Below are 72089 nucleotides of genomic sequence, written 5' to 3' on the forward strand. Positions count from 1 at the left end.
TGAGTCGGACAATGGAACTCATTTCAAGAACAATCTTGTAAAAAACTGGGCCAAAGAGCACGGCATCGAGTGGATATTCCACATTCCCTACTATGCACCAGCTGCAGGGAAGATCGAACGCTACAACCGTTTGCTGAAAAACACTCTCAAAGCCATGGGGGGTGGATCTTTGAAAAACTGGGAGAAACATTTAGCACAAGCGACCTGGTTGGTGAATAGTAGAGGTTCAGTGAATCGAGCTGGACCTGCCCAATCAGATTTGTTGCGAAAGGAAGAAGGTGATAGAGTTCCTGTTATCAGAGAAAAGAATCTGTTAGGCAAAACTGTTTGGGTATTTTCTCCTTCAGGAGAGGCCAAACCTGTCCGAGGGGTGGTTTCTGCTGAAGGTCCTGGTCACACCTATTGGGTGATGCAAGAAAATGGTGAAATTCAGTGTATTCCACAAAGAAATCTAACTTTGGCTGAGAGAGGTTAAATTCAGAGTGTTGCGCAGATACAGCATCGCGCCCAAGAGGAGAGTTCATGAGATCTACGGTGCACGAACCCTGAGAGCCCTGAGTCACCTGAGAGTCCCTGTTCCTTCCTTCGCTCCATCTGCGAGGAAACAAGCTGTTTGCTGTTTTTCCTGTGATTTGACTCTTTTGAATCATCTACATCTGAGATAGCCGGAATGGACTATGGTCTTTATTCACCTATTGTTGTAGATATTATTTTAGATTAGATAAATGATAGTAGCAGCCAATGGAATTGTTTAGAAGGGGTGGACTGTGATGGTTTGAAACTGTCTTTTTAATTTTTCCTTGCAAAGTTCAGAACAGAGAAAGTGAAAGAATGTAAATAAGTCACTATTGGGTGTAAGAAAGCAAAATAACGATTGTTCTAAACACTTCCATTGGATAGATAGAAATGTTTAAGAACTATTACCCAAAACAAAGTGGGCACTCTGCACATTCTGCATTCGGCAGTGGGGGCAGTTGCTGGGCTGTCTGGCTGCTGTTTTCTTCTTCTCTTCTGGCTGAAGATAACACACTGACCTTGGCAGCTAAGTTAACAACTTTCTGCTTAACTAACTGTGCTTCTCTGTCCAGGGGGGTCTGGGGGGGAAGCTCCTGGGAGAGAGAGAGGCCCCTTTGGGAGGGTCCCCTTGGGGGGAAGCAAAGGGAGATCGGTTGTGCTTTTTCTGTTGATTGTATATATATGTGAATGTCGTGAATTTTGTATATTTGTACATATTCATTGCATTTCATTGTAGATTTTAGACTCTGCTTGTAAATACAGCTTTTCATTTGCTTCCAGACTGGGCTAGCCTGGTTATTGTCGGTGGGGGGGGAATTTCAGCTCACACCGACACACCTTTGACATGGTCCACCCCAACATCCTACTCTCAAACCTGGAGAAATACAGATTCCATGGGTGGACTCTATAGTGGGTGAAGAACTGTCAGGATGGTCTCATCTAGAAGTTAGTGGTCAATGGCTCAGTGTCCTTCAGGGGTTGTAACAGTATATCTCTCTATATATAATATATAGATATAATATATTTTATTATTTTGTAGTTTTGGCAGTGGTATCTTCAAATACCACCGTAACTTATTTACAGGTTCTGTTATTCGGTTGTGAGTAATACATTCCACATATGAAGACAGTTAAATGATTTAAGAACAAACCTGAGAATTCCCATACAGCGATTCAAATTGGAAATAAAAGTGCTGTGATCTGTGGCTTTCCGCAAGGGGGATTCCATAGAAAATTAGCCAGGTACTCACAGCTTGTTACTCTGTCCTGTATCTTCCTAGATGCTGTAACTACAATTCAAGCTGCTCTTGGCTCGGAGAGAGACATAATGAGCCTCTCTCTCTCTTGTGCTCCGTTGCCGGGCTGTAGCCTTTCCTTGACTTGGAAAGTGTTAAGGGGTCTCTCTCTCTCTCTCATGCGCTCCATCGCTGAGCTGCAGCCTTTCCATGGCTCTTCTGGGATTCAGTTTTCTAGGGGCTTTTACCCTTCTTGCCTCTGGTGTTAGGCTCTCGGAGTGTTGATTGCTTTGGTCCAGGTGCAAGGCCCAGGTGTAGTTTGCCTGTTAGGACAAGTTCTTCAGCTGCAATTCTGACAGCATTTGGTTCTTGTTGCTTTCTCAGTCAGATCAAGGCAAATTTCCTACCTTCCCATCTGGTTTAAATACTGTCCAAAGACAATTAATCCTCACTGGTAACAGAGAAACCTGACAGCTGAACTTATAGAATGGGGCATACCCAACAAGGCCAGGGGCATGCACACTACACAGGTGTGTTACAAGCTTAATTACATGTGCTACGTGTTTACCTGGACCATTTGGACCCCAGGAAGTGTCCAGGTTTGCACATTCACATGTGCTTAATACATTGTCTGGATTAGGGCAAGTTTTGGGGCTTGTACCTTCAGGACAGGGGTCCATATTGAGTCTAGTACTGCTTAATATATTCATCAATGACACAGATAGTGGGATCAATCATATCCTCAGCAAGTTGGGAGATGGTACCAAACTGAATGGTGTGGTTAATATGACAGAAAGACAGGATGTCAACCAGAAGGACTGGAACAAGCTGGAGAACTAGGCTGAGGTGAACATCCCTGTTTTCATTTTAATTATATTAGTGCAATCACTGTGTTGCTACAATAGATCAAATACAATTTATTTTGATTTACATCCCATGTATCTAAGGTCAGAGGTTTCCCTGCAGATTGCTAAATTAACAGATGTAATGAAAAATTCAAGTGCTGACTGCTGCACTCTTAATGGTAACCTGCAGATGTTAAAACATATAGAATATTAAACAGAATGGATTTGTTAAATAGACTACACATAGCAGATCTGAAACAATTCACTGATCCAGAAAGTGTGGGCTCAATAAAAATAATATATATATATATATATATATATACCAAAAAAAAAAAAAAAGAATTTTACCAATGCCAAGGCCATTAATGTAGAGGAGCAACAAGTTAACTTCCTGGCATTCTTCATTTGGAGACAGAAAAGTCTCTTTTCCCAAAAGACAGAACTCAGAAAAATATATTCATTGCACTGTTGAAGTGAAAATCATTTGGCAAGAGATGTAGGTATCATGGCAGATGAACAAACACTAAATTAGATTCTAAATATTTTTGTTTGGTTGGTTTTGTTTTCCTTTGTTTTTTTTTTTTTTTTTTTTTTTTTTTTTTTCTCCTAACTAGTACATTGATTCTTTTTACCTTATGCCTTAAAGGTATAAAAGAACAATACAGATTCCTACAACCAAAAAATCAGAAGAAGGTAAAGAAACCAAAGTTTCACATTAACTATGATGCAGTATCACACTTTGAGAATAGTACACAGACTTTAGACAGAAAAGCTGAGATAAATTCATAGCCTCCCTTCAGGATCAATGTCAATGGCCAATAAAATAAGGGAACAAGTGCCATAACAATGACTTTATGAAAGAGATTGTAGACTATGAACAGTCATAACTCTATCTCATTGGGAATGACAGTTTCAGTCTTTCAAAAGTGGAAGTAGTAATGTTGAGGTAACACTTGGGTATTGCAACATACAGAAATAATACTAAATGGGAAACGTATCTTGAGAATAGATGGTAAGTTATTCATGATCTGAAGCTTATAAAAGTAGCTCTCAAGCGTACTGTGTGCATTGCCTTTACTAGTTCCAAGGCTGCTATAAAAAATAAGTAGGGAAAAGCAGCTGATTATCCATTCTTGTATCTGTCTAAAATATGAGCTGGAAATGTAATGGCTGAATTTACATGCTGGATTTCTTCATGGAATTTTAGATTCTTCACAAAAACTTGTTTTATCTTAAAAGAGCCACCAGTGTTTATGTAGATATTGAATGGTAATAAACCTTTTCATACTCTACCCAAAACTTTTCATTAGTGTCTTTTTATGTAAAGCACACATCAGGGCTATATCTAGCCTTCTGTTTTTCCACAACTGTGACAAGCTGTGATGATGGATAGTAAGCAAAGATACCTTCAACAATAGTTATGACAACTAATAAAAATCAAGAGTACATTTACTCTGCAGAATTAAACGTATTCCTTGGCTATTTCAGGGTTTAGCAAAAAAAAAACAGCTCTCTAGAGGAAAATAGGAAGCATCTAGACTGTGGAAGATTAAAGCAGGAAGCATTTACCATACTAAAGTAAAGATTGAACACAGATTTGTGGTCCTTGATTAACGCCAGATAAATGTTCTTAATAACATGTTCTACATGCCTGCAAATAATAACGAATCAGTGAAAATATATCAAATAAACTCCACTGGATGTGAAATAAAAGTCTTATAAAGAAGCAATGAGATACAGTGAACAGTCTATCATCTCTGCATTCAAATAAATGGATTCAATGTTAAAGTCAAAAGTTTGGTCTTAATTTTCATAACTCTCCATAGACTTTGCCTGAACTAGTACAGATAACATCTTGATCTCTGTAAACAGAGCATGATAAAATCAGAGGAGATGGAGGCATCCTGGTTAGACAAGAGTTTGAGACCAAAAGGCCTTAACAGTTGCCAAAAAGACGTGATAAGTGCATGATATTGCATTCTATTTGGTGTCCTGATTTGAGGTGGAACACAACCAATTCGATTCTGTAATTTAACTTTTCAGCCAAGTCTCTTCAAAGTAACTGTACTTTCTGAAGTTAATGGCATAGTTTTGCATACAGTATCTGCTTCTAAATTGATAGCACTTGATGTTTGTAGTTGCTGCTCAGGATTAGTGAGTGTCATGGTAGGGCCAAACAGGCCTAGCACAAACCCGGAGCAGTCCTAGAATGTCTAGACATGGTCTGCCTCTCTGCCCTCCCTCCTGCAGGAGTCAGGGTAATGCAGGAAAAGGGACAAAAGAATAGGCCCAAACATGTCTCGGTAAAAAAGCCTCCTTTTGGGTTAGGAGAACATGTACTGGCCACTGCTTCTCCCTGACCAGGCCTATACTTCTGCCTTTTATGGTCACAGCCTGGCAGAATCCCTTTTCATTGGGTAACTGTTTGCTGGCTTCAGTTGCCCTATTGGCCTAATTGACTCATGGACAAGATGTATAGAGATATATATAGATATATAGATATATAGATATATAGAGAGAGATATATATAAGCTGATTTGTAGTCACCTTGCCTTGTCAGCTTGGACCCACCTTGCTTTAATCTTCCTTTCCTCGAGTTGCCCTGCATTGAGTTGCCTATTCCAAGACCTGGAATAGAAGCCATGAGGCCTACTCACTGCAAGCCAAGAAGCCACAAGCCTTAGGATCCAAGCCTCACTTCCCCTTGCAACTAGAATTTTGCCATGCCTCAGTTTACCCAGGAAAGCCAAGAGCCCTTCACTAAGCATGTCATATCGCCTGCTGTTCTGCTGAAGTCAGACCAGCATTGAAGACCATGTGTCATTCCTGCTGGCAAACAGCTGTTCTTGGCAGAAGGAAGCACCCCGAAAAGTGTCAATGACTAACACAGCAGCAAGACCCCCCTACTTGGTGTAGAACCTTTTGTGAGTAATTAATTCATTACCTTCTTGGTTTAACGGTTCTTGTTGAGTCTCCCCATCATGGTCAAGTGCCATTTTATGTTGGGGAATATTCTTTTTCTCTGTTATTCCTCTTGGTTTGCTTAAAATTGTTATATTTGCTTAAATATTGCACATTCGCACTGCAACTATATATTCTAACGTACACTGAACCTATTTAATAGTTTTTGACAATTTTAAATACTAATAAAAAGTTATTACTGTTTTTATTATTATTTGCCATATTAATTTTCATAAATTCATAAATTCATAACAGTGAGCAAAGACTTTTGATTATACTTCCTCATAAGGAGACAACGTCACTGCGAAGTCCAGCGTGCTACAGTGGGTGTGTGGTAAAAGGGAAGAAATGAATGGGACAGGTGACCCTAAACTTACCAACATGGTATTCCATCTGATATATACCATATTCATTATAAAGCTTAAGCATTAGAAGAGTCAAGCTTTCTTCTTCAAAAGCCAGAGTCTGAGGAGGTCTCTGTTCTGCCTTCAATAACAAATCACATGTTTCTGAATCCAGTTCCAGAATGTAGCTCCTGAAACCAGTCCTCATCTGCCACTGAGTCCAGTCTGAAACTTCCCCAGTGTCTGCCCAAATCATTAGGGGTGATAGTGTCTTAATTGCTATAAGGGGAGTTGGGTTTGACATTGGTTTAGTATATATTTATATTTATTATTATTATTTTTTTTTCATTAAAGCTCTTTTAGTTTTCTTTTCCAACCCATCAGCCTCTCCCTTACTGCCTTTTTCTTCCTTTTGGAAGACAGAGGAGATACCAGACAATTTCTGTCACTCATCTAGTGGCTGTCCCAGTCCTAACTCTTGACACTGGGGTAAATAAAGAAAGCTCTTTCTAAGGTTAAGCATTTTAGCCTACTCCACTGGAACAAAATTTAATAAAAAATATTTATATTCAAACAGAATGATGATCAGTATGAAGGGACAGTAGAAAACAGCTTCTCTCCAAGTAAATATCTGGAATTCTCAGCTGGTGAGAGTGTTAGAGCAGTTTGCATAGTTTGACCAACCAACACAGATAATGTACCTCTGTTTTCTGTCTGGGCACACATCTCCCTGCTTAGTTGGATATTTGCATGAGATTATCATAAACCATCTGCTTAGTTATAGACAAATAGACAAAAACGGCCTAAGTTTTCCATCTCCACCACACCCAGAGTCAGTTCAAGGCTTGCTTTGTTGGAGATATATATGTGTACTGGTTTGAGGCCAGACAGAACATCTCTTGCCCTGAAAGGGACAAAAGAATGACACACGCAAACGGATTGGAGAGTGATGGAAAAGTTTAAATGGAAAAGCAATTGGTGAAGCTACAGAAAAACTACAAACTACAAAGCATAGCGGAAAAGAACATCCTGAAGCATACAGAAACCCCCTCACAGAATTCCCAAGAAAAAAAGCTTCCCAATCCTCCCTTACTCCCACCTGAGGGTCTACCCAGTCCCTCAGGGCTCTTCCTTCCCCCCCCGCCCCCTCCCACTGCTAGGCAAGTCTCAGGCTGGCCAGGTCTGAGACTGTCCCCCTCTTCCATTCTCCTCCTGGCATTAGGCCTAGTCAGGCCTAAGAGGCCTGAGATACCCCCCCGGCATTACCCGATAAGAGAGGACATGTCCCATGGGAGCAGAGAGGGAAGAAAGAGGAAGAGGATGACTCTGCAGATGGCTTTATAGGGCGCAGGATTTATGGGTAGAAATATGCCATTTCCTGTGTCCACCCCTAGTGGATGGGTACCTGGGACACCAGAGGTGTATCTCATGCAGCAGTGGCAGGGGGCACCCAGCCTAAACTGCCACATCCCACCCCTTATTTCATACCCATAATTCCTGCACCCAAAACATATCATCAGATCAGAGACAGTTCTTAAATGACATGTCTGGCAAAGTCCAGGTCCTCAACTGGGCATCCTTCCGAAAGGTCTGTCCCTCGGGCTCAGGTCACAGTTCATTCCAGCTCTTCTCCCTCATCCTGTGGAACCTCCCAGCGATGCAGAGTTCATTCCTCTGCACGGTGAGCTCTTCATGGATCTGATGGACATCCTGGCCACCTGGAAATAACCTCACAACTTCTCAATCAAACATCAATCTCCATCCACTCAGGAGGCATGTGTCCACCCCTTGGGGCAATCGAGTCAGAACAATCAGGCTCCTCGACTCGATTCCTTCCACCCCTTGCAGGAAACAGCACGCTGAGATTTTTTTTTCCAAAGCTGCACGGACCTTTCCCAAGCCCAGTGCTGACCGTTTCCAGCCGCGGCCCGAAGCTAATACGGATGCACACCGCGCACAGGCACACTGCGCCCCCTGAGCATACGCATGCCGAGGCATGGAGGCATCCGGCTACACAGCCCTCCCCCGGAGAGGGCGTGGCTGCACTGCAGCCAGCCGAGAAGAGAGGCGGAGCCAGGTGCTTAGGCGCCATTTTCGGAACGCATCCGAAAGTCAGGGGAGAGATAACAGCGAGAGCCGCTGTCACCTCTGCAGCTGCGGTACAGATCCGAACTGCCGCCACCCCTCAGGCCACACGAGCGGCTTTTCCAGCCAAAGCTACTGTCGCTCCCTGGGCCCTCGGAAGCAGCCTTTGAACTGGAGCCACCGCCCGCCTACTTGATTACGGGAGCCACCGCTCACCTCCTGCTGCGGCTAGCCCCCACCGCCGCGGGACAAGCCGACCCTGGTCTGCTTCCAACTGTCCCTCCCCCTTCCTTGGCTCCATGCCGCCCCGCTCACCGCTGGCGCCGCGGGGAACAAAAGGGAAAGAGACAGGCACCGCATTCTTAAGCTTTTCCCCTGAAGTAAATGGCTACAAAATCACCGTTGCTGCTTGGAAGGGCAGACGGGATTCTACGCCACCGCCATGCACCAGGGCATCCCCTCAGAACCCATAAGACACCCACACGATCGTGCCAGCACAAAGCCTTCAGCCCAGCCACCAAAAACAACAACGCCCAGATACCATTTTAGCTTTTCCACCCCTGCAGTTCTCCAAACCAATTTGCAGAGTTCTGCAGGAACCATCCTCTGCTACCAAAAAATCTGTACTGGTTTGAGGCCAGCCAGAACATCTCTTGCTCCGAAAGGGACAAAAGAATGACACACGCAAACGGATTGGAGAGTGATGGAAAAGTTTAAATGGAAAAGCAATTGGTGAAGCTACAGAAAAACTACAAACTACAAAGCATAGTGGAAAAGAACATCCTGAAGCATACAAAAACCCCCTCACAGAATTCCCAAGAAAAAAAAGCTTCCCAATCCTCCCTTACTCCCACCTGAGGGTCTACCCAATCCCTCAGGGCTCTTCCTTCCCCCCCACCTCCCACTGCTAGGCAAGTCTCAGGCTGGCCAGGTCTGAGACTGCCCCCCCCTCCATTCTCCTCCTGGCATTAGGCCTAGTCAGGCCTAAGAGGCCTGAGATACCCTTCCGGCATTACCCGATAAGAGAGGACATGTCCCATGGGAGCAGAGAGGGAAGAAAGAGGAAGAGGATGACTCTGCAGATGGCTTTATAGGGTGCAGGATTTATGGGTAGAAATATGCCATTTCCTGTGTCCACCCCTAGTGGATGGGTACCTGGGACACCAGAGGTGTATCTCATGCAGCAGTGGCAGGGGGCACCCAGCCTGAACTGCCACAATATGGCAGAAGAGAAAAGAACTAAGAATTTCTACACAAGTAATCTCTAAGGATGGAAGCAAAATGAAAAAGTTGAGGAAAATTAAAGACAGTCATAGGGAGTCAGATAACAAGAATAATTCAAGGTTATTATTTGTTCTACATTTCTATAAATTCTATAAATCAAACATTAAAGTGATTATTTACAAATTTCATTATACTAATCATATAGGATATACCTAAATGCAAAATATTTTTATGCTGAATACATTTGAGCACACAGGTCAGATTAATTTCTCTCAGTTTTGGAAGTCTGAAGTCATCTGACCTGTTTTAGCAAGCCACTTTAGGATGAAATACTTACGTGGCAGGGGTGACACCATGATCAGGCAGGTGGTTTCCCCAGGGTGAGGCTCATCCTTTGCTATGCAGGTGTGTTGACCCCTGGAATTTCCCCAAATGTGGGAAACTCAACTGCATAATTTGTGGTAGTGGGGGACTGTGTTAGTGAAAAATATGAAAATGTTTGCTGTCTCAAGATCATCAGACCTTGTCCCTGTGGGCGACTTTAACCTGCCAGACATCTGCTGGGAACTTAACTCAGCAGAGAGGAGGCAGTCCAGAAGGTTCTTGCAGTGTATGGAGGACAGCTTCTTGAAGCAGATGTTAAGTGAGCCTACCAGCGGTCAGGACCTGCTTGACCTGCTGTTCTCAAATACAGAAGGGCTGGTGGGAGATGTGATGGTAGGAGGCTGTCTAGGGTTCAGTGACCATGAGATAGTGGAGTTTTCAATACACAGGGAAATAAGGAGGAGTGTGCTGGTTTGAGGCCAGACAGATCATCTCTTGCCCCGAGAGGGACAAAAGAATGACACTCACACAAATGGATTGAAGAGTGATGGAAAGTTTAAATGGAAAAGCAATTGGTGAAACTACAAAAAACTACAAAGCATAGTGACAAGAACATCCCAAAGTGTACAGAGTCCCTTACGTAACACCCAGAAACTCTTCCCTCCTCCCCACCTAAGGGTCTACCCAAACTCCCAGGGCTCTTTCTTCCCCCTTCCACTGCTAGGCTAGTCTCAGGTTGGCCAGGTCTGAGACTGCCCCCCCTTTTCTCATCCTAGCATTAGGCCTAGACAGGCCTAAGAGGCCTGAGATACTCCCCCACTGTTACCTGACAGGGAAGCATCTCCCATGGGAGCAGAGAAAGAAGAAAGAGAAAGAGAATGACTTTGCAGGTGGATTTATAGGGGGCAGGATTTACGGGTAGAAATACGCCGTTTCCTGTGTCCACTTTATTAGGCTGGACACTCTAAACACCGGAGGTGTAGCTTATGTGGCAGTAACAGGAGGCACCCAGCCTAAACTGCCACAAGGAGCAATAACAGAACCCTTATTTTGGACTTCCGGAGGGAAAATGTCACCTTACTTAAGCAACTAATTTGGAGAGTACCCAGGGTAGAAGCCCTTAAGAACAAAGGGGTCCAGGACGGTTGGACCTACTTCAAACAGCAGGACAGGAAGACACAAGAACAGGCTATGCCCATGTGCCAAATGATGAACCGCTGGGGAAGGCGACTGGCCTGGATGGGCAAGCAGCTCTTCAAGGAATTAAGGGAAAGAAAGAGGATGTATCACTTTTGGAAAGGGAGGAAGGCAACTTATGATATGTTTAAGGATGTTGTTAGATCATATAGGAGAAAAATTAGAGAGGCAAAAGCCCAGTTAGAACACAAACTGGCCACTTCTGTGAAAGACAATAAAAGGCATTTTTATAAATATATTAATGCCAAAAAAGATGGGCAAGAAGAACTGCCACTCTTTATTGGACTTAGAGGGGAATATTGTTACTAAAGATCAGGAAAAGGCTGAGGTTTTTGCCTCTGTTTTCAACAGCAAGGCAGGAGGATTTCAGGATAACTGGCTTCCTGAACTGGTTGATGGGGTTAGAGGGCCGTATAATCTCACTGAAATCCAGGAGGAAGCAGTTAGGGACTTGCTGAGCCACTTGGACACTCACAAGTCCATACAACCAGATGGGATCCATCCAAGGGTACTAAGAGAGCTGGCAGATGAGCTGGCCAACCCATTGTCCATCGTTTACTAACAGTCCTGGCTCACCGGAGACGTCCCAGATGACTGGAAACTGGCCAATGTGACACCCATCCACAAGAAGGGCCAGATGGAGGAAACTGGAAACTACAGGCCTGTCAGCCTGACCTCAGTGCCGGGCAAGATTATGGAGCAGATCATCTTGGGGGCAATCACAGTGTACCTGAAGGATGACCAATGGATCAGGCCCAGCCAAAAATGATTTAGAAAGGTCAGGTCTTGCCTGACCAACCTGATCTCCTTCTATGATCAGGAAACTCGCTTGGTAGATGTGGGGACGTGGATATAGAGTATCTGGACATCAGCAAAGCCTTTGACACCATCCTACACAGCAAACTCCTGGCTAAGCTGTCAGTCTGTGGTTTAGACAGGTGCACTCTGTGCTGGGTTAGGAACTGGCTGGAGGGCCGAGCCTGGAGAGTGGTGGTGAATGGTGCCACATCCAGCTGGCAGCCAGTCATTGGTGGTGTCCCCTAGGGATCAGTATTGGGCCCAATCCCATTCAATATCTTTATTGATGATCTGGATGAGGGGATTGAGTCCACCATTTGTAAGTTTGCAGATGACATCTAGTTGGGAGCAGGTGTTGATCTCTTAGAGGGTAGGAGGGCCCTCCAGAGGCACCTTGACTAACTGGACAGATTGGCAGAGTCCAACATGATGGAATTTAACAAGTCCAACTGCCGAGTGCTGCACATTGGCCACAACAACCCCATGCAGTGCTACAGGCTGGGGTCGGAGTGGCTGGAGAGCAGCCAGGCAGAAAGGGACTTGAAGGTGCTGGTTGACAGGAGGCTGAAAATGAGCCAGCAGTGTGCCCAGGTGCCCAAGAAGTCCAGTGGCATCCTGGTCTGTATCAGAAATAGAGTGGGCAGCAAGATCAGGGAAGACATTGTGCCCTGTACTCAGTTCTGGTTAGGACACACCTTGAGTACTGTGTCCAGCTCTGGGCTCCTCAATTTAAGAAGGATATTGAGACACTTGAACATGTCCAGAGAAGGGCAACGAGTCTGGTGAGAGGTCTCAAGCACAAGCCCTTTGAGGAGAGGCTGAGGGAGCTGGGATTGTTTAGCCTGGAGAAGAGGACGCTCGGGGGGGACCTTATTGCTCTCTACAACTACCTGAAAGGAGGTTGTACACAGGTGGGGGTTGGTCTCTTCTCCCGGACAACCAGCACCAGAACAAGAGGACACAGTCTCAAGCTGCATCAGGGGAAGTTTAGGCTCAAGGTGAGGAGAAAGTTCTTCACAGAAGGCGTGATGTGCTGCCCAGGGAGGTGGTGGAGTCACCGTCCCTGGAGGTGTTCAAAAAAGGATTGGACATGGCACTTGAATCCATGGTTTAGTTAGTCATTAGGTGCTGGGTGATAGGTTGGACTTGATGATCTCTGAGGTCTTTTCCAACCTTGTTGATTCTATAATTCTCGTGCTTATCTCACTCCTTATAAAAGATGTTTGGAATGACTAGCTCATGCTAAAGTGTCTTACCTAGATGTCTTAACCTAAGTGAGATGAATTATTCCCATTCTTTCTTCCTAACTTTATCACTCTGAGAAACAGGCACCTCATCTAAGTGAGCTGCATAGATTCTCTCCATACTGAATGGAGAAAAAGAAGTATCACTGTGTCTTCTCCAAAGACATTATATTTCTATATATAAAATATCCAAGTGAGGGATAATTAATGTTGAATTCAATAGAGGATGGATTTCATGATAAGAGCTGTGTAGATGGACTGGGGATATAAAGAGTGAGAAAAGTGAATGAGAAGGATAAGATAAGAAATAACTTCTCCAAAACTTGTAAGAAATAAACATTTTTATAACTGCATTATGCACAGTAAAATGGAGAAAAAACAAAATTTGCTTCAGTAAATTAAGCCAAAGTGAGAGACTCAATAATGGGCCTCAGAAATTCAGAAACAACTGCATATTGGCTACAAGGTGGAAAGAACTCCATCTTGTGACAGTTACAACACCTACTAACTAGTCCTTTGGTATTTTCTTCCTTGTTTCATCTGAAAGACACAGCCCTGTGTAAATTCACTAGACATGCTCTGCAAAATGCCTGATTTTGAAAATATTTAGAAAAAGAAAAAGGCAAGAAGAAAATGATAAAATAAGCTGAAGAGTATTTCTGAATGACAGAGATGGGCAAATGTATAATTTTACTTCATCTTTCAAAAAAACCTCATTAAATCTAATCTCACTTTTTTAACTCAAATTGTGATATCAATTTTGTGTTTTATGGGGATTTTTTGTTGTTGTTGTTGTTAGTTCAGGTAGAATTGGGTTATTTTGGGCTATGAAAATTTGATGATTTAAAGTTTTTAAAAAAATTATTTATTTTTCCTTGATTTCCCCTCCATTGAATCATTTCAGCAAGTTGCTTACTGAAATCATAATATCAGAGTATCACAGTATATCAGAGGATGGAAGGAACCTCAAGAGATCATCAGGTCCAACCCCACTGCCAATGCAAGATCACTTAGGGTAGTCCACACAAGAATGCATCCAGATGGGTTTTGAAAGTCTCCAGGAAGGAGACTCCAAAACCTCCCTGGACAGCCTGTTCCAGTGCTCCATTACTCTCACTGTAAAGAAGTTTCTCCTCATATTGAAGTGAAATCTTCTATGTTCTAGTTGGAACCCTTTGTTCCTTGTCATGTCACTGTGAACCACCAAAAAGAGCCTGGCCCCATCCACTTGATATTTATAACCACGCCTCAGGTATTTATAGACATTGATCAGATCCCCTCTCAGTCTTCTCTTCTCAACACTAAACAGCCCCAGGGATCTCAGTCTCTCTTCACAGGGGAGATGCTCACGTCCCCTAATCATCCTCGTGACTCTCCATTAAATTCTCTCCAGCAGGTCTCTGTCTCTCTTTAACTGGGGAGCCCAAAACTAGACACAGTACTGTCGGTGTGGTCTCACTAGGGCAGAGTAGAGAGGTAGAAGAACTTCCCTAGACCTGCTGGACACACCTTTCTTGATACATCCCAGGATTCCATTGGCTCTCTTGGCCACAAGAGCACATTATTGTTCCCTGGAGAATGTGCTGTCCAGCAGCACTCTAAGGAATTTCTCTGTGAAGCTGCTTTGCAGCAGGACAGCCCCTAACCTGTATTGGTGCCTGTTGTTATTTCTCCCCAGATGCAGGACTCTGCACTTGTCCTTATTAAACTTCATGAGGTTTGCCTGCACCCAGCTCTCCAGCCTTTCCAGGTCATGTTGGATGGCTGCACAGCCTGATGGGGTGTGAGCCAACCCCCCCAGTTTTGTATCATCAGCGAACTTGCTGAGGGTACTCTCATTGATAAAGATATTAACAAAACTGGACCCAGGAACGATCCCTGGGGGACACCACTGGACACAGTCATCGAAGCTGACTCTGTGCCATTGATGACGACCCTCTGAACTCTGTTGTGGAGCCAGTTTGCAATCCACCTCACTGACCAACCACTTATGCCACATCTCCTGAGCTTATCTATGAGGATGTTATGGGAGACGGTGTCAAAAGCTTTACTGAAGTCAAGATATATGACATCCACTGCTCTTCCTTCATCTACCCACTTGGTCATCACTTCATAGAAGGCTATCAGGTTAGTTAGACAGGATCTCCCCTTGGTAAATCCATGTTGGCTACTCGTGATAACCTTCTTGTCTTCTATGTGGTTACGCATGACCTCCAGGGTGAGCTGCTCCATCATCTTTCCAGGGATGGAGGTGAGGCTGACTGCTCTGTAGTTGCTTGGCTCTTCCTTCTTGCCTTTTTTGAAGACTGGAGTGACATTTGCTTTCTTCCAGTCATCAGGCACTTCTCCTATTCTCCAGGACTTTTCAGAGATGATGGAGAGAGGTTCAGCAACAGTATCTGCCAGCTCTCTCAGCACTCGTGGATGCATTCAATCAGGCTCCATGGATTTGTGTGTCTTCAGATGGTATAGGAGATCTCTAACCCTTTCCTGACTGACCAGCGGAATGTCCACATCTCTCCTGTTCTGCTCCCTTGCTTCTAGTGACTGAGGTTCCTGAGGGCTGGTCTTAGGACTAAAGACTAAGGCAAAGAAGGCATTCAGCAACTCTGCCACCTGTGCGTCATCACTTACTGTATCTCCCCTCTCATTCAGTAGTGCTCCCACCTTTTGCCTGCTCTTCCTTTTATCATCGATATATTTGAAAAAACTCTTCTTGTTCTCCTTCACCCCTCTGGTGAGATCCAGTTCCAGGAGGGCCTTGGCTTTCCTCGTTGCATCTCTACATTCTCTGGCTATACCTCTATAATCCTCCCAATTAGGTAGTCCTTTTTTCAACATATTGTAAACCTCTTTTTTTGTTTTGAGTTTTAGTAAGAGTCCCTTGCTTATCCATGCAGGTCTTCTGCTTGCCTTACTTGATATTTTTTCAAGGGAATAGATTTCTCTTGAGCTTGCAGGAGGTAATGTATGAACATCAACCATCTGTCTTGGGTCCTCCTTCCTTCCAGAGCCCTAGTCCACTGGATATTTCCAAGTAGAGTCTTGAAAACGGGAAAGTTAGTGCTTTTAAAGTCCAGGTTTGAAATTTTACTTATCACTCTGCTTCTTTGCTGTTGGTATTAAACTCTAACATGCCTCATCAGTAGCTTATTCCTGGTTCGGTGGTCTGTAGCAAACATCCACAACCGTATCATCCATCTTTGTATGTCTCTTCACTCTTACCTATAAGCTTTCAATACTTTTATCATCTCCCCCTACATTGAGGTTAACACATTCCTGTTGCTTATTCACACAGAGAGCAAGTCCACCACCTCTCCTCATCAGCCTGTCCTTCCTGAAAAGAATATTGTCATCCATAACCACATTCCAGTCATGGCAGCTGTCCCACCATGTCTCTGTAACTGCCATAAGATGATAACCCTGTGACTGTACCCAGGTTTCCAGTTCATCCTGCTTATTCCCCATGCTTCTTGCATTGTTATACAAAGATTTCAGAGACTTAGCAGAGAACTATCTGTTACCATTGTGGGTGGTGCATAATCCACCATCCCCTACAGCCCCTGGAATAGCAGTGGAGCTGGTACCCTGCCTCACAGTTGTCCCAGGAATGTCTTCTGCGAGGCTCATTTTTCCCTCTTCCCCTTTCAAAATTAGTTTAAAAACCTGTCAATCAGACCTGCCAGTTCTTGTCCCAGGATTCCTTTTCCTCTCAGAGATCAGCAGTTTTTTTCTCTAGTTAGCAGGCCTGGAGTCTTGTATAGTAGCCTGTGATCAAAGAACCCAAAAGCCTGCTGTTGACACCGGTCCCACAGCCAGCCATTAATCTGCTGGATTTTCATGTTTAGTCCATCATTAGGCATAGCTAGTGGGGGGACAGAAGCAAATACTACTTGTACTCCTGACTCCCTAACCATTTGTCCCAGGGCTTTGAAGTCCTTCTTCATTGATCTCAAACTTCTTTTTGAAATCTCATCATTACCTACTTGGAAAACCAGCAATGGGTAGTAGTCAGTTGAGCAGATCCGGGTAGGAAGTTTTCTTACTACATTCTTGACCCTGTCCCCAGGGAGGCAACAGACTTCCCTAAAGAGTGGATGAGGTCTGTATATAGGACCCTCAGTGCCCTTCAGAAGCGAGACCCCGATGACAAGCACCCAGCGTTTCTTCTTGACTTCAGATGTGTTTACAGTAGGTTTACTCACCCCTAGCCTTTCTGAACGACATAAACTAGATAAGCTTTCAAAGCTGCTGCTAGATGGTTCCACATGCTGAACACTGGTTTAGGTGGAAACAGGTTCACTAAGAGCAGCATATCAATTATAAAGGGGCACCTGAGGGTGTTCACTGCCTTTTGGGAAGCCACACCTGGTGCACTTGGGAGGAATTTGTCTCCACTGCTCTTCAGCTTCTGAGTCATTCTGTTTGGGAAGCTGGTGAGAGAGTAGAGAGTGTTTAGTGTCCTGACTACTACACGGCTGATGGGACTGTTTGAAGGATGATTCTGCCAGTCTAGCTTCCTCTCACACTCCCTAATAGTCTGCAGCCTTTCAACTTCCTCCTTCAGCTCAGCCACTAGACAGAGGTCACCCACTTGCTCACAGCAAATACAGATGTAGTCCCTGCAGTCTGCCATGGGAAGTGAGAGATTGTGGCAGTCCCTGCAGCCAGGAGTTTGGACACCTGCATGTATATGTGGGACCCCTGTCTGGGTTGACAGAGATCTTTTGGAAACACTTCTACAACGAGTTGTAACCATCTCTGGTCCTACCCATGTGACCTAGTTGGACGAGAAACCTACGTGACTCAGCTCCTCCCTCTGGTGAAAACACCTGTCACCCCTGTGGAGTGAGGGAGAAGCTGGCTCAGAGGAGGGGTCGTGCCATGCCATTCGGTACTGCTCCCATGCTGCTCCTGCCTCGGTGAGCAGGAAAGGGCTGAGATTGCAGATCTGTTGAGGAATGGCTGGGTGAGAAAGGGCACGACAACCTTTTGGCCTTCACTGAGGCAGACATTGGACCCCATCGGACGCAGCTGGTATATCTGACTTCCTGGCACGTGCAGCTCTACAAGGACACAGTCTCCTTGAGCAAGGAGAAGTACAGAGAAGAGAACAGAAGACAGGGCGTTGTGGCTGATCTAGCAGGACGTTATAACCGCAAGGGCTGGGGCTGACATTTGATCTTGGGCCAATCAGCTTTTGACAAGTAGGCATAATTAGCGTGAATAGTATTTAAGTGTATGCTGTGTGTTAATAAAGTTGGATTTTGCTTGATCACATTGATCATTGTGCAGCCCCTTCTTGCGGCAAATGGCGCCCAAACAGGGACCCCTCTGTCCCCGAGATATTTGAAGAGAGAAGCCACGGCCCAAGTTGTATGAATCCAGCCCGACTCAAGCAGCGTCAGAGACAAAAGGGCACTGAGGATCTCATAGAGTGCTCCGTGTCTTGGAGGCTTTAGAGGAAGCTCCAGCTGAAGACGCTGCAAAGACCTGTGGAGTCTGCTAGCACGCAATGGTATAATTTCAGGTATGGATAGGCAGGCAGCGTATGATTTATTTAAATGCTTTTTAGAAAAGTGTCGCGTAACAGGATTAGACCTGGGAAAGGACCTAACGGGTCTGTTAACATATGCAACTGGAAAGGGGTTTTTTAAAGATCCAAATGAGGTTTTTGAAAGGGAGGAGTGACAGTTATATGGCAATGAGCTCTGGGATAGAGTTATCGATGATGATAAAATGGCCAAAAAACTAGCAAAGCATTGGAAGATTGTTATGAATGTTCTGGAGCAACATGCGGCAGAACAAAGGGCCGCAGCAGCTGCTAGATCTCGGTTGGGTGCTCCAGACAGGATAGCTCAGGGCCTGGAGGGACCAGCCGGCGGCCCTCCTCTCTTGAGGAAGCATGTCTTACCTCTATCTTCTGTTCGGGAGTTTGGGGTATCCCCTGAACAGCCTGAGCAGCTGGTGCTATCGTGAGACACAGTGGCAGGCGCTCCTCCCACTGTATCTCCAATAGAGACCGTAGCGCCCCTGCATAATGCCCCGTGTTCTCCTTTTGCGGAGCTTCCTCTGCCACCACCTGTTGGAAGTCTGGAGCAAATGTCATATGGGAAACAGGTGGCACAGGAACAATTGCGATTTTGGAAAGGAATGGTTAAAGAGGCAATTGAACAAGGCGAAGGTAATATTGTATCTCCTTTGCTAGATGACTTAGCATTCCCCGTTGTTTATCAGCAGAGGGGAAATCAGATTGTTGCGAATATTGAGTCCCTCGATTGGAAGTTTTTGTCAAATTTTAGACAGACTGTAGCCGAATATGGAATACAGAGTGAACGTGCGAAACAGATGTTACAGTACATTTGGTCCACATACAATATGTTGCCTTCTGATATTAGAAGTTTAATGAAGTTAGTAATGACGGCTTCCCAGTTTATGCTGTGGGAAGCGTATTGGAGGAGATATGCTGATGAGGTTGTTGCTGTTCAGAGGCAAGCCAATGATCCCCTATTTGGCATTACTGTAGATGAGCTCTTGGGGCAGAATACACATGCTCGTATTGAGATACAGGCAGTCACTGCTCCTGCAAAGCTGCAGGCGTCAGTGGATATTGCAAAAATGGCTTTGGATAAGGTTAGGGATTCAGGGGGCATGCCCTATTATATGAATATCAAACAGGGTCCTCACGAGTATTTAGGAAACTTTATTGACAGGTTGCTGAGCACCTTAGGTCAGGCTCAGGTACAGGAATTTTTGAAGAAGCCTCTGTTGAAGCAGTGTATTTTGCAAAATGGCAATAGCCAAACAAAGTCATTAGTACACACTTTAGGAGCTGACTGGACTGCGCCCAATTTAATGCAAAAAGCACAGGACCTGCCAACCGATTCTATGGCCATGTTGGCTGATGCAATAAGGGACTTAAAGGCGGGCTTGGAGGAACAGGCTACTAGGCAGATGGAAACTCAGCATCAGGTCTGTGCTGCTCTTATGCCCTTGCGTGCTCAGCAAAAGTCTCAGGGTCCATCTAAGTCATCGGGAAATTGGATCCAAAGGAACTGTAGAGCTGGGGCAGTGTGGTGCTCTAATTGCAATGTTAATTCGCCGTGAACAACATTCGGGAAACGGGCTTACCAGCGTGAATCACAACCGCCGCGCCAAGAGACAAGTAGCGGCTGCACTGGATCAGCAACAACGACATCAACCAGCTTGGCCCCAGCAACAAGCGGAAGCCTCGGTCTGGACATGGCAACCGCAGTAGAATGCACCCTGATGGACAACCAACCCCAGAAAATTCCATCAACAACTCAAGGACCTGTTGTTATTAATGGGCAATCAGTAGGTGCCCTGCTAATTGGACGATCATCTACATCTATGTCAGGATTGTCTGTGTTGGTGGGCCTGATAGATAAAGACTTTACGGGACGCATTATGATATGGTTCAAACTCTGCTACCACACAAGTTTTAGAGGAACTTTTGCTTGATCAAAAAAGCTTGCGTCACGCAATTTCACAAAATAGAGCCTCAATAGACTTTTTGTTGCTTGCACAAGGCCATGGTTGTCAGGATGTTGAAGGAATGTGTTGTTTTAATCTATCAGATAATAGTGAATCTATCCATGCCAAGCTTGAATGGCTTAAGGAACATCCTAACCACATAAGTGTAGGAATTAGCCCCTTTGATAAATGGTTACAATCGATATTTGGATCCTTTGGTGGCTGGTTTGTACTGATGTTGAAAGAAGTTGTAAGGTTTTTTTTAATTGTAATTGTTGTAATAATTATAGCAAAAAATTGCTTATGGGTGTGTAATGCGACAGGTAAATAAAGTGTCCGAAAGCTTTGTTGCCATTAAAAACAACGGGGGAGTTGTTGAGGAATGGCTGGGTGAGAAAGGGCACGACAACCTTCACTGGTTGTTGTCTTGTTTTATTATGTATATAAGTAAATTAACACATATAAGAAGTCATAGGGTCAGTACTCAGCCTTTGCCTTCCTGTTACCACCAGATTAAGAAGTCTGTTAGTCGGTGTTATAAACAAGTCTTTTTAAGGGACTCAAATGTCAGAAAATGCACATTATAATTATTTCACTGTATATTCCACATGCAATTCTTACCAATTATACAGCCATGTTACTGTCTATTGTGACTCCTGAGCAAATACCAGTGACAGTTCAACTACCGCCAAAATTGGACTTCCACACACTTGAGTAGATCCAATGGTTTGCAATAGGCTTATTTTTAATGGAGCTATATGCTAGTCTATGACTCAGAAAGTTCTTTACCACTCATAGTTTTAAAGAAACCCTTCATAAATTTTTCAGAGTAGGAAAAATCACCATACCTGGTGTCCCAGGTTAGATTGTAGTTTGATTATTATTATCTTACCTTTATTTTGCCAGATACCAACTGTATTTTCTGCCATATTTTATTTAGATTTCCAAATTACTCTTTCTTACTCAAATTTCAGGAAAATAATTTTTCAGCATCAAAATAATGTAGTTTTCTTCCTATTATATAAGAAAGATTGTTAAGAGATATTGCTTCTCCCTACAAAAAGTCACTAATTTGCATCTTCAGACCATGACTGATATAGCAGCATCATGATGACCTTCACATCCTTCTATACTGTTTCAGCTCAACATTGTTCTTCTCACCCCGTCTGCAGTATTATTCCATGCTCCGAAACATTTACTTCATTTATGGTCAGGGACTATGGGCTGAAGTGATCCCCACTTATGTTACTGGTTATATATGCTACGTATAGACACATTCCTTTTTTTTTAATTTTTAGTAGATGGATGAAAGAAAATGAGACAGTGAGACTTGTGATTAGGCATAAAACAGAAAGAAAATGGGCAGGGCACCCCTAAATTAAATAAAAACAATAATAAAAAAAAAAAAGACCTTCACTCTGCAAATTTTATACTAGAGCAAATTCTGATTTTTCAACATATCTATTTACCATTTATAAGACTGAAAACCTACAAATGCTGCATTTGGAAATTATGGTCCATGCTAATTCCTCAGACCTCCATACTGGTTTTCCTTTGGGTCAAAAATATGGCCCTGAGTTCTTCAGAGTTTTGCAGAAAATTCATTAAAATATGACTTTTTTTGCAGTTCATACCTTCAATCACCACCTTGAATTTATCACCTACTATCATTCCTCTCATTGCCATCAAGAAAGGAATGGGTGGGCAAAGAGATTTCTTTATGGTTCGTTTATCTGTACAGGCAGGATGTTTCAAGAACAGAAGAGAAAATGTGCTCCATCTTAGCAGCAGCCTGATAAAATCCTTGTTATCTGCAGTTTTCTTTTCAGAATTTTTACTTATTTGGAGCATTTCATCTAAATCATCACTCTTTGAATAGTTCTGTGTGAATTATAATCTGTTCCGATACCACTATCAGTGGAAATAGCACTATCAATATTTATGTCAGTGCTGAGGTGGTAATTTCTTGAAAGTAATGTTCCTTACTTGATGTAACAGTCTGTGTTCAGCCTGGTGGAAGCTTCTGCTTGGTGCTGTCCCGCTGATAGTCTTATGCTATCTATGCACATGGGATGTTGAGAAATTATGGTATTGTCCATCCCAGATTTATCTGATCTAATAACAGGTCTTATTCTTATTTAGAAGAACAGCAATACACCCAAAAGTAATTTCAAAAAGGAGGAAAAAATTCACTGATAATAAAGGTGGCTCAGGTGCAAGGAAAGAGGAATGGGATTCCTCAGTCATCAAGTTTCCATTCCAAATTCATAGATAATTATGCAATTGAATGTCAATCTGCAGAGGTCATCCCTGTGTGACTCGTAACTAGCCTGCATTTTAAGGCAGATTAAAGTACCTCCATAACAAAGGGGAAAAAACCCAAAACCAACACAAACCAAACCAAAAACAGTTACAAAAAACCCACCACCATAAAACAAAAACAAAACCACAAACAAAACAAAAACAACAAAACAACCAAACAAACAAACAAAAAAAAAAAAACAAAGCCAAAAAACCCCAAAACCTACCTGTCCCCAAAACTACATCTTGTCATGAGCAGAGATTAGAGAAAGATCAAGAACACTACCAAGGTACTAGTTTCTGATCTTGAACATTGTTCTTCCATTTAAGTGCAGGAACAAGAAAGTCATATATATATATATATATATATATTTACCAGTTCCAAACAAATCTTTAATATAAATACACTATGAAATCCCAGTTGTAGAACACAAAGTGGAACCAATGCAGAAAAATACTACTTAAAATGTCAAGGGGATGGAGAGGCTTTCATAGCAGTCTAGAAGGGATATGAGAGAAGATTTAATTGCCGTTTAAAATAACATTTTAATGTGAACATCAAAAAAGAAAAGAGACCATTTTAGTTAACAGGCAATGTTTCCATTATAAAAATAGATATAAATGTGGTGAATAGATTACAAATGTGGTGGTGAATGGAGTTAAATCACAGAATCACAGAATGTTAGGCATTTGAAGAGACCTCAAAAGATCATGTAGTCCAACTTCCTTATCAGAGAAGGATCATCTATACCAGATCACATAGGATCACATTCAGACATGTTCTGAATATCTCCAGAGAGGGACATTCCACAACCTCCCTGGGCACCACCTTGTGGTGTTTCCCAGGGTTCAGTATTGGGGCCAGTCTTATTTAGTATCTTTATCAATGATCTGGATGAGGGGATTGAATGCATTCTGTTATGGTTTAAGACCCAGCCAGAGGCCAATGTGATGGTTTTAAGGCTATACCTTTAATTTTTTCTTACAGAGTTTGAGCAGAAAGGTGAAAAAATATAAATAAATCACAATTGGGTGTCAGAAAGCAAAATAATGATTATTCTAAACACTTCCATTGGAGAGATAGAAATGTTTAAGAGTCAATATTCAAAACCAGGGCAGTCTCTCTCTTTCTAAGTCTGGTGTTTCTCTGCCTGGCAGTCTGTTGGCTTTGGGAGATAACACACACACACGCATACTGACCTTAACAAGCTAAGTTTAATAGCCTCTCTGCTTCTTGGCTTTCTTCCTTCTGCCAGGGGTGTATGGGGACGTCTGGGAGGGAAGAAGCGGGGCCCCTCTGGGGCCAGGGGGCTTTGTTGTGTTTTCCTGTTAATTGTTCGTATTTGTAAATGTTGTGAATAGTATATATTTGTACATATTCACTGCATTTCATTATAGATTGTAGCTTTGCCTGTAAATAAAGCTTTGTTTGCTTCTGAACTGAGTTAGCCTGGTTACTCTTAATGTGGGAGAGGAATTTCAGCCTACCACACTGTAACAACTGAGTTCCAACAGTCCACTCAAGCAAGCAACCTCTCCCCTACAGATCTGGACAGAGGCACAAAAAATAAAGCAAAATCCCTATGTATAGAGAAAAGATAATTTAATGGAATAATGCAATGTACAATACCTTAAACAGCGCATTTCACAGAAAAGCACAGCAAAAAGCGAAAACAAGCCATCAGCCAGCAAAAGTGGAAGAGACCGCAACACAATATGAAAGAAGCCCCAATAAACTGGAAGCATGTCATGCTACAGTCCAAACTACAAGCTACACGATTCTTTCCTCTGGCCAGAATGGTATTTCCTTATGTATCAGGTATGACATCAGCATGATATTGAATATTCATCACCTGATTTAGGAGGCCATGCTGACTGGTCTCTCCCAGCTGAAACCAGGACACACTCTGTAAGTTTGCAGGTGATACCGAATTGGGTGGGAATATTGATCTGCTTGAGAGTAGAGAGTGTCTGCAGAAGGACCTGGACAAGCTGGAGTGGTGGGTTGAGGTCATTTGCATGAGACTGAACAAGGCCAAGCACCAGCTCTTGTACTTTGATCACATGGCTCTGGAAGGAAGGGGGGCCTAAGGAAGTTGGTTAATATTCAACAATTATCTCCTCCAAGTTCAAGAGAAATGTATTCCCTTAAAAAAAATCAAGAAGAGCTGCATGGATATGGAAGGAACTCTTAGTAAAACTCAAAAATAAAAAGGAGGTTTACAGTATGTAGAAAAAAGGATTAATTAATTGGGAGGATTATAGAGATATAGCGAGAGATTACAGAGATGCAACAAGGAAAGCCAAGGCCCTCCTGGAACTGAATCTTGCCAGAGGGGTGAAAGAGAACAACAAGAGTTTTTTCAAATATATTAATGACAAAAGGAAGAGCAGGCAAAAGGTGGGTCCAGTGCTGAATGAGATGGGAGATATGCAACTCTGCAACTAATGTTGCAGAGATGGCAGGGTTGATGGATGCGGCCTTTGCCTCAGTCTTTAGTCCTAACACCAGCCCTCAGGAACCTCAGCCTCTAGAAGCAAGGGAGCAGAACAGGAGAGATGTGGACATTCCACTTGTCAGTCAGGGAAGGGTTAGAGATCTCTTATACCTTCTGAAGACACACAAATCCATGGGCCCTGATGGGATGCATCCAGGAGTTCTGAGAGAGCTGGCAGATACTGTTGCTGAGCCTCTCTCCATCATCTCTGAAAAGTCCTGGAGAACAGGAGAAGTGCCTGATGACTGGAAGAAAGCAAATGTCCCTCCAGTCTTCAAAAAAGGCAAGAAGGAAGAGCCAAGCAACTACAGAGCAGTCAGCCTCACCTCCATCCCTGGAAAGATGATGGAGCAGCTCATCCTAGAGGTCATCTCTAACCACATAGAACACAAGAAGGTTATCACGAGTAGCCAACATGGATTTACCAAGGGGAGATCCTGTCTAACTAACCTGATAGCCTTCCATGAAGTGATGACAAAATGGGTAGATGAGGGAAGAGCAGTGGATGTCATATATCTTGACTTCAGTAAAGCTTTTGACACAGTCTCCCATAACATCCTCATAGATAAGCTCAGGAGATGTGGCATAGATGGCTGGTTAGTAAGGTGGAAAGAGAACTGGCTCCACAACAGAGTTCAGAGGGCCGTCATCAATGGCACAGAGTCAGCTTCGATGCCTGTGTCCAGTGGTGTTCCCCAGAGATCAGTCCTGGGTCCAGTTTTGTTCAATATCTTTATCAACAACCTGGATGAGGGCATTGAGAGTCCCCTCAGCAAGTTCGCTGATGATACAAAACAGGGGGGGGTGGAGGGGGTGGGGTAGTTGGCTGACACCCCATCAGGCTGTGCAGCCATCCAATGTGACCTGGACAGGCTGGAGAGCTGGGTGCAGGCAAACCTCATGAAGTTTAATAACGACAAGTGCAAGGTCCTGCATCTGGGGAGGAATAACAACAGGCACCAGTACAGGTTAGGGGCTGCCCTGCTGCAAAGCAGCTTCACAGAGAAAGACCTTGGAGTGCTGGTGGACAGCACATTCTCCAGGGAACAACAATGTGCTCTTGTGGCCAAGAGAGCCAATGGGATCCTGGGATGTATCGAGAAAGATGTGTCTAACAGGTCTGTGGAAGTTCTTCTACCTCTCTACTCTGCCCTAGTGAGACCACACCTGCAATACTGTGTCTAGTTTGGTGCTCCCCAGTTCAAGAGAGACAGACCTGCTGGAGAGAATTCAATGGAGAACCATGAGTATGATGAGGGGACTTGAACATCTCCCCTATGAAGAGAGACTGAGATCCCTGGGGCTGTTTAGTGTTGAGAGGAGAAGACTGGGAGGGGATCTGATCAATGTCTATAAATACCTGAGGCGTGGTTATAAATATCAAGTGGATGGGGCCAGGCTCTTTTTGGTGGTTCACAGTGATAAGACATGGAACAATGGGTTCAAACTGGAACATTGAAAATTTCACCTCAACATGAGAAGAAACTTCCTTACAGTGAAGGTGTTGGAGCACTGGAGCAGGTACTGCCCACGGGTATTTTGGAATTTCCTTATCTGAAGACTTTCAAAACCCACCTGGATGCATTCCTTTGTGGACTATCCTAAGTGATCCTGCCCTTGCAGGGTGGTTGGACCCAATGACCTCTTGAGGTCCCTTCCAGCCTCTGATATGCTGTGATATTGTGATTGTGAAATACATCCCATAACTGGGTTCATATGTACAATTTGAACACAGTTAGAATATTTATCGAATTAATTTCAATTAAAGGAATGAAGGGTGTAATTCCATTGCTTGTCCACCAGATGGTGACTCGACAAGATGCTGCAGCTTTAACTATGTACAGCAAAAGTGTTACAGGGTTTCAGGGGCAATTCAAGCTAGGAGTATTATGCAACTTGGCGTGGGAGGCTTTGAACTGAATGCTAGGGGATGCTGCACTCAAGAAAATGAAAAGATACACTGTATCTTTCATTTGCAGTGAAGCTATTTGCTAGGGTATGCTATCTGACTGCTTCCTGTGTCTGCCCCAGGGCTGGCCCCAAGGCTGGTCCATTCCGCATGGGGCGTGGAGGGGTGCTTCCCTCCAGGTGGTGTCCCTCCGGGTGTCCATGGAGGCAGGAGACCTCAAGACATTTGTCAGTTGGCAGGTTCCCTTGGCAGGGTGGTGGGCAATCCCTCGGCGTAGCTGTGGCGGCCGGGGCTGGTCCCACAGGGTCATGGTCCCTCCTGGAGCTGCTGCTTGGGAGCAGAGGGTGACAATTCTGCTCTGAAGCAGGCAGGGCCAGACCCTCTGGGTATCAGCCTAGCAGGGTGAGGTGACGGTTCCCCAACAGGCAGGCTTAGAGGTCTCTGATCCTGCCAGTGACTGGCTCCTTTCCAGTGTTGGCCCCCGCTGTAGGGGGGCAGGGCTACGGAGGAGCCTCAGATATAAGGGGTGCATGGCTGCATGGAGCAGCAGTTCCCATTGGCTCAGTGGAGCAATGATGACAACTCTTCTCAGCAACTGCTTCCCTGTTTTAAAGTTACGAGGACATCCTTTGTTTGACTCATAGAGGAGGGTGGGACTCTCTCAGGGTGGTCCCGACTTTGAGTTACCCTGGTTTTGCAGGGCTGTGGAAGGGGCACAGGTGGAGGCTCCCTTTATCTCCTGCAAATGGTGGGGTGACTCACAGGCAGCTCGGCGTCATCCCTGTTTGTATGAGCCAATACATAAAGGTTGTGGTTCATCAGTCTGCTGTCTTGTGGCTGTAGCAGACACTTGGACTGACGGGATTTGGCTCGTCCTCCCTGAACTGGGTCAAGGCTTACCCTCAGGGGTCCAATCCTCTTTAAGACATGGCAGACTCTTATTCTGATCTGGTGGGACTGAGCAAATGCAACACTGCAACCTCCTTCGCAGATTCCTCGGGTAAGCTGAGGCATGGCAGCCCTTCCTGGGGATCTTGAGGATGCTTGCTTTACTCTGTGTTGCAGAGGCTGATAGTTTGCTTGCACATGGCGTGAGAACACTTACTAGTAACGAGTTTTATAGCAAAGGTTTAAGCACTACGAATTTACAAAGCTCGGGCAAAGAGAGAGAGAACTTGTTATCAAAGGGAGAGTGCAAAAGGAGAGAGCAAAAGGAGAGCAACCTGTTTACAAGTTGGGGTACTACTTTTAAGTTTCTTGCGGCTGGATTTAGCCAATGGGCATTTTTGTCAACAACCAGCTGTAGCCTATAGAAAGCAAGAAGTTAGAATTATGCCCTTACTAGGCAGTTCCACAAGCATCCCATGCGGTGGGTAAATGTAGCTGTTTACACCGTAGAAGGCAGGTTGGGGTTGTTTATGACATCTGGCTGGCACCTGGGCCTTTGTCCCCCTCAGCTCTGGGCTGGGTACCCACTCTGGAAAGGGGAGTGGAGGTGGGAACTTGCCCAAACATGTTGGGACAAATTTTACAGTATTTGGGGCATGATTCTGGAAATATGGTGCCTTCACCACAGAGTCCTGGTGGACAACTTATCCATGGAACAACAATGTCCCCTCATGGCCAAGAAGGCCAATGGGATCCTGGGGTGCATTAAGAAGACTGCGTCAAGCAGAATGAGGGAGATTCTCCTTCCCCTGTACTCTGCCCTAATGAGACCTCACCTGGAATATTGAATCCAGTTCTGGGCTCCCCAGTTCAGGAGGGATAGAGATCTACTTGAGAGAGTTCAGCAGAGGGCTGCAAGGATGATTAAGGGACAGGAGCATTGCCTTATGAGGAAAGGCTGAGAGACCTGGGGCTTTTGTTTTTAGTCCGAAGAAGGGAGGACTGAGAGGGGATCTCATAACTGTTTATAAATATATGAGGGTTACGTGTCAAGAAGGAAGGGACAGCCTCTACTCACCTGTGCCCTGTAATAGGACAAGGGGCAATAGATCAAAACTACAGCACAGGAAGTTCCACCTCAACATGAGGAAGAACTTCCTTACTGTAATGGTCACAGAGCACAGGCTCCCCAGAGGGGCTGTGGAATCTCCTTCTCTGGAGGCTTTGAAGACCCATCTGGGTGCATTCCTATGTGACCTGCACTAGATTATATGGTCCTCCTTGGGCAAGGGGGTTAGACTGGATGATCTTCAGAGATCCATTCCAACCTTTAACATCCTGTGATCCTGTGAAGTGGTTGAACATGGGGAAAAGGCCTCATTTTGGCCAGGAGAGGTTTAGAATGGATATTCAGAAAAAAAATCTTTACTGAAATTGGGGTCATGCATTGGAATATACCACCCAGGGAGGTGGTGGAGTCACCATCCTTGAAAGCATTCAAAAAATATGTAAACATGCCACTTTGGGATACGTCTCAGTGGCCATGGTGATGTTACATTGACCATTGGACTCAATGATCTTAGAGGTCTTTTCCAAGAAAAAAACAATTGTATGATTCTATAAAATGCTGAAAATTAAATTTAAATAATGAGGTGAAAGAATATTCTTACTCATTAAAAAAATTATGTTCTGTACAAACTTACCAATCATAGTCCAGGGAGCAAAATGATTCCTAATATAGACAGTGAAAGAGTTCATACTACATGTCATATTTGCACACTTTAGGACCTCACCTATCTCCTCCCATTTCTATAATTATTTTAAAAGGAGGACAAAATTCTGTGGTGGGTTGAAAATTCCCCCCAACATTAAATTGCTGTGGTGAAGGCACCATATACCCAGAATTACACTCCAAATACTGTAAAATTTGTCCCAGCATGTTTGGGCAAGTTCCATCTTCCACCCTCCTTTCTGGAGCCCAGGTGCCAGCCAGACAGCATAAACAACCACAGCCTGCCTTCTAAGAGATAAACAACTACATGCACCCATCGAATGGGATGCTTTTGCTACTGCCAAGTAAGGGAATAATTCTAGCTTTACATTTCTATAGGCTGAAGCTAGTTTTTGACAAGAGTGCCCATTGGCCAAATCCAGCCTTGAGAAACTTACAAGTGTTACCCCAACTTGTAAACAAGTCACTGTCTCTTTGCCTGAGCCTTGTAAGCTTGTTGCCTAAGAGCTCAGCCTTTGTTATTAAGCTCATTGCTAGTAAGTGTTTTCGCCTCCCCATGTAAGCAAACTAGCAGCCTTTGCTACACAGAATGAAGCAAGCATCCTCGATAGCCCCAGGAGGGGTGCTGTTTATCTGAGGAATCTGCAAAGGAGGGTCCCTCACTGGAAGCCTCAGAAAGCTACAGCATTGTACTGCCAAGTCACAAAATCACAGAAATAACCAGGTTGGAAAAGACCTCAGAGGTCATCAAGTCCAACCTATTACCTAATTCCTGACAACTAAACGATGACTCCAAGTGCCACATCCAATCTTTTTTTGAACACCTCCAGGGTCAGTTACTCCACCACCTACCTGGACAGCTCATTCCAATGGCCAATTACTCTTTCAGTGAAGAACTTTCTCCTCATCTGAATCCTAAACTTCCCCCTGGTGCAGTTTGAGACTGTGTCCTCTTGTTCTGCCACTGGTTGCCTGGAAGAAAAGACCAGCCCCCACCTGTCTACAACCTCCTTTCAGGTAGATGTGGAGAGCAATAAGGTCTCCCCTGAGCCTCCTCTTCTCCTGACTGAACAACCCCAGATTGCTCAGCTTCTCATAGGGCTTGTGCTTGAGACCTCTCACTGGACTGGAAGAAGAGTCTGCCATGTCCTAAAGAGGACTGGATCCCCAAGGATAAGCACTTAGCCCAAAGCAGGGGGACTAGCCCAATCCTGGCAGTCCAAATATCTGCTACAGTCATAAATGGCAGATCACAAGCCACAACCGTGTGTGTGTCAGCTTGGAAAACAGGAACAGCGCTCCACCAGGATCCTGTGTGACCCCGCCCTGTCATGGGACAAGGGAACCACTTCGCCACTCGTTAGCCTGGTAAACCCCAGGGCAATTCAAATTTGGGTCTTCCCCCAAGGTAGAGGAAGTCCCGCCATCTCATTTTGAGCCAAGGGAAACCACCACTCTGCAAAGCTGCACCCCCGTACGTCCAATGCTGCTTTATGGTCCTGGCCCCCTACAGCACAGGCTGACCCTGGAAGGGAGCCCTTTGCTACTGGGATCAGAGATGCCTGAGCCCACCCACAGGGGAACTGTCATCTCGCCCTGCTGGGCCAGCCCTAGAAGGGTCCAGCCCCACCTGCTGCAGTGCAAAATGTGATGAAACAGACATGGCCTCTGCAGAGCAGTTCCAAGAGAAGACGTTTTCAAGCAAAGACATTTATTGCAAAGGCAATTATTACATTACATAGTTAACTTATACATATTTCTAATGCAGTGTTGTCACACTCTAATCATTTCCCTTTCTACTGACATGCATTCTAGCAAGGCATACAATTAGTTAATGCTAACAATGCTGACAACATGTCCAGCCAAATCCTCTCTGGTCTTTCTCAGACCCTGATAAGGTGTACATTCCTAGCTCACAGACAAAACATAGCCTTCTCAAAGCTGCTCTAAAACAAACCTTTCCCTACAGCAGAACTGTTACACTGTCCCCTCTGCTCCCAAGCAGCTCCAGGAAGGACTGCGATCCCGTGAGTCCAGCCCTGGTCACCACAGCTGTGCCAAGGGACTGCACAATGCCCTGTCAATGGAACCTGCTGACTAGCAAAAGTCTCGCCCCCTCCCACCTCTACGGGCAGGAGAAGGAAAGCCATCATCACTGCCTAGAGGAAAGCCAACACCTCCCAGAATGGACCAGCCCCAGGCAGGCACCAAGCAGGCATCACACAGACTGCATAGCTAACCAGCTAACTTCACTGCAAAAAAAGACACAGTATATCTTGCACATGCTTTCCACAAGATGGCTTTTGGTTCAAAGCTCATGCCTCACAAAATGTTTCTAGCTTAAGCCTCTGTCCCAATTGCCTGACACTTTGCAACATTTCTCTGTATAGAGTTAAAGCTGCCAAGCGTCTTTTCAAGTCGCCATCTGTGGGATAAGGGGCAGAATTGCACCCTTTGTTCTTTTAATTGAAATTAATTCTGTAAATATTTTAATTGAGTCCAAATTGTATATACTAAATCAATTATGGGATATATTTCACAATCATGCACTAGAATCTGTATATAAAATAGTGATTACTTAGTTATTAATAATTTTAATAATTAATAAAAAATCATTTTCATATTCCAAATTTCATACTTCCCTATTAATAACCTCTCCATCACAATTGCCAGACCAGCTCAGTCATAAGCAAATAAAGCTGTATTTACAGGTAAATGAAATACAATACATTTATAAAATATATACAATATTTACATATATTTACAGGTATTACAATTTATAAACAGCACAAGAACCCCCCTGGACAAAACCAGGGTTCTAATAATAGCTTCGCTACTCCCTGCCCCTTTCACTCTACCCTTCTGTACACAAGTGTGTCGGTGTGAGCTGAAGTTCCCCCCTTCTCCACCGACAATAACCAGGCTAGCCCAGTCTGGAAGCAAATGAAGGCTGTATTTACAAGCAGAGTCTAAAATCTATGATGAAATGCAATGAATATGTACAAATATACAAAATTCACAACATTTACAAATATATACAATCAACAGAAAAGCACAACCGATCTCCCTTTGCTTCCCCCCAAGGGTACCCTCCCAAAGGGGCCTCTCTCTCTCCCAGGAGCTTCCCCCCAGATGCCCCTGGACAGAGAAGCAGAGTTAGTTAAGCAGAAAGTTGTTAACTTAGCTGCCAAGGTCAGTACGTGTTGTCTTCAGAGAGAAGAAGAAACAGCAGCCAGACAGCCCAGCAACTGCCCCCACTGCAGAATGCAGAATGTGCCAAATGCCCCACTTTGTTTTGGGTAATAGTTCTTAAACATTTCTATCTATCCAATGGAAGTGTTTAGAACAATCAGTATTTTGCTTTCTTACACCCAATAGTGACTTATTTATACTCTTTCACTTTCTCTGTTCTGAACTTTGCAAGGAAAAATTAAAAAGACAGTTTCAAACCATCACAACAAGGGACAAGAGAAAGAGCAGAGATTTGTTTGTTAGTACTTAGCCAAAACAAAGAACACAGCCAAGGTCAGCAAAGCAAAGTCAGGAGAAGCACCAGCCAGAGCAAAAGAAGTGAAAAGAAAGCAAGTTAGTTTACCTATCTAAGTTTTATGTGTTTTATTTAATTATTTTATGGATATTTATGTTTTATTGCGTTATTTAGAGTTTATCATTATTTTCCTTCTTACACCCAATGGTGATTTACAGGGCCTAGGTTAAAGACATGAAGACAAAACTTCCTACCCTGATAAGAACTATCCAATATTGATTTTTTGGGTAGGCAGTGGTAATGTTGCAACAAGAAATCTGGGAGCAATTAAGGGATACTTCAGAGCCTTGGTTAAGGATCAGGAGTACAAGTAGTGATCTTCTCTATCCTTTCAGTTGCAGGCAGTGTTGTTGAAAAAAGCGACAGGAAGAAACAACTGATCACTCTCTGGCTCCAAGTGTGGTGTCACAGGATGTATTTTGTGATTTTTGATTATGTTTTGCAGGCCTGCTGACAATAGACAGGGTACATCTGCCACAAAAGGGGAAAAGGATCTTTGCACAGGAGTTAGGAGGGCTCATCAAAAGAGCTTTAAACTAGATTTGAAAGGGAAAAGGAATAAAACTGGACTCACTGGAAGCATGCCTTGGGGTGGCACACCAACATTTGAGGACTGGTGTGCTAGGCAAGTCCTTCGGTCTGCTGTCTTGGTAGAAGTAGGGGATGGAGATCCACGTGGCAACAAAAACACAGGGGTTATTCATGTGCTAAAAATGAGAATGGTCACATAGGAATCAAGCTTCTCTCCTCCAAATAAGTGGCAGGAACTATAGCACAGCTGAAGTACATCTACACAAATACACATACTGTGGCCACTGTGTGTCAGATAAATTGTGATGTAGTTGCCACTAGAGAGATATGGTGGGATGTGATAGTTTAAACTGTCTTTTTAAATTTTTCTTCACAAAGTTCAAGTGGAGAAGGTTAAAGAATGTAAATAAGTCACTATTGGGTGTAAGAAAGCAAAATAATGATTATTCTAAACACTTCCATTGGAGAGATAGAAATGTTTAAGAACCACTACTCAAAACAAGGCTGGGGAGTTGGGCAGTTCGCAGCTTGCCTGGCTTCTGTCTGGCTGCTGCTTCTTCTTTTCAGGATGAAGATAATGCACTGACCTTGATGAGTTAAGACTAACAGCTTCTCTGTTTCTCTTGACACTCTGCCTTCTGCCAGGGGGGTCTGGGGATTCCTTCTGGTCTGGGGGAAGAGGCCTCTCTGGGGAGTTCCCCTTGGGGGAAGCAAAGGGAACTTGGTTGTGCTTTTCTGTTGATTGTGTATATTTGTAAATGTTGCGAATTTGTACATATTCATTGCATTTCATCATAGATTGTAGATTTACTTGTAAATACAGCTTTCATTTGCTTCCAGACTGAGCTAGCCTGGTTATTGTCGGTGGGGGAAATTTCAGCTTCCTGTTACAATACATTCATTATTTTTTGGCGCTCCAATACGAGGCAATTGCTTGTATGATTTATTTCTGATTTAACATAACTGGAGTACTATAACAGATGGCTATAATGACTTCAGAAGTGATAGGCAGGGAAATGGGGTGGGTGACAAAACCAGTCTCCCCAGAGAGGAGACAGAGGGAGGTAAACTAGAGTATGTGGTGAAAACAGCAGCTCAGATGAAGTGATGTGCACCAATGTGTGCAGTATGGGTAACAAACAAGAGGAACTGGAAGCCTTGGTACACCAGTGTACTGGTTTTGACTCTGACTGGAATGTAGGAGCTCAAATGGTAACAGATTGAGATTCCTCCCCCCTTCTGTTTTCCCGGCAAGGTAGAGAGGGAACAAAAAAAAAAGGGGTAGGGGAGAGGAGAGGTAAATTCATGAAAGAAGTAGTTTGGAATTGGTTTGGAAGTAGAAGAGGTAAATTTTTTAACAAAATATATATATATATATATTTACAAAAAATATAGATATGTATAGCAGTAACAGGGAGGGTTCACAAAGATAAGGAATGAGGATAAATAGGAAAATATACAAAACCAATCCTGGATGTCTTTGTATTTCCCTGGATGCGAGTGGATTCTGTTTGAAGAAGTAGGCCCCAGCCACGTGGTCAGTGCAGGATTCAGCAGCAGCAGCCAATGTTTTTTCAAGTGGACGAGGCATGAAAAAGAGAGCAAGCAGCAAGATGTCTGCCCTTGGCTTGCTGGACAGGAAGGGGGAGTGGAATAGACCACCTTTGAGCCAGGGGACCCCTTTTCCCTGTGGGGAAGGAACTAAGTCCTGCCTGGATCGAGTTTCTTTTGTCCACCTGGGGGGGGCGGGGGTTCTTTCAGTCCCGCCCAGGATGGCTGTAACCCAGCACAACCAGGAAAGCTAAAATGTTGCCATTACAGAAAGGTGGTGGGATGACTCACAGGACTGGAGCACTGCACTGGATGGTTGCAAGATCTTTAGGCAGGACAGGAGAGGGAGAAGAGGAGGAAGGGTGGCTCTGTATATTAGCTAAATGCTTGATGCAACAGAATTTGAGGTTAAGGATGAAAGGGTTGGATGTCTATGGGTTAAAATCAGAGTGAAGGCTAACAAAACTGACATCCTGGTTAGAGTCTGTTGTAGACCAGCCAACCAGGATAAGGAAGCAGGTGCAGTGATCATGAAATAGTGGAGTTTTCAAAACACAGGGAAAAAAGGAGGAGCAAAAAACCCTTACTTTTGACTTCTGGAAGGCAGTCTTCAGCTTATTTAAGCAACTTACCCTGAGAGTACCTTGGGAAGTAACCCTTAAGAACAAAGGGGTCCAGGAACATTGGACCTGTTTCAAACAGGAACAAGCTGTCCCAATGTGCCGAAAGATGAGCCAAGATTTGAGGTGACTGGCCTGGATGGGCAAGCATATTTTGAAGGAATTAAGGGGAAAAAAGAGGATATATCACCTTTGGAAATAGGGGGAGGTAACTCGAGATATGTTTAAGCATGTTGTTAGATCATGTAGGAGAAAAATTAGAAAGGCAAAAGCCCAGTTAGAACTTAAACTGGCCACTTTTGAGAAAGACAATAAAAAGCATTTTTATAAATAAATTAATGCTAAAAAGAGGGGCAAGAAGAAAATCCACTCTTTATTGGATGAAGAGAAGGATATTGTAGCTAAAGATGAGGAAAGGACAGAGGTACTAAATACCTTCTTTACCTCAGTTTTCAACAGTAAGACAAGAGGGCTTCAGGATAACTGGCCTCCTGACCCTGTTGGTGGGGTCAGGGAGCAGTATAGTGTCCCTGTAATCCATGGGGAAGCAGTCAGAGACTTGCTAAGACACTTGGATCCTCACAAGTCTAGGGGACCAGATGGGATCCATCCTAAAGTACTGAGAGAATGGGCAGATGAGCTCACCAAGCCACTGTCCATCATTTACCACTACTCCTGGCTCACTGGAGCCCATCCACAAGAAGGGCTAGATGGAGGAACCTGGAAACTACAGGCCTGTCAGCCTGACCTCAGTGCCAGGCAAGATTATGGAGCAGATCATCTTGAGGGTAATCACAGCACACAAGCAAGATGGCCAAGGGATCAGACCTAGCCAACACAGATTTAGGAGCGGCATATCCTGCCTGACCAACCTGATCTCCTTTTATGATCAGGTGACCAACCTGGTGGATGTGGGGAAGGCTGTGGATGTAGTCTCTCTGGACTTCATCAAGGCCTTTGACACCGACCCCATAGCAAACTCCTGGTCACGCTGGCAGCCCATGGCTTGGAAAGGTGCGTTCTGTGCTGGGTTAGAAACTGGCTGGAGGGCTGGGCCCAGCGAGTGGTGGTGAATGGTGCCACATCCAGCTGGCAGCCAGTCACTAGAGGTGTCCCCCAGGGATCATTGTTGGGCCCAATCCCTTTTAATATCTTTATTAATGATCTATCTGGATGAGGAGATATAGTCCACCATTAGTACATTTATGGATGACACCAAGCTGGGGACAGGTGTCGATCTGTTGAAGGGTAGGAGGGCTCTGCAGAGGGACCTTGAGAGGTTGGACAGCTGGGCAGAGTCCAACACCATGGCATTCAACATGTCCAAGTGGAGGGTGCTGCACTTTGGCGACAACAATCCCATGCAGTTCTACAGGCTAGGGACTGAGTGGCTGGAGAACATCCAGGCTGAGAGGGACCCGGGGGTGCTGGCTGACAGGAGGCTGAACATAAGCCAGCAGTGTGCCCAGGTGGCCAAAAAGGTCAACGGCATCCTGGCCTGCATTAGAAATAATGTGGGTAGCAGAAGCAGGGAAGTCATTCTGCCCCTGTACTCAGCTCTGGTTAGACCACACCTTGAGTTACTGTGTCCAGTTCTGGGCTCCTTGATTTAATAAGGACATTGAGATACTTGAACATGTCCAGAGAAGGGCAACAAGGCTGTTGAGAGGTCTCGAGCACAAACCCTAAAAGGAGAGGCTGAGAGAACTGGGGTAGTTTAGTCAGAAGAGGAGGCTTAGGGGAGACCTTATTGCTCTCTACATCTACCTGAAAGGAGGTTGTAGACATCTGAGGGTTTGTCTCTTCTCCTAGGCAACCAGTGGCAGAACAAAAGGACATAGTCTCAAGCTGTGCCAGGGGAAGTTTAGGCTCAAGGTGAGGAGAAAGTTCTTCACTGAAAGAGTAATTGGCCAGTGGAATGTGCTGCCCAGGGAGGTGGTGAAGTCACCCTCCTTGGAGGTGTTCAAAAAGAGATTGGATGTAGCACTTGGAGCCATTGTTTAGTTGTCAGGCAGGATTAGGTAATATGTCGGACTAGATGATCTCGAAGGTTTTTTCCAACCTGGTTGATTCTGTGATTCTGTGAAAGAGAGGAAGTGGAGTAGCCTTGTATGTTAGGGAGTGTTTTGATTACCTAAAGCCAAATGAAAATTCACCACTGTGTTTATTCATCTGTGTTTTGAAAATTATATTTTCTGTAGCAAGTAAATCGAATATACAGTTAAGTCACAACACCTCTTCAAAAGACTTAGTACTTTTGTGGGTGGCATGGACAGAATTCTGGCCTACTATAAGAACAAATCAATCACAAATGTAAAGGTAAAAGGTATTTGTTTGAAAAGTAAGTATATAACCTGCAGCTGTGGAAACTGCGGGAAATTGAAAGACAACTGAAAGTAAATGGAAGTAGCCAAGTTTTCCCAACCTATTGAGTAATAAATTGAAAATTGAAGATAAGCATACAAATAATGAAACAGTCTACATAACAGCTAAAAAGACAGACTTCTTAATTTCACTGAAGTTATTCTTTCTTCAAACAAATAGCATCCCTCTACACACGTTCTAAAAATACAGCTAGTTATAAAACTGGCATGATGTCAGCATCTTATCAATACTCACTGGCAGATTCAACAGGCTATCTGGTCCCTCCCAGATGAAACCAGGCCAATGAGCTACAGGCTTCTGTTTTCTGACTTTGCCTTACCTTACATCACTGAACACTGGTTTATCAATGACTACAAGATATTAGATGTTATTTTTACCAGTTATCCACATCTTATATGTTGGGACAATATTTGGTATCAATACAGGGATGATGAAATTGAGAGCAGCCCTGCAGTAAAAACTTGGGGATACTGGTGAATGAGAAGCTGGACATGAGCCAATGAGTACTTGCAGCCCAGAAAGCAAATCACACCCTGGTCCACACCAAAACAAGCATGGCCAGCAGATGGAAAGAGGAGATCCCTCAATATTCAAGGATCACCTCCTCTGTGTCCAGGAGCAATGTATACCACCAAAGAGAAAAGCAGGGAAGAATGCTAGGAGGCCTGCCTGGATGAGCAAGGAGCTCCTGGACACACTATCACTTAAAAGGAAACTCTACAAGGAGTGGAGGAAAGAACAGCTAGAATGGGGGGTATATAAGGAAGCTGCCCGAGCAGCAAGAGACCTGGTTAGGAAAGCCAAAGCACAGTTTGAATTGGATCTAGCCAGGGAGGTTAAAGGGAACACTAAGAATTTCTACAGGTATATTAATGGTAAAAAGAAGCCTAGGGAAGGTGTGGGCCCCCTCAGAAAGGAAACAGGTGAAATGGTCACAAGTGACGTGGAAAAGGCTGCGGTTCTCAATGACTTCTTTACCTCAGTCTTCACTGCAAGGACCTCCAGCCACACTCCTGGAGTCATGGAAGCTAATGGCAGGGACCGGGAGGAAGAACTGCCCATTATAAGTGAAGATCAGGTTCATGATCACCTGAAGAACCTGAAAGTGTTCAAGTCCATGGGACCCAATGAGATACACCCACGGGTAATGAGAGAACTGGCAGATGAGGTTGCTATACCCCTCTCTAGTACATTCCAAAAGTCCTGGCAATCTGGGGAAGTCCTCACTGATTGGAAAAGGGGAAACATAGGTCCCATTTTCCAAAAGGGTAAGAAGGAAGAACCAGGGAACTACAGGCCAGTCAGTCTCACCCCTGTACCTGGTAAGATCACGGAGCACATTGTCCTGGAGGCACTACTGAGACAGAAGAATAGTGAAGAGGTGATTTGGTACAGTCGGCATGGTTTCACCAAGGGCAAATCCTGCCTGACAAACCTGGTGGCCTTCTATGAACAAGTGACATTAATAGATGAAGGCCGAGCAACTGATATCATTTACCTGGACCTGAGCAAAGCCTTCGACACTGTCCCACAACATATCCTGATCTCCAAACTGGTGACACCTGTGTTTGATGGATGGACCACAAGATGTATAAATAACTGGTTTGATGACTGCACCCAAAGAATGTCTGTCAATGACTCCATGTCGCAGTGGAGGCCAGTGACAAGCGGAGTCCCTCAGGGATCAGTCCTGGGACCACTCTTGTTCAACATCTTTGTCGGTGACATTGACAGTGGCATTGAGTGCACCCTCAGCAAGTCTGCTGATGACACCAAGCTTTGTGGTGCAGCAGACACACTGGAAGGAAGGGATGCCATCCAGAGGGACCTTGACAGGCTGGAGAGGTGGGCACAAGCCATCCTCATGAGGTTCAACAAGACCAAATGCAAGGTCCTGCATCTGGGTTGAGGGAATCCCAAGAACAAACACAGGCTGGGCAGTGACTGGCTGGAAAGCAGCCTTCAGGAGAGGGACTTGGAGGTGCTGGTGAAGGAGAAGCTCAGCATGAACTGTCAATGCGCACTTGCAGCCCAGGAAGCCAACCAGATCCTGGGCTGCATCAAGAGCAATGAGGCCAGCAGGTCAAGGGAGGTGATTCTCTCCCTCTACTCCACTCTGGTGAGTGGAGTACTCCTGGAGTACTGAGTCCAGTTCTGGAGCTTCTATTACAGGAGGAATATGGACATGCTGGAACGTGTCCAGAGAAGTGCAAACTTTGACCATGTTGTTCTGATCTAATATGATTACTTACCTGCATTACTGGGATTACATAGCAGGTGACTGCGTAATCTATGAATAACCAAATTCAGAGTGTTGCAATTATGTCTGACAGCTTTTTCTTTGTAACTTCTGTGAGGTTTTGGATGTGATAATGTTAAAACTCCAGGTACCTTCCTCTTTTATGGTCTCTTTGTCTCACCATGTTGTGTTTTTGGTTTGGGGGTCTTTTTTCCTTCTCTTTTTTTTTTTTTTTCTGAGGGAATGTGTGTTTGTTTTTTTGTTTTAACATATCACAGAATCACTGAATACATGTGGTTGGAAGGGACTTCAAAGATCAACCAGTCCAACCCTTAACTCAGCACTATAAGATCATGTAATGATAGGGCCAAAACAGGCCCAGCACAAACCCAGACAGGCCATAAGGTGTCTAGACATGGCCCTTCTCTCTCCTCTCCTTCCTGCAGAAAGTCAGGGCAACATGGGAAAAGGAACAAAGGGGACAGGACCATGCATGTCTGGTAAATAAGTTGTTTACCTGGGGTAAGAGCATATGTACTGGCCACTGCTCCCCCAGAAACAAGGCCTTTATTTCTTCCTTTTATGTCCACAACCTGGCAGAATCATTTTCATTGGGCAGCTATATGCCAGCTTCATTTGCCCCTACTGGTCCAAATGGGTCTCAGCCAAGATATGTATATAGGCTGACTGGTAGTCATGTTTGCCTTGTCTTCAAGACTTGCCTTGCTCAAGCCTTGCTTGAATTGCTTTCCTGGACCCATCTCATATGAAGCTGCCTTGAGTTGCCCGGTCTTGCTTCGAGTACCTGGTCCAAATCCTAGGATAAAGCCACAAGCTTACACACATCGCAAGCCAGAGAAGCCACAAGTTTAGAAGCCAAGCCTGCTTCCCCTTGCCAGTGGAATCATGCGTGCCTCAGTTTACCTGACAAAACTTGTCCTAACCTGACAGTTAGGACAAAACTAGTGCCTGTTGTGAAAAAGCGTCATAAACAGCCCACTGTCCACTGAAACCACATCAGACCTGGGACAGTAAGACATCATCTTGCCGGCAACCTGCCATGCCAGCACTGTAGGAGAGCACCCCAAAAAGCCTAATAGCTAACACAGCAGCAGCACTCCCTGCGTGGGTAGAATCACCTGTGAGTAATTGGTTCATTGCCTCTTGGGCTTAAGGGTTTTTGTCGAGTATCCCACACCCCATGCTGTGGTTGAGTGTCATTTTGCTCCTGGGGACCCTCTCTTTCCATGTTATTTCTTCCTGGTTCATATAGAATTGTTGTATTTTGCCTAAAGACTGTACATTCGCATTGTAAATATATATTCCAACCATACAATGATCCTATTTAATGAGTTTTGGCAATTTTTCATACTAATAAAGGGTTAGAAGTATTTTACTGATACCCATTTGCCATATTGTTTGTTGGTTAGGTGCAATCCCTTAACAGGTCAACATGAAACCATGTCCCTTAGTGCTAGGTCCAAAGGCTGCTTAAACACCTCCAGGGATGATGACTCCACCACTGTCCCAAGCAGACAATTTCAATGTTTGATAACGCTTATATAAAATGGTTACCTTATGAAAGAAGAGATTTGTAATTATGATTCCTGTATTTACATGATTTCCTCCCCCAACCCAATATTCCTACTAAATGATTTTTAAATGCTTGCCCCTTCAAAGAAAATTTGATAAGAAAAGCTACTATAGAAGTGCCACTGAATAGGACCTCACATCTTTGTAAACAGTAGAGAACCCATAGAAAAGAAATCTCTATAAATCCCACTGTCTTGGTAAAGAGGCCTCTCTGGTATATTGGCTCTTAATAAATAAGATTGTCCATATGACATACATTGCAGTACACAGTGGCACTGTAATTGCAGTCTGCTCCAATTCTTTGCAACCCTTGGAATGAAACAAAGGTATCATCTTGTGCCAGGTGTCGTGGAGAAGGGGATTAGGGATGGAGGATGATGATTATTAACAATGAATTATGAAATATTAATTATGAAAATTATTATTTATTAATTATTATGAAGAATATATATTAATCACCTTATATATATTGATTCGGATGCATGGTTGTAACAATATAGTCCATAACTAGTTCAGTATATACAATCATATCCAATTAGAATATTTACAGTCAATTTCTAATTAAGGGAAAGAAAGAGTGCAGTTCTGCCGCTTGTCCACTAGATGGAGACTCGACAAGACACTTGCGTCTTGCAACTATATACAGAGATATTTATAATGTCATCACGAGGCAAGTTAAACTAGAAATATCATGCAGCTACTTGCGGGCGCTTTGAACGGAATCTTACTGAATGTTACACACATGAAAGATGCATTCTGTCTTTCTATGTAGCGAGGCAAGTTGCTGGGTTATGCTGGCTCGCTGCTTATCTGCTTTCTGCCTGGGGCTGCTCCCATCCGAGTGGCGACTTTCTTTCTCCCTTCTGGCTCTGCGGGTGGGGGCAAGGCTTGCTTTCTCCTCCCGCGGTCTGCGGGGTTGAAGCGGCTCCCTGAATGGAGGATCGGCTCTCCATGCGGCGGGGCCAGGTCGGGTGATGGTTGCCGGTAAGCAGGTTTCGGTGGGGGTGCAGTGAAGCAATGCTTCCCCCTTGGCTCAGCTTGAAGTGAGCTGACTCTGCCGAATATCGGTGACTGCTTTCCATTTAAATTACAATGCTGCAGTCTTTACCTTTGACTTCAACAGAGAGGCTACCTTTTACTCTCTCTTTCCCTCCGGGAAATCCCAGGTGCTTTGCCTTGACAACTTAGGGCCTTGGAGCGGCTATGGCTCCTTTTCTCTCCCACAAGCAGCGGGGGCTATGCAAGATGTGTTTCTGCTTGGGATGCTTATTGCTGCAGCAGATCTGGACCACCTGGCTCGGGCTTGGTCCTTCCCCTTCTGGGTTATAGCTTACCCTCTTTTGGGGCTTCCCTCGGTCCTTTCGACTGGGCATTGCTTACCCTCTTTCAGGGCTTCCTCAGTCCTTTCGACTGGGCTTGATTTCACCCTGTCTCGGGCATACGATGGTGAGATTCTGTATCATCGAAGGGATCTCCTGTTTGCTGGTTCCTCGAGCAGCTTGGTGAGCTGGCTTCTGTCCGTATGCAGAGGCCTCTAGTGCACTTGCATGTGGGATTGAGAAGACTTGGGGGTTGCCGAGCTTCTATGGCTCGGCCAAAGCGAGAGAAAGCAAAAGGAGAGAGCAAAGTAGTAAACAAATGGAGTAGTACTTACAGATTCTCGAGGCTGGATCTGGCCAATGGGCACACTGGTCAACAACCTGCTTCGACCTATAGAAAGGGTGAAGCTAGAATTATGCCCTTAGATGGACAGAGCATAAGCATGCCATGAGATGGGTACATGCAGTTGTTTACCACTTAGCAGACGGGGTTGGTGCCTGGGCCTTTGTCTTCCTCTCCTGAATGGAGGGTGAAAGGGGGGACTCACCAGAACATGTTGGGATAAGTTAGCTGTTATCTGGGGGTATAATTCTGGGCATGTGGTGCCTTCACTACACCAGGTGAGGCTACTACTGTCCAGCTGTGTCTGGCACATGATGGTGATAGACCAAAAGGAAAGTTCTAATGTTGTGCTGAAAATGAGTGAAATATATGTCTCTATAGGAGTGAGAGTGAGACAGGAGGCAGTTAGGTAAGTCTTACTTCTCTGAAGGCTAGATGGGATGTATCTTCCTTATGGTGTATATATCTGCCTTTTCTTATCTGCAAGTTCTTCACCAAGATTCAAACTATTTCTTTCCACACATAATCTTTGAAATAGCTAACTTGTATTGAAGAAATAACATGTTTTTTAACAGGGTAATTTTAAATACTTCTTGAGTTACTTGTAGATACCTAAATTGTAAGCTCTGGATGATACTTTTTTTTGGCCTTCATGTTTGTTAGTTCAAGTTAAAAATAGTAACAGCAGCAAATTAGTGCTATGAACTAACTTGGCTGAGGGAAAAAGTATTCCTCAAACTCCATCAGAAAATGTGCTGTTTTTACCAGTCTTAAAAATGTACTCAATTTCCAAAACTTCCTCCCTCTAGACAAGGTCATACAGCCAATTCTGTACCCAGCCTGAAATCTCATTTCCATGTTTGTGCATAACTTCATTGAGATTAAATAGTGAAGGTAAAGATCCTGAGGGAAATGGGTAAAGCAAGTAGCAGAATAATGAAATACTCTTGGCTTCAGGAGAACAGACTTGTTCAGGGAACTAGTTGTAAGATCTCATGGGATGCTGCCCTGAAGGGCATAAAGGTGTGGGATAGCTTGCCAAGTTCAGATTTAGAGAAAAAAAAAATCTGTTCCAATGTGAAAGACGGTCAGCCCTGGCTGCTGACTTGGCTGACTGAGTTAAAAAAAAAATTAGGAGATAGAAGATGAAAATTGTTAAAGGCCACCAGAAGGAATACAGAAATATCACTTCAGTATGCAGTGACAAAATTAGGGAACCAAAAGTTCACCTGGAGCTGAAATTAGTAACAAATGTGAAAAGATTAACTATTCTCTTTTTCCCAAGGGTAGGTCTTCCTTGCTCCAGACCCCTTTCACTATCTTTCCTCCAATGCTATTACTTCTGTATCTACAAAATGTTGTTTGAGTATTAATTGTATTCCTGTCCTTCTGCAGGTCTCACTAGATTCAACCATACCCTCTGGAATTTTATGATTTTCTGATGAAATGAGATCACTTTTTTTTTTTTTTTAATTTTGTTAGTTTGTTTCGTTTTCTTTAATTGCTCCAGCATAGTGCACTGAGATTTTCTTCCTAGCATTCCAAGCAAATATGTACCTAGCTACTGAGTTTAAAATATGCAGTTGGGACTTTCTAGTTTGAAATTGTTTTCATCCTAGTTCCTATTTTATAAATCCACACATTTACTTTCAGTTGCACATACACCAGTGGCTTTAGAGGGAGAGGCATGGAGACCTATTTCATTTAATTAAGATTATATCAGATATTCTCTTTTGGGGAATCTTATCATATGTAAGCTGGAATTTGGGCTGGTCTCTCATGTCATCTCTTTCTCTTTAGGTAAAACTCGCCATAAAATTTTAAGTCCCCAGAATGTCCAAAACTATAGTAATATTCTTGCCAATGTGTTTACCGTCATAAGCATTTGGAGAGAAAGTCCATTTTAAAAGAGTATTCATGAAAATCATATTCAGAATGCATAATTGTGAGAAATATCACAGCAATTGTTACAGTTACACTCACTAATTACAGAAAATACAAAATGCTTTGAGATTTATGTGTTCTATCACAACAGAACTAGGGTTTCTGATATTATATATTCACAATGAATTTTGCTTGTGTTCAGTATACAGCCCAAGCTTCAATTGTAGAAATTATACACTGAATCATCAGAATGGAACAGATGAAAGAAAATTGTCTTCTTCTTAATGATAAACAGCAAAATAAAAAAAATTAAAAAGACAAAGGCACTGGATCAATTATTCACTGTAAATTACACAGTTGGCTACCATTACTGTTATAACCTCTTCACATCCCATTACTCTATACTCCATTATTTCTGCTTACCCCTATGGGACCTTCCCTTTTACCTTCCTGCCACTCCCCCCTTCCTCCTTTAAAGGTTTTTTCATTTTTCTTTTGAGCCCTGCCTATATCCTGCCATCTTCTATATCCCCTCCTTGCAGCTCCATCAGATAAGTGGTTTTCATGCATAAAATGGGGGCAGATGCTGGTTTAAAGACCATCTGGCTTCTATTCACAGAGACACTGTTGGAAACCAAAAGTGTAGAAAATAGTTTCCCCCCACCACCACCTTTTAAAGTGAGGGATTTTTCCATACTTTTTCCAAAGTTTTCAGGCTGGTTCTTGAAACCTCTGCTGACAAGCAGGAGCCCTGTGTGGCTTCCATAATAAATAGCACTAAGTAATTTTTAATAAATTCTTCCCTTTATCAGCAGAGCTCCACATAAGGAAAGATTACGTACTGTGAATTTGACACAGAGGACACAAAGTTACTGCCTTTTGGGATAATTTAACTTTGCTGGGGTTTATTAATAATATTCTTTAATTTACCATTCATCTGTCTAGTGTGCTTTTGCCCCTCTTACAGTAAAAAATCTAAGTATCATATTCTCTTCCACTTTGAGATGGGGTACGTTCAGTCTTTCCATTGAAAATGTAACCCACAAATCCAAGTGACTTGGCCAAAATTGGGTAGAAAGAAAAGGGAAAATAAACAACAAAGTACTTTGCAAATCTATGTCAGCACTTCAAGTGCTACATCGCTTGACTTCACAAAACATAGAAAAGCTTGTTCTACTGCAGTACTCATGATGCCTCTAGCTGCTCCACAATCTGAAAGAATAAATTTACTTTTCAAGGATTGCTGTCACTGGGGAGGAAGGAAGTCTTGTGTTGTATATGTTCTATCTTAAATCCAGATTTGGATGATGCATATAAGGTCTTCCATATGATGTGGTAGAGCCTGAACCAGCCATCATTTTGGGGAATGACACTGGTAAAAAATCCAGTTCCACCTCAAAAAACATGCAGCCTCTTTTGACATTCAGATCAGATAGATGTGAGAGAGGGCAGGATCTTCATCAGCCTCTGCTCAGGAACAAGGTCTTATGTGATCATGTTCAGGATAGATTATACTGGAATGTGACCTGAGGATTCCTGCTTTGAACATTATTCCATTTTTCCACAGTAGGAAGAGGGCTAAAGGCTTTAAACTGAAAGAGGGTTGATTTACACTAGATGTAAGGCAGAAGATTGTTGTGAGGGTGGTGAAGCACTGGAACTTTATGCCCACAGAGGCTATGGATACGCCATCCATGGAAGCATTCAAAGCCAGTTTGGATTAGACTTTGAATGACCTGTTCCAGTGGAAATTGTCCCTGCTCTTAACAGGGTGATTTGAACTACATGAAATGTAAGGTGCCTTCCAACTAGTCCATGATTTTATGATTCCTTCACCCAGTGATCACCTTGGGAAACTTAAAGGTATTTAAACCAGATACTGAAAGGATACATTTTATTGTACTCTGAGAGTGTATACCATCTTGAAGCTTACATGTTCTGTATTTATCCTGCCTTTCCAGTCTGAGTGCTCAAACTGGCTCATCTATGTAAAGAAAACAAGTAAGGAACTGACATGATCCTGAACGGAAAGAGTGGGAGAAGCTCCACAGAGAAAGACCTTGGAGGTCTGGTGGACAGCAAGTTCTCCATGGAGCAACAACGTGCCTTTGTGGCCAAGAGAGCCAATGGGATCCTGGGATGTATCAAGACAGGTGTGTCCAGCAGGTCTAGGGACGTTCTTCTACCTCTCTACTCTGCCCTGGTGAGACCACACCTGCAATACTGTGTCTAGTTTTGGGCTCACCAGTTCAAGAAAGCAGAGACCTGCTGGAGAGAATCCAACGGAGAGCCATGAGTATGATTAGGGGACTTGATTATCTCCCCTATGAAGGGAGACTGAGATCCCTGGGGCTATTTAGTCTGGAAAAGAGAAGACTGAGAGGGGATCTGATCAATGTCTATAAATATTTGAGGGGTGGATGTCAAGTGGAGGGGGCCAGGCTCTTTTCAGTGGTTCACAGTGGTAAGACAAGGAACAATGGGTTCAAACTAGAACATAGAAGATTTCAGCTCAACATGAGGAGAAACTTCTTTACAGTGAGGGTGATTGAGCACTGGAACAGGCTGCCCAGGGGGTTGCGGACCCTCCTTCCTGGAGACTTTCAAAACTTTTCTGGATGCATTCCTGTGCAGACTACCCTAAACGATCCTGCTTTGGTGGGGGGGGGGTTCGACCCGATGATCTCTTGAGATCCCTTCTAGCCTCTGATATACTGTGATATCTAGTACTGTGAAATAGAACCCTTGTAGATAAACTAAACAAAACAAACAAACAAAAAACAAACAAACAAACAAAAAAACAGCAAGAGGCTTACACTGATTTTTTCATTACTTAAAGTTTAGCTCATTTTATCTAGGACTTACTCTGGTTTTATTAGCTTCATATAGAAAAAATGTTGGGGGTCTCTTCATTGTGTCTAACCTTAGAGTGAAGTGATGAGTTTGTAAAATGCTTCACCTAAGACATCTTCCAGAAAAAAAAAATGGATACATTTGGTACAACTACCCAGCAAGTTTCTTCTGAAGCTGTCATCCCGTGTCGCCAAAAGGTAAACACTAAATGTGACATTTTGTAGAATCTCTGGAGTGCAAGCCACAACCATGAAGATCATCTAATGGATAGACATAGTGAGGCTTCTTTACTCCAAAGACAAAAGTATTCAGATGTTTCAAAGGGCAGAATAGCCAGACCCCTAGAGACAAGCAAAAAAAAACCATATTGGATAAGCTTCTCATTGATCTCCAACTCCCACTGCACTGCAAATACTAAAAGAAAAATAAGAAAGAAAAGGAACAGTTGGCTTCACTGAAAATACTGCTGGCACTGACACAGCAAGCCAAGTATTCGTGGCCAGCTGAGACAAATCCAAATTCATGTTAAACATTTTTGAGAAGGACTTATTTTGTAGGATCCAAGAAAACAAAACTTAAGAGTTGCAATAAAGTCTTTTCACCTCCATGGGTACTTTGTTTATTAAATAACTAGCTAGAAGGTAACATCTCATTTGCAAAATCCTCTCCTTGTAAGTCTGATTCCAATTCAGGAAGACAGTCATACAATCTGAAACACAGAGCCACTTAAGGGGTTAAATGTCTGCTGTAAACATCACACAAGGTGAAATCCAAAGGGCAGAAGGTTTTCTTTGTCCTGCATGAATGACCCAATGCCTGTGATGATAGTTTAAGGGAATCTTCAGGGAGGTGTCAGCCATTCCATCTAGGGATGAATACATCAATGAGAGCAGGAGGACTAAGTGTTTTCATCTCCTCTCTAATCATCAGGGCACAGACACTAATTTGCATGTATAGAAGTACCTGCATCACTTGCTTATCAATGTTGAATCACACAAGTCTTAAATCTGCTGGAATGACAGCTCAAAACTGATATATGAAACCATAGTTAAAAGCTAGCAGATGGAGGAGAGAATGTCTATTCTTTAAGTATATATATTCCTTCTTCTGTTTAATACTTTTTGTAAATTCTAGTGTTTGCTACACTTTTACTGGCTAAGCAGCATTGAGTGTTGCAACACATCAAGAGTTTATGTATAAAACAGATCACTCCCCCATGAGCTCAAATTAGGGACATTTTCCTTGAAATATAGAGACAGTGATGGACGGGGAAAGCATCTGGACACATACTTTATATCAGTTGTTTTTTGATTGCGATAGGTGCACTTGTAAGGGCCCAGGGAACAACCCTGAGAGATTCACTTTATTAATTGTGTAGATTACATGTTTTAGGAGATTCATCCCTTCTTCTTCCACGCTCTCCATTTCCATTGACAGTCTATGTTTAAGCTAAGGAAAGGGAAAGTACACTTGTTTTTGGCTTTATCACGTTATAATTAAACATTGAAGAGTGGGGAAGGATCTAACAGAAATATAGAGGATGCATAACACTGACAAAGTCAGTTATCTCCTGATAAGTTTCTCTATTGAAAATAATAATATAAATAATACTACTTGAATGTGGGTTTGATGAGTTTTACTTCCTGTTTTAAAGTTTTCTTCCATATAAAGCAGACAGAAAAGTGGGTGAAAGTTAGAGTGATTGAATGGACTCCAGTTCTATACAATTTCTTACTAGTTTGGGCTTCCTTAGAGTATTTGATGCATATCAAGTTATCTAGGATGAAGACTGGAGCAAGCATGAAAGGGAAGTCGGAGAAAACTAATTTCCCTAGAATTTTGGATGCTTTCTGTTTTAAAGTGAATTCAGCATTTTTCCTAGATAGCAGCAGAGCAATAGAACAGTTTCAGGTTCAAATATTCCAAAACTTGGCAGAAGTAAGGATATATATGTTGAGTTGTGATATTTTGAGGAATAACCAAAGTCACTCTGTCAAAATTCCTGACTTGCACAACCACCAGGGTCTTCCCAGAAAATTGCCATTCATCCTACAGTTAACGATACTTCTAGGGATTTTTTTGCTTTTTTCTAGAAGGATCATGGCAGTGGATACAACATATTCCTTCCATTTCAACTGTGACTGAAATGCAATTTCTTTAAGACATTTAAAAGATACCACTCTATTTATTTTTACCTGATTACACTATTTAGCAACAAATATAAATTAAAAGCTTTTTCTACTGTGTCTGTACTATGCTTCCACATTCACAGAATATTGATATGGATAATTAGTGCTGCCTTGAACCTGTTTCTTCGTTTTCTACCATAGAGCCCTGTGAGTGTAATAAGTGATACAGAATTTGAAGTTTTCCTGGAAAAGCTCATGCTTTCAAAATGGACTAGCTTGGTGTCTTTTTCTGAGGTAGAATCACAGGTACCAAGCACTCCTAACCAGTCAAAAGCCAATATATTTAGCTTTTTCTCCAAAGAAACTGAATAAATAATATAGTTAGATTGCCCAACACTACAGGCATGCATTTTTCATGGAAAATTTATGATCTAATTACACAAGACTTTGCAAATACACATGCACACAGAAAAACAAACAAACAAAACAAAAAACAAAACCCAAAAAGCCCCAAACCAACCCTATTTATATCTATAAAATGTGCTCACTAGCAGAGGTAAGATTCATAGGGTATTGTGTGCACAATGAAGCACAATTATTGACTAGTAAAAACATTATTTACAGCTGAAGAGATAGGATATTCATTAGTGATATAAGAGAACCATAAGCTGGCCTCCTCCAGAGGCACAGAAGTTAGTTGCAAAGAAAATGATGTCTGAGAAGGATGCTGCCATCTGTAAGTTTACACACTGGATGGCTTAAGGGTAAAATAAAGGCATAAAATTATTCTGAAAACTTGATGAAAAAGTTACTAAGAAGGAGGAACAAACACATGGGAAATGGAATCAGAAAAAGCTTTGTTTTCTTGATAAAAAATGACAGTGAGAAAAAAATTATTCTTGTTGTTCTTTTTGTTTATAGTTTTAAATGCCATCTTTTAATTTCCCCTGAAAATTACAAAATATAAATTTAAATCTTGGCAATATAGTTCTACAATAAGCAAAATGTTCTAATGATTATATCTGGGCAGTTTTTCCACTAACCCCTGTGAATTGAGAAGTGTTACATAGTGAGTGACAGCAGGGGATAGAATATTAACATTCAAAGCCTGCAAGTCGTGTTCAATAAAAATACATCAAGGAGGATGAAAGCTTTACAATTCACGAGCCCATTTTACTCTACAATTTTCAAAAGGAAAGTAGCAGGGGTCTCAATTGAAGCACGTTGAAATGTTCAATCAAACACATCTCTTCTAAATGTAGCCTGACAGTGCCTGCTTCCATTTCACGTCTTCTCACTTAAATGGGTAACACATGTGTAAACGATGTTTATTTTATTGTAAATAGTGTTGTCTCTGCCTTTTAATATCATGGGTCTGTGCTTGTACCCTTGGTGTCTCCTTTAACTGCTAATGCAGTCTTCTGCTATGCTCATTTATTAAAGCTGAAATGCCTCCAGCTAGTTACCCTATCCCCCTACATGGTGTCAGGATTGTTTTCAGAGACTTTTTACTTCCTTATTAATTGGATATCACATCCTGCCTTGAATATTGTTTCTGTGTTTAGGCTCTTCTGGCATTTCATTCCACTGCCTGAACTGGTTGAAGGTGTTTCCCTGAGACTGGTTGAAGCTTTTCTTTGTATTTAATCTACAGGTTTTCTGATGAAGTATAATGCACAGTGTCCTCCTTGTTAAGAAACAAAGCAAAGGTTGCTTTGTCTTTTCATATAACCATTAAGAAAGGTGTAGTATGTTCTATGTTCCCCACCATCCAGCTGTGAAGCAAGGATGAGTAAATGAAGACAACATGAGGCTGCCTAATTGTACATGAGACAGTTTCACCAGTGACACATCAAGAGAGTCACCACAATTTCATGTATTTAAGGCTTCAGCTGACATTTAGGGGCACAGAAACTTTGGAGATTTTAGAGATCAGACAGGTGGTGCCTCTAGTGGTAATTTTTCTGAAATTGATAGTTCCCTCAGAATAGAACAGTGGACACTTTTGTCACCAGAGAGACAGCTTCTTCTGGAGCCTGTGTAAGTACCTCAGCCTAAGTGTGGTATCTAATTTTAAATTGCTAGGCCACATTGTTAAACTCTTATGTCTGTCATATGCTGACAATTTACCTCCACCGTAAGCCACTACATTGAAACAGAAGTCTAGTTTTTGTGATGTGTGTGTGATGGTATTCTTTAACTATAAGGTTTTTTTAGTGGCCATCCCAGCACAGTGAAAGATGCATGCTATGAATACGTTTCTCGAGTGAATGTTTTCTGACATACCTCCTGGTTTTGATGTTCTGCTTTGGATTTCTATGGCTTTTACTCATAACTTCAGCAAACATAAATATCCAGAATTGTATTGGGTGCCCAAGCCCAGGTGCTGGCAGGCAGTGAGGACTGCAGGGCAGCCTCTGTGAGAAGAGGAAAAGGCTGCTCTGTACTGGACAGAGTTCCAACCAGTTCTGCAATGAGCCAGCCACACAAGAGAGCACAGCTCAGCCTGTCAGTAATGCTGGTGGTGCATCTGTGAAAATATGTTTAAGAAACAGCAAAAAGCAGATAGAGAGAGGGAGAGAACAACAATAATGAGAAACAGTCATGCAAACACAGGAGAAGGAGGAGGAGGTGGAGGTACACATGGCGTGAAACAGGGGTCTCCCTCCAGCTTACCAAGAAGATCCCTCTGGACTTGAAGGAATCATAGAATCATAGAATTGTTAGGGTTGGAAGGGACTTCAAGGATCATCCAGTTCCAACCCCTTTGTCATGGCCAGGGACACCTCACACTAGACCAGGTTGCCCAGAGCCACATGCAGTCTGGCCTTAAAAACCTCCAGGGATGAGGCTTCTACCACCTCCCTGGACAACCTGTTCCAGTGTCTCATCACGCACATGGTGAAGAACTTCTTCCTAATATCCAATCTAAATCTACCCATTTCTATTTTTGTTCGATTCCCCCTAGTCCTATCATTATCTGATACCCTAAAAAGTCCCTCACCAGCTTTCTCATAGGTCCACTTAAGATACTGGAAGGCTAGAATAAGGTCTTCTCAGAGCCTGTCCACGTCACTAACAAAGTTGTTGAACGAGACCGATCCCAGGACTGATCCCTGAGGGACTCCACTTGTCACTGGCCTCCACCTGGACATGGACCCCCTGACAGCCACTCTTTGGGTGTGGCCATCAAGCCAATTCTTTATCCACTGAATGGTGCATCTATCAAACCCAGACTTTACCAGATTGGAGACCAGGATGTCATGCAGGACAGTGTCAACGGCTTTGCTCAGGTCCAGGTAAATGATATCTGTTGCTTGGTATTCATGTATTAATGTTGTGACCTTGGTATAGAACGCCACCAGGTTTGTCAGGAAGGACTTGCCCTTTGTGAACCTGTTCTGATTGTACCAAATTACCTCTTCATTATTCTTCTGTGTCTGTAGTGCCTCCAGGAGAATCTGCTCCATGATCTTACTAGGTACAGAGGTGAGACTGACTGGTCTATAGTTCCCTGGGTCATCCTTCTTTCCCTTTTGGAAAATGGGACCTATGTTTCCCCTTTTCCAGTCAGTGAGGACTTCCCCAGACTGCCATGACTTTTGGTACATACTAGAGCGGGGTTTAGCAACCTCATCTGCCAGTTCCCTCAGGACCCATGAGTGTATTCCATCGAGTCCCATGGACTTGGACACTTTCAGGTTCCTCAGATGGTCATGAACCTGATCTTCACTCACAATGGGCAGTTCCTTCTTCCAGTCCCTGCCATTATCTGCTATTACTCCGGGAGTGTGGATGGAGCCCTTGCCAGTGAAGACTGAGGTAAAGAAGTCATTGAGAACCTCAGCCTTCTCCGTGTCACTTGTCTCCTGCTCCCCTGTTTCCTTTCTGAGAGGGTCCACACCTTCCCTAGACTTCATTTTACTATTAATACACCTAGAGAAAAGTTTACTGTTCCCCTTGATCTCCCTGGCTAGATTTAATTCTAACTGAGCTTTAGCTTTTCTAACCAGGTCTCTTGCTGCTTGGGCAGCTTCCTTATACACCCCCCATTCTAGCTGTCCTTTCTTCCACTCCTTGTAGAGTTTCTTTTTGTGTGACAGTATGTCCAGAAGCTTCTTGCTCAGCCAGGCAGGGGTCTAGCATTCTTTCCTGCTTCCCTCTTTGTGGGGACACTTTGCTCCTGGGTACAAAGAATGTGATCCTTGAACACTGACCAGCTGTCCTAGACCCCTCTTCCCTCTAGGGCTTTGTCCCACAATACTTCAGCCAGCAGATCCCTGAAGTGATCAAAGTCTGCATGCCTAAATTCCAGGGTTGTAAGCTTGGGATACATCTGTGGGGGTAGGCTATGACACATGGCCAGTACAAATCCAGACAGGCTTCAAGATGTCTAGACAGGTCCTTTCTCTCCCCTCCTTCCTGCGACAACAGGGCAAGGCAGGAAAAGGAACAAAGGGGACAGGACCTTGCCTGTCTGGTAAACAAGATGCCCATCTGGGGTCAGAGCACATAAGCTTCCCCAGATACGAGGTCCTGACCTCTGCCTATTATGGTCATAGGCTAGCAGAAGGCTTTTTCATTGGGTGGCTACATGTTATCTTTAGTGCTCCATTGGACCAAGTGACCTCTGGCATTTTATATATACAAGTGGCAGGGGCTCCTCCTCAAATCGTCTCCTGCTCAAATCGGCTCTTGCTCAGATCCTCCTTGCTCACATCTGCTCAAATTTGCCTCACTTCAAGCCTCGTCATCTCAAGTGTCCTGCCTTGCTTTGAGTGCCTGGTCCAGAGCCCTGGGATAAAGTCTGAACCTCAAACTGGATTACAAACTGACATTTTCTGGAGCCTGTCAGCAGAGAGAGTGAGCTAGGGACCATCTCCAAATTCCCACTTTAATCCTTGTGAGTAAATCCTGGCCTGATCATATTTTTCTAAAGGTTATTGGTTGGTCTTTGGTTTATAAGTGGGTGAAGCGATTGGTGTCGTAGCTTTTTCCAGTCTCTGAACTCTCTAAATTGTGTCAAAATAGCCATTAAGCATCCTGGAAGAATTCACAACTGAATAGAACTTGTAAATAATTCTATCAGTTTTGTACGTAGTTTTGGGGTGGGGTTTTTGGGAAAATAAAATAACTATATTTTATAATTCCTGCCTCATTAATTTAACTCAAAACTAATACAACATCCTCCTAGTTGCCCTGAGGATCTTAAATTCTATTACTTCATTGTCACTAGAGCCAAGTTTATCCCTCAGCCTCACATTGGTCACCAGCCCTTCTCTATTGGTGAGAACAAGGTTCAGCATAGCACCTTTTCTTGTTGGTTCCTACCATTTGGAGGAGGAAGTTGTCATCCATGAATTCCAGCAACATCCTGGAATGCTGGTACCTAGTTGTGTTGTCCTTCAAGCAGATGTCAGGGTGGTTGAAATCCCCCATGAGGACCAGGGCTTGTGCCTGTGAAGCTACTTCTGTTTGCCTGTGGAGGGTCTCATCTCTTTGGTTCAGCTGGTCTGGTGACCTGTAGCAGACCCCTACAGTAACATCTCCTTCCCCTGTCTTGCATTTAATCTTCACTGTTATAAATGGGCTAGCCAGAAAAATCTCTTTTAAATTTTTATTGGGAATAAAAGCAAGCAAACAACATGCTGGGCTGGGGGTACAAATCACAGTAGCAGCTACAATAGCTTCTTCAATCTTATATAGCTACCTTATCTACATAAACAAGCTTATGCTAAATAGAAGGCAGGGATATGATAATGAGTTCTCGGAATGGGGTGCTCATGCACATTCTGCTTGGTAGGGGTCTTCTGGGAGAGTTGAAGGATGAAGTAAGAAATCTTCCTCACAGTGTCTGCTGAATAACCCTCCCTCTTAAGCATGCGCTGTTCCTCAGGCTTCTTATCTGAAGTCCACACACTCCAGCATAGAGCTGGTACAGCCTGGCCCCTTCTGGGCTTTTGATTTTGTCTGGTTTAAAAGTCTTTGTTCAAGTTCTTCCAAAACACAGTCTCTTGCAATCTTTCAAAACAAGCTCCTTGAACTTTACTCCTAGCTTGCCTTTTAACACAAATCACTTATTATATTCATCACATTCACCCTTACGCTCTCAACCAGATCATCATCTTTCCCCAGGTGGAGCTCCACAGGTTCCAGATGCTCACTGATATATAGAGCAACACCTCCTCCCCTCCTCCCCTGCCTGTTCTTCCTAAAGAGATCATACCCATCTATCCCTACATTCCAGTCATGGGAATCATCATACCGAGTTTCAGTAATAGCCACTATGTCATAGCATTCTAGCAGCACAGTGGCCCTTAATTCATCCTGTTTGTTGCCCAAGCTGCATGCATTAGCATAGAGGCACTTTAGCTGGGCTTGCCATGTCATCCTCTTGGCCATCCCCCTTGACTCCCTTGGGGTGTCCCAGTGCTTCATCCTTGGCTTGCCTCACCTCAGGGGAACAAGCTGAGAGCCCTTGTTAGCACTCCATCCCTCTGCCTCTGGTGAGCTGCCCCAATGTTTGTCACAGGCAAGCATGAGATTAACAACCCCTTCCCCCTCCAAATCTAGTTTAAAGCCCTGTCAATGAGCCCTGCTAACTTCTGCCCTAGAATCCGTTTCCCCTTCTGGGACAGGTACATCCCATTGGTTGCTTGCAGTTCTGGTGCCCTGTAAACTGTTCTGTGATCAAAAAATCCAAACCCCTGTTGATGACACCAGTCCCAGAGCCATGAATTGACCTCTTGGCTCTTCCTAAATGTTTCCTCATCCATCGCCGATGTCAGAGTGATGGAGGAGAACACAACTTGAGCTCCTGATCCCTTAAGCACTTGCCTCAAGGTCCTGAAGTCTTTTTTAATTGTGAGTCTCTCACCTCGGCGTCATCACTACCCACCTGAAAAATCAGAAGTGGGTAATAATCTGAAGGTTGAATAATAATAGTCTGAAGACTCACAAGGCTGGGAAGTTTACCTATGACATCCTTTACCTGGGCACCAGGGAGACAGCAGACCTCTCTATGAAGGGAGTTTGGTCTGCATATCAGACTCTCTGCTCCCCTCAGCAGGGAGTCACCTACAACAATGACCCTACAGTTTTTCTTTTCAGGGTCAGTTTTTATGGCTGGCCTGAGGCAAGTCAGCCTTGGTGGCATTTCTGACCCTTGTGGCACTTTTGGCCTTTGTGAGCCCTTGTCCTTGCTCACAACCTGTTCCTTCTGCAGAGCCTTGTACCTGTTCTGCAAGGGCACTGTGGGTGGTGTGCTTCTTAAAGGAGCACGTTTTCTCTATCTGTGTCATTTATTTCTTTGGGTAGCTACCTGTTCCCACTGACCCTGCACATGTGAATTACTATAGTTATTGCAGGAGGGCTGGAGGGCTTGGTGATGAGATATTGAATTCTCTGCCCCACTAAGAGCCGACTCCTGTTCTGTATTTGTAAAAGTCAGTTTGTGAAAGTTATCAATGTCCTTCTCACTCTCCCTTAGCCTACTCACCTCTTCTGTGAGCTCAAACACTTCATCCTAGAGCTGTGCCAACCAGATGAGCAGGTCAAAAACCTGCTTACTCTGCACACACCCGTAGTCAGTGTACCCCTTGTTGCGTGTGAAAGGCTGTGGCATTCCTCACAACCTATGGCCTGGATGCCGATATGGATTTTGGTGGGTGCAGAGAGTACAGCCTTCCACCTCCGAGTGGCCATCATTGTGCCTTCAGTAAAACTGCAGCATTTTGTGTCCAGCCCACACCCTGCTCGTGCCAACTACCGATCTGGCTCAAAAGAAGGCCCTGGGGCACACTCAGTCACTCTTTGCTCTCCCTGTTCCTGTTAGCCTGCTTGTATCAATGGCCACTTGCTCCAAGCTATCTGACCACACCCCTCCCTCTCGCAGCCCACTCACTGGGTTCCAACGAGCAGAAAGACTGGTTGCCTCACAGCTCACAGTCTGAGAGCCTCTGCCAGTTTTGTTTGGTTTAAAACTCCTGAGGCTTCTCTGAGAATGCCCCAAGCCATGCTGCCCTTTCAGGCACCTTTGGGGAGATGCCAAATTGGGTCACCTCTGCCCCTCTCTCTCTCTTGCTCTCCCTGTCTCTGGGAGTCCCCTTTTCTCTTCTAAAGATCTCGGCACAGCATAGAGCTAGCCAGTGCTGATGCAGTTGCCTCACAACTTGCACTCATAGATACACAGCAATCCAGGGAGAACACCCTGCACCAGAGCAGGTGGATATTCTTGAGGGATCTGATGCCTGTGGAGAGCCCACATCAGAAGAGAGGAAAACTATGAGAAGGAATGAGTAGCAGAGAGAAACTGATAGGTACAGACTCTACTGTCCTCTCCCTAGGCTGTTTGGGGTAGGTAGAGCAGTCAGGAGACTGGTAAAGTGAGAAGAAAGATACTACTTTAAGATTTTTCTTTTTTTTTGTTTTTGTTTGTTTGTGGGGTTGGTTGTTTTATTTTGTTTTGTTTAGATTTGTTTTTTTTTTTCTCACAACCCAAACATATTTTATTTGGCAATAAATTAAGTTCATTTGCCTGTTAATTTTGACCATGACAACAATTGGTGTGATCTCCCTATCTCTATATTGACCTATAAGATTTCTTGTTTCTGTTTTTCCTATTTTTCCTCTCCTGTCCTTCTGATAGGTCGGAGGGAGGAAAGCCCTTGGTAGGAATTTGCCTGCTAGCGAGTGTGAACTCAAGACAAGGGACGAAATGATAACAACAATTAACCAGACTGAATTGTCAGCTGTAGGGTTTACTGCGTGGTCTTGTTACCTTTTCCTTATAGGCTACAAAAAGTAATTTAGGTCACTATAAAGAAGTTAATCTGGAACATAACCTGATCAGCTCTGTATACCAATTGTAACCTATTAATTCATTCTTCATTGGTTTAGTATCTGGTTCTACGAATATATCTGTTAATAACTTTACACACATGAATAGACCCAGTAATCATAACTAAGGATAATCATAACTAAGGAGACAGGAAGGCTCTCTGATGTTTGCAAGAGGGGAATGTTTGTAGAAGTCAGCTTTGCACAAGTTTTCTGGGCCGTGTTTTCCTAAAGGTCAGGTTATGATGATTGTTTTGGATGTGAAATGCAGCTAGATGCCTTTACAAATGTAAACCTAAACCACTCGTAGTGTCAAGTTCTACCAGGTTAAGAAGTGTAGTAAGCTTGGATTTATAAAATAACTCCTGATTTGGCACCTTCAGAAAACTGAGGCTCTTGAAATGAAAATGGCAGTCTTCTAAACCTAAATAGAGGTGCTACCTAGGCAATTTGCCAACTAGATATTCACTGCGCCTATTTACAACAATAAATGAACCTTTACATTTTTATATTCTTTCACCACGGTTTAGGCAACCATAAAACAAGAAATATGACAGAGAAGGGAAGAGCTAATCTGTGTCTGTAAATGCGGTCCTCATAGCACCATGCTCAGATGTCATCTAATGCCAGAACTTCTTTCTCCATCTCCATTTGTGCTAAAAAAAATTGTCAGAGGAATATAGTTTAGTTTGACCTATTTACACTGGACCTGTGGACTCACACAGCAGGCAAAAAATCTTAGTAAATATAGACACTGCAGGCTTATGTGGAAAAACAGGGCAGTGTGTGAGACTAGCAAAGTTCATCCATGTTGCCTGCAATGCCAAATTATGTTTCCATGCCTATCCTGGGTTCTAAATGCTTCAGTGAGGTAGACCAGTATCTTAAACACAATGTCCTGGAACAGTCCACAAGCAGAACATGCACAGATTAATCCTTCCTCCATACTCCCCAACTTCACACAGTGCATAGCCTTGGCATCTAGAATATTTGCATCTTTGTGTTCTTTAGAATTTAGAAAATACTTTCCTTTCATTAATTTGTCTAATCATCTTTTGAATCTGCTTGATGCAGTTGGCATCCACAAGTTACTGAGGCAAAAAGTTACACAATTCTGTTTTATGTAAAACTGCTTTCATTTGCTTTAGAAGTGCTTATCTGATAATTCTATTTGACTACCTATAATTTGTGTACCATGTGAAACAATAAATACTCATTCACTGTTCTCCATTTGTATGAGTGTGAGAGCTGAAATCCCCCCACACACTGACAATAACCAGGCTAGCTCAGTCTCGAAAGCAAATGAAAGCTGTATTTACAAGCAAATCTACAATCTATGATGAAATGCAATGAATATGTACAAATATACACAATTCACAACATTTACAAATATATACAATCAACAGAAAACCACAACCAAGCTCCCTTTGCTTCCCCTGAGGGGACCTCCCAAGTGGCTTCCCCCCCAGACCTCCGTGGCAGAACGCAGATAGATAGAAGCAGAGAAGCTGTTAACTTAGCTCGCCAAGGTCAGTGTGTTATGTGCAGCCAGAAGAGAAGAAGCAGCAGCCGGACAGCCCAGCAAGTTGCCCCGACTGCCCTACTTTGTTTTGAGTAGTGGTTTTTAAACATTTCTATCTATCCAATGGAAGTGTTTAAAACAATCGTTATTTTGCTTTCTTACACCCAATAGTGATTTACATTCTTTAGCTTTACCTGATCAAACATTGCAAAGAAAAATTAAAAAGACAGTTTAAAACCATCACACCATTTAAAAACCTCTCTCAGTCCTTTCAGACCTTTTAAATCTGGGCTTAGTCTATTTGTTTCTTCTTGTATGGATGCAGTTTTGTATGTTCATTCTTGCTTCCATCTTCATAGACTCCTAGACTCATAGAATGGTTTGGGTTGGAAAGGACCTCTAAAGGTCATCTAGTCCAGCCTCCTGCAGTGAGCAGGGATGCCCTACACTAGATCGAGTTGATCACAGCCTTTTTGAGCCTGACCTTGAATATCTTCAGGGATGGTGTCTCAACTATCTCCCTGGGCAATCTGTTTCAGTGTTCCACCATCCTCATGGTAAAGATTTTTTCCTAACATCTGATCTAAATCTACTTTTCTCTAATATAAACTCTTTGGCCCTCATCTTATCACTACAGACCTTTGTAAACAGCCCCTCTCCAGCCTTCTTGTAGGCTGCCTTCAGGTACTGAAAAGCCACTATTAGGTCTCCCTGAAACCTTCTCTTCTCCAGGCTGAACAATTCCACTTCCCTCAGCCTGTCCTAGTAGGAGAAGTGTTCGAGCCCTCTGATCATTTTTGTGGCCCTACTCTCAACACACTCCATCAAGTCCACACCCTTCCTGTGTTGAGGGCTATCTCAATCCACTTTTTTGTGGAAGAGATGGTACTTTTATGGATCCCCTGAATGAAACCAAGAAGGAACTGAGGAGCTGGTTTGTGAAAAACACTTCAATTTATTTTGCATACATATGCAGAAGGAAGAGTTAGAAATATAGAAAAAAAGGAAGAAATAAACAAGCGGCAGCAAAGCAAAAAGATAATTACCACTATGGATCCTATTGAGGCCTCTCTGATCCCTGAAGATTTTCATCAGTGGCAAAGCTTCAAAATCTCCCTGTTGCCTCTGGTGTTTAATGACTTTTTCAATCCCATACATAGTCAGTCTGACTCATTCAGTTGAACATGTTTGACTGATGCCAGCACCGGTCCCACAGTTAGCTACTTGTGCCAGTCCTGGTCTCAGGTAACATTTCTGCAAAACTTGTGGCCTTGTCAGATTAGCTGCCATTGTCACAGAGCTTGTGGTAATGGTGTGAAAACACCTTGGGAAACTGCTGTGTCTTTTGAGAGTCCTGTCCATGAGAAGGTAGTTTGTGGTCTTGTAGGTAAGAAGAGATCCCCCTCTCCCTCCCCCCGCCGAGACAGTAGTGTGAAAGCAAACATAAGGATGTGCTGTTTTGGCTAGAGTCCTGTTTACAGTAAGACCCAACATCAGCACAGAGCTTGTGGTCCTCTGGGACAATAGTGTGAAACACTTTGGGAAGATAAGCAATACCAAGTACATTAGAGGAAGACAAACTTAACTCCTTACAAGGGCTCCAAAGCTGGATTCAGTACTCCAGCTGATGTCGTAATAAATGCGGTGGTTTGGCCCTGGCAGAGGGCCAAATGCTCACAAAAGATGCCGTATCACTACTGTTCTTAGCTGGATAGGAGAGAGGGGAAAATATAACAAAAGGCAAGTAATTAGATAAAAGCAGTTTAATAATGTGAAGCACAAGCCAAAGGCTATACACGGAAGCAAAGGCAAACAGAGATGTTATTCTCTACTTCCCATCAGCAGGTGGAGTTCGGTCACTCCCGGGAAGCAGGGCTCTATGCATAGCAGTTGCACTGGAGGACAGACACCATGGCCAAGTGTCCCCACACTTCTTTCTTTCACTTAGCTTATGTATCTGAGCTGGCATGGAATGCCCCTTTGGTCAGTATGGGTCAGTTGGCCCAGCTGTGTCCCCTCCCGAAATATTGCTCACTCCTCAGTGTACTCTGGGGGTGGGGAAATGTTGGAAAAGCACAACCTGGGTGCGTATTCAGCACCAGCCAAAACATGCTGTGTTATCAACACCCAGCTACAGCACTGCAAAACACAGCACTAGAGGGATGCTTTGAGGACAATTAACTCCAGCTCAGCCAAACCCAATACACCAGAGCAGAGTAAAGTGATAGAATCACCTCTCTCTATCTGCTGACCACACTTCTTTTGTTGCAGACCAGGACGCTACTGGCCTTTTGGGCTGCAAGCGCACACTGTTGGTCCAAGTCCAGCTTCTCATCCACCAGCACCCCCAAGACCTTTTCTGCAGGGCTACTCTCAGTTTCATCATCCACCAGTGTGTATTGATATCTAGGATTGCTCCAAACTTGGAGCAGGCCTTTGCATTTTTCCTTACTGAACATCATGCAATTCTCTTCAGCACACCTCTCCAGGTCCCTCTGGATGCCATCTCATTCTTCAGACTTATCAACTGCACCACTCAGCTTGGTATCATCTGAAAATTTGCTGAGAGTACACTCAATCTCCCTGCCAATATCAATGATAAAGTTATTGAGCAGTACTGGTCCCAGTACAGACTCTTGAAGGACCATTTGTCACCCATCTTCATCTGGACATCAAGCTGATGACCACTAACCTTTGGATGCGATCATCTGTCCAAATCCTTATTCACTGGACAGTCCACCCATCAAATCCATATCTCTTCAGCTTAGAAAGATGTTGTGGGAGGCTCTGTCAAAGGCTTTACAAAGCCCCAGATAGATGACATCTTGTCCCTTGTCACTGCCCTTGTTCCTAATAGTTTTTTCACACTTTCTGAGCAAAAAAAGAAGGGCATGACATAATGCACTCCGTGTATCCTGTTGGTGTTCCACACAGGAGAAAGGTCTTTTTATTATTATTTATTTATTTATCAACAGTTTTTGATGCACTGTTACAGAAATACCAACATAATTACCTATTGTAGATACAGTTATTCCATCATAAACTGCTTTGTGATACATGGGAATGAGAACAACCCACACTAGGATGAAGGGGAAAAACATAAAAACCAAAATGTATCCACTTGAAAGTTTGCAGAGTATCAGTAATAACAATAACAGCAATGATTCCTATCTGTCTGAAATAAATTCTACCAATAATTCTGTGCTTGAATCCATGTTTATACCAGCCATAAAACAGTCACCCACAGAAATGTTTCAGTATGTGCATGATTTCAACCTGTGAATAATTCTACAGATATTCCTTTCATTTTGCTGGGAGTCCTCATCTGTTTTTCATCTGTACACATGCTTGTTGAATCAGAGCCCAAAGCATTCGAACAAATGTTTATCAGATATTTTACAGAGTTTTCCATCTTTACTTGGAGACAGATTCATTACACCCCTGCTTGTTCTTATGCCAGGGGTGAAAATAAGCCTATTCTCTTATACTTTGTAAAAGAAATTATTTATCTGATTGGAACCAGAAGCCTGAATTTTAAGCACATTAGTAACTTAGTTCTCTATCTAGTCTGGGCAACCCATAACTAGACTTGTATTCAAATTGTGCAAAGATTTTCATCCTCATGGTTTAGTGCACAGGTGTAATCCCCTACAGAATCCCCTACTTTTGCAAGCTGGTTTCTCTAAATAAGTCACAGGGTAGCATTTATGACTGCCGACATTGAGTTTGCCATTCTGGGCCAAGAATCATAGTTAGGCTTCATATGGTCCCAAACTTACACTCATTTATTCATCTGTAATGTATCTGCCAGGTCCCCAAGATAAATTTGTTACAGATCCCATCTTCTCCCATCATTGGATAGTTTATCCTTGAAGGAATACCCTGAACTCATGTGGTTCTGTCACAGTCTCCAAGAGGATACGTGCAAGTGGTCAAGAGGCTTGATATGTATTGCAAGTAGGCTCTGCTTTTCAGTGGCAGCATGAACCTGATATTTCTCCATCATCATTTCCTAAGTGTGGACTCAAAGCTACACCTAAGAGCAGGCTGCTATAACATGAATGCAAAGTGATTTCTGGAGACAGCCTTCAACTTTAATTAATATTTAAAATGTATTGGAGAAGGTAGCTTGGATTAGTTAGTTATCCTTCCATGGGGAATTCTGGATGCAGTCGAAATGTGTCTTCAAACCCTTGGGCAGTTCCCAAAGTGGATGGATGTGTATATACTTTTATAAACTCCAGCTCAATTTTGGCAACTTGTGGCTCATATGAACTGCTGAGTTCTCTCTCCCCATTCAAAATAGAACAGGAATAATGGCTTTGTGTTTTTCATGATCGATGAGTGCCTTAGAACTGCAGGTATCTGTTATCTTCCACTGTCAAGTATACAAGTTATATTTCAGCACCTATCCACCCATTTAATTTCATATAGAAAGTCAACCATTCATTTCCCTTTCAAATATTTTCAGTATTTCCTCCTTAGACTAGACAGTTATTCATAGAATCATAACATCACTAAGGTTGGAAAATACCTCTAAGATCATCAAGTCCAACCATTAACCAATGCTGCCATACTCACTAAGCCATGTCCCGAAGTGCCATGTATACATGGTTTATAAACACTTCTAGGGATGGTGATTACATCACCTCCCTAGGCAGCCTTTTCCAATGCCTAACCACTCTTTTATTAAAGATTTGTTTTTCTTAATACCTAATATAAACCTTCCTTTGTACAACTTAAGGCTATTTCCTCTTGCCCTATAACTAATTACTTGGGGAAACAGACAAACCTCCACCTCACTACAACCTCCTTTCTGGTTTCTTTGGAATATCTAGAACTCCTCACATCTGAGAACATACTATTATTTATATACTATTAAGTCAGTCAAGTTTTTACTGCAGTTTTCTTATTGTCTAGTGACATTAACAAGATTTTATTCATATTTACTGATTTTGTTGTTTTCTGAAGGTGAATTTCAGTTCAAAACAATGAATTGTGTTGAATTCAATGTTCCTATTACTTTCCAGCTATCATTAACCTGTCCTTTTGTTAATGAAAATAGTCTTAAATGCTCTATAGCTAGTTTCCATGACTGTATTCATACAAGTCTTTTTATTGTCATTAGGTTCTTTGGCTAGCAGCAATTTTACATTTCTGTGCTTGCTGGATTATTGAAGGAGAACTACGAGACTTTGCTGCTGTAGGAAAGTTAACTGTGTTGTTGGTGAAAACTAGAAACAAAATTGTTGCTAAGATTCAGCTGAGTAAAATAGGATGACAAGACTGGGAGAATTTAAAAACAGAGAGCTTAGGATATTGCCAGTGTATTATAACCAGCTTGACTTCTTTCTGAAGAATGAGGCAACAGTGGGACACTGGACTACAAGTAAATTTTTTTTTTTCTCTGATGTTTCAAATTTGGTTTTCAAACTGAGAAGTCTCAAAAGATTATATTACAAACAGAATTATTCATTTAGGGATGAGACATGATAACCAAGCAGCTTCTCTTCATCCTCTGTTGTTAATAGAAATAATTTGATTTAGCTCCACTTATCATTTCATTTGTTTAAACATAAAGCATAATCTTCTTTCCCTTTAAAAAGGCACAGATCTTCTACTCTTCTTGATTTCCTTTAAGACTGCAAGGATGTCCTATGCCAGGACCCACTTTTTTTGTGTGTTTTTTTCCACACCTTGATGCAATGATGATGTGGCTGAAGTCTGGTCACAACATTTGTGAGACATAATGACAGTGTCGAATTGCTAATTTCCAATGTCAGTTTACCTGTCTCTAGACAGGCAGACACACAAACAGGAAGCCAGGAATATGAATGGATAGATAGGTAGGTAGGTAGGTAGATAGATAGATAAATAGGTAGGTAGGTAGATAGATAGATAGATAGATAGATAGATAGATAGATAGATAGATAGATAGATAGACAGATAGACAGACAGATAGTCAGTTTTCACCAGCAAGTGCTCCAACCATGCCATACAATGTACAGAAGGCAAAACCAGGGACTGTCAGAATAAAGAACTGCCTATTGCATGATATGATCTGTTCTAAGATCATCTAAGTAACCTGAATGTGAACAGGTCCATGTAACCTTGGGTCCTGGCAGATGAAGTGGCTAAGAGACTGCTCATTGTATTTGAGAGATTGTGGCAGCCCATTGAAGCTCCCACTGACCAATAAAGGGGAAATATAACCTAATTTTTTTAAAAGGAAAAAAAAAAGGAAGACCTGTGGAACTACAGTCCACATAGTCTCACCTCTGTACCCAGCAGACCATGGAGCATATCTTCCTGGAAACTATGGTAAAGCATGTGGAAAATATAGAGATGTTTGGTGAGAGGCAGAATAGCTTAATTAAGGGAAGATCATACCTGACAAAATTAGTGGCCTTCTACAAGAGGTTACAGTGTTGGTGGTTAAGGGAAGAGTAACTGAGATCATCGGCATACGCTTGTCCTGCTTGACATCCTTGTCTCTCAACTGGAGAGACATGGATTGATAGGTTGACAACTTGGTCGATTCCTAAATGGTTAAATGGTTGCACACAAAGAGTTGTAGTCAATGGCTCAATGTCCAAGTGGAAACCAGTCACAAGTGGTGCTCCTCAGGGTACTAGCCAGTACTGGAACCAGTGTAGTTTAACATTTTTGTCGGGGTCATGGACTACAGGTTTGAGAGCACCCTCAACATGTTTGCTGAGGACACCAAGTTTTTATTGTGGTTCACCTGCTGAAAGGATGAGATATCATCCAGAGGGGTCTCTGAACAGACTTGGGAGGTGGGCACATACAAACTTCAAGAAGTTCAACAATGCCAAGTGCAACATCATGCTCATGGGTTGTGACAATCCCAAGCACAAATGCAGGGAGGGTGGAGGATGGATGGAGAGCATCCCCACAAAGAAAGACTTAAGGGTACTGATTGATGAGGAACTCAGCATAACACAGGAACGTGCATTTGCACTCCACAAAGACAATCATCTCCTGGGCTTCCTCAAAGGAAGCATTGAAGGAGGTGATTCTCCTTCTCCTCCTCTGCTCTGCTTTAGTGAGACCCCACCTGAGGTACTATGTTCAGCTTTGAGGACATGTACCTGTTGGAGCAAGTCCAGAGAAGGGCCGTAAAGATAGCCAGAGAGCTGGAGCGCCTCCTTTGTAAACTCAGTGTGAGAGAGCTGAGCTTGTTCATTCCGGAAAATAGAACCCTCTGGGGAGACCTTAGAGCAGCCTTCCGGTATTTGAAGAAGACTACAGAAGAGCTGGAGAGGGACTTTTTGCAAAAGTATGTAGTTACAGGAAAAAAATTGATGGCTTCAGACTTGAAGAAGCTAGGTTTAAATTAGATGTTAGGAAGAAATTATTCACCATGAAGATGGTGATGAAGTGGAACAGGTGCTTGGAGAAGCTGTGGAAGCAGCAAGCCAGGAAGTGTTCAAAGTCAGGCTGGATGTGCCCTTGAGCAACCTGATCAAGTAGGCGGTGTCCCTGCCCATGGCAGAAGGATAGCAAGCAGACAATCTTAAAGGTCCCTTAATCTAAGAGAAAGTCCAAGCCGGAGCTCAGCCTCTAAGAAACTATATTTCTTCATATGTAAAGACACTGATTATTTTGTAACTGACCTAATTTATTCTTTGCAATATCATGTTGACATATGGAGAAGGATGGTTTGTTTGCTAAAAAAAAAAAAAACAAAGATGCTGTTTCAGAGTTTTTTGTTCATGTTTGGAAATGAAGGCTGACATAATACTTTCCCATTGTGCAAGTTCTTCTGTTGGAGTAATGACACTTATTTGAAAAGAGTTTTCAAATGAGTTTCATTTCTTAACTATGAACTTTCAGATTTTACATATAGAACTTGACTAATTCCTGTAACTATTGTACTGTTATTGTCACCTGCCCATGAATTGTGAATACTCAGAAAATGATACTGAAAATACCCTCTCTTGAAGTTACTGATTCTAATGGCAAAGCTAGAACTGTCCTTGATGAATCTATACTCTGCAATTTTCATTAACTGAATGAAAAGATGAAAGATTAGATTCTGAAGGCAGTTACCTCAGTGAAATTCCATTATTTTCATCTTGCATAACAACATAGAAGTTAAAAAAAAAAAGAATCCCAACTTCTGACTTTCTCTGTTAACTTTTCTTGAAGATTGCCTAAAGTTCCAACAAGAAGAATATAAGCAACTAGGCTTCCTTGCCAATATAATACTTGTTCTCTCCACAGTGAGAGATTCAGATTTTATGTAAGTCATCCCTACAGGGGTAATTTCTGCTAGCTGTTAGGGTAGATTCTTAAAACCAAACCAAACCAAACCAAACCAAACCAAACCAAACCAAACCAAACCAAACCAAACCCAGAATGTTATGTCTCTAACGTTGCTCACTGAATTACAAACTGGCATCTCTCTCATTTTATTCATCCTAATTATGATTGCCCTGTCACTGAGATGCCAGCCTGACTAAGAGCAAATCAGGTAGTGATTCCCCAGGGTCTTCTTTGTAACAGGAAGTCTGTCTCTAGTGGCTTCAAAATGACAATTTCTTCTCTTTTTCTTCAAAGTGGAATGTTTCCCCTGGACAGTTTCACATTTGATTATTTTCACTAGCCTTTCTCTCTTGAGGTGCTTGATTAGCATCTCACTCACCTAAGAAATTAGACCAAAGTTCATGCCTTGGAGGAAAAAAAAAAAAAAAAGAAGAAGAAGCAGAAGCTGTAGACAAATTATTATTCCAATACCGAAGAAATTGAAGGTACAGGATAAATGAAAAGCTTCACTGCCTTAAACTTCACTTATTCTGAAGGATGGACTGACTCCATCTTTGGGAAGTTTACTTTCCCTGCAAAAAAATTAATAGGATAACTAATTCATACTCCTGTTTGAAAAACTATTCATCCATTGTTTTGATAAATAACTTCTAAAATTAGGTCATAAACTCTAGGTAAATAACTAACCACAGAACCTTTGGCTCTATAGTAGGTATGTAACTATGGATTCAGTTGCATACCAGAGAATCTTAAGCTTTAAGTTGCTGTTTATAATCCTTCTTGCATTTGTAACACAAGAAGAAAAGCATCTTTTGAAGGAATTATGAAAAAAAAGAGGGTATATCGCCCTTGGAAAGGGGGGGAGGTAACTCGAGATATGTTTTAAGGATGTTGTTAGATCATATAGGAGAAAAATTAGAACTCAAACTGGCCACTTCTGTGAAGTACAATAAAAAGCATTTTTATAATATATCAATGCTAAAAAGAGGAGCAAGAAGAAGCTCCACTGTTTATTGGATGTGGAGGGGAGTATTGTAACTAAAGATGAGGAAAAGGCAGAGGTACTAAATACCTTCTGTTGTAATGTAGTAGGTTGAAATCCCCTTTTCACATTAACCACACCAGACTAGCTCAGTTTGGAAGCAAATGAAGCTGTATTTACAAGCAAAAACTACAATCAACAATGGAATGCAATGAATGTGTACAAATATGCACTATTTACAATATTTACAAATATGTACAATTAACAGAAAGAGTACAAAACCCTCCTGGCCAAAACCAGGAAAGCTGTCCTTCTGCCTCCCCCTTCTCTGCCTTCTTCAGACCCCCCTGGCAAAAGGAGAAAAGAGAAGAATCAGAGAGGTTGTTAGAACTTAACGTTCAAGGTCAATAGTCGGTGTGTTATCTACGAAGCAAAGCCAGAAGAGCAGAAACACCCTGCTAGAATGCTGCAGAGAGAACAGAACTTTGTTTTGAGAACTGAATTGTAAAGGTTTCTCTCTCTCCAATGGAATTGTTTAGAATAATCATTATTTTTCTTTTTTACACCCAACGGTGATTTATTTCCATTCTTATTACTTTCTGCTCAAGGTCTTTGAAAAATTATAAAGGCATAGCCCTAAAACCATGACACCTTCTTTGCCTCAATTTCCACAGTAAGACAGGAGGACTTCAGGATAACTGGCTTCCTGAACCAGTTGATGGGGTCAGGGAGAAGTATAGTGCCCCTGAAACCCATGAGGAAGAAGTTAGAGACTTGCTGAGCCACCTGAATCCTCACAAGTCCATTGGACCAGATGGAATCCATCCTACAGTACTGAGAGAGCTGGCAGATGAGATCACCAAGCCACTGCCCATCATTTACCATTAGTTCTGTCTCACTGAAGAGGTCCCAGATGACTAGAAGATGGCTAATGTGATGCCCATCCACAAGAAGGGCTGGAGGGAGGATCCTGAAAACTACAGGCCTGTCAACCTGACATCAGTGCCAGGCAAGGTTATGGAACTGATCATCTTGAGGCAATCACAGCACACAAGCAAGAGGACCAAGAGATCAGACCTAGCCAACATGGATTTAGGAGGGGCAGGTCCTGCCTGACCAACCTGATCTCCTTTTATGATCAGGTGACCCTCCTGGTGGATGTGGGGAAGGCTGTGGATGTAGTCTACCTGGACTTCATCAAGGTCTTTGACACCGACCCCACAGCAAACTCCTCGTCATGCTGGCAGCCCATGGTTTGGAGAGGTGCACTCTGTACTGGGTTAGGAACTGGCTGGAGGGCTGGGCCCAGAGAGTGGTGGTGAATGGTGTCACTTCCTGTTGGCAGCCAGTCACTAATGGTGTCCCCCAGGAATCAGTGTTGGGCCCCATCCTGTTCAGTATCTTTATTGATGATGCGGATGAGGAGATAGAGTCCATTATTAATAAGTTTGCAGGCAACACCAAGCTGGGGGCAGGTGTTGATCTGTTGGAGGGTATGAGGGCTCTGCAGAGGGACCTTGACAGACTGGACAGATGGGCAGAGTCCAACATGATGGCATTTAACAAATCCAAGTGCCGGGTGCTACGCTTTGGCCACAACAACCCCATGCAGTGCTACAGGCTGGGGTCAGAGTGGCTGGAGAGCAGCCAGGCTAAGAAGGACCTAGGGGTGCTGGTTGACAGCTGGCTGAACATGAGCCAGCAGTGTGCCCCAGGTGACCAAACTTCAGAAGAGAATTTTTTTTTTATGGTTCTTATAGTTATTGGAGTAGGTTCATATTGAAGTACATGATGTCATTAATATTTCTGTACATTTCTTATCCCTCCCCAAAAGATTTGCAAAAATAAATCTGGAAGAACTTAATATTAC

General features: G+C 43.1%; 1 pseudogene; it reads left to right on the forward strand.

The window, feature by feature from the left end:
* Window positions 1-9538: 9538 nt before the first annotated feature.
* Window positions 9539-9684, forward strand: LOC128979888 (U1 spliceosomal RNA; annotated as a pseudogene).
* The last annotated feature ends 62405 nt before the right edge of the window (window positions 9685-72089 follow it).

This window comes from Indicator indicator, chromosome Z (assembly GCF_027791375.1).
Source record: "Indicator indicator isolate 239-I01 chromosome Z, UM_Iind_1.1, whole genome shotgun sequence".
NCBI lineage: Eukaryota > Metazoa > Chordata > Aves > Piciformes > Indicatoridae > Indicator > Indicator indicator.